The following is a 71862-nucleotide window of genomic DNA, read 5'->3' as shown; positions in this document are numbered from 1 at the left end:
CTTACACAGCATTGGTGTCTAAGTGGTTGGGGTTTATACTCTAGAGATGTGTATAAATCTCCTCCCTTCTCAGTAGGTCACACTGTTAGTGAGGTCCAGAGCCTGGTCTAGCCTCCACTCTGTGTCATTAGCTTAGCATAAACCAACCAGGGTCACTGTGAGCCATCTAATTAACCAGATACTCCTCATATGTCTCTGCATAAGTGATATGTGATTTCTGCCCTTAACTCTGTTTGCATACTGTACTACAACTATTGATTTGTGGGTATTAAACCTTGTCCTTGTAGTGAAATCAATATGGTCATGATCTGGTCTTAGTGTGTTTTTGAATTCTGACAGTAAGAAGTTTTTGTGTCTATGCCCATCAAGGAAATTTGACTATAGTGTTCTTTTTGTTGTTGTTTTGTCTTTATGGGGTTTTGGTGTCATTGTAATGCTGGCTTTATAGTTTGTCATTGTTTTTTTTCTTCTGTTATGGGACAGTTTAAAAGTATTGGTGTTAGCTGTTCTTGAAAGGTTTGGTAGAATTTGATAGTGAGCCCATCTGTCTAGTTCTGGGACTTTTCTTTGTTGGGAGGCTTTTTATTGTTGGTTCAGTCTTTGTTTATAACAGACTTGTTTCTTCTTGATTTGGGGGGGAAGGGAGGGTTATATGCACCCAGGAATTACTCATGTTTTAGATTGAGCCTATATGTTATTTTTTAGTTTCAACTTCATTAATTTCTGCCCTGATCTTTATTATTTCTCATCTCTTACTGCACCTGGGTTTGGACAGTTCTTGTTCTCGTAGAACCTTAAGGTGTACTGCCCGGTAATTTATTTGATGTCTAATTTCTCAATAGTTGGTTATAGCTGCCACTTTTCTCTTAGAACTGCTTTAGCTGTGTACCAAGGGTTCTGATAAATTGCATTCTTATATCATTTGATTCTAGGACATTTTCAGTTTCTTCCCCAATTTCTTCAAAATTACATTGTTAAGTCTCCAAGTACTTGTTTGGTTTTGGTATTCTTTTTGTTGACTTCTAGTTTTATTGCATTAATTAGATAAGATACAAAAAGCTGTTTAGATTCTCTTGGTTTCATTGTTTTTTTTTTTTTTTTAAGATTTTATTTTATGTATGTGGATATGCTGTAGCTAGCTGTCTTCAGACACACTAGAAGAGGGCATCAGATCCCATTACAGATGGTCGTGAGATAGGTGGTTGTTGGAAATCAACTCAGGACCTCTGGAAGAGCAGTTCGTGCTCTTAACCACTGAACCATCTCTCCAGCCCCAGATTTATATTCTTTGCCTGTTAGATAGATGGTTTATCTGCTAAGCTCATTTGACCTATGGTGTGGCTCGATGCTTTAGACTTGTTTTACGTGTACGAATGGCTTGCCAGCATGTAGGCATAGACACCATGTGCATGTCTGGTGCCCTGAGAGGTCAGCAGATGGGGTCAGATTCCCTGGAACTGGACTTATAAATGATTATGAGCCACTGTGTCAATGCTGGGAACTGAACCTAAGCCCTCTGCAAGAGCAACAAGTGTTCTTCCCCACTGCCTTCTTCACTAACTCAGAGGCTTCTTTGTTACCAAAGGGTTTTAGTTATCAAGATAGAATATTGAAATCACTTGCTGCTACTGTATGAGGGCCTATGTGACTTCTATAGTCAGTCATCAATATTTGGTACCTCAACATATATTTCTAATTTTTATACCATCTTGTAATTCTATTTTTCTTTGTATTTTTTTTTTGACATTTTGACTATAATATGTTATAGAGTGGTTCTCTGGTCATGTATCTTTAGGGTTGTAATGCTTCTTGTGCCTATATATCTTTCTCTAGATTTGGGAATTTTTTGCTATAATTTCATTGAGTAGAATCTCTCAGACCTTTAAAGTCATCTTAACTTCTATCCTGTGGATTCTTAGGTTTGGACTCTTGATTATGTGCCAGAGTTCTCTGTCATTGTGTGGTGACACAGTATTTCATCATCTTTTTTTTTTTTTTTTTAAAGATTTTATTTATTTATTTTTATATATGATGAGTACACTGTTGCTGTCTTCAGACACACCAGAAGAGGACATTGGATCTCGTTAGAGATGGTTTAGAACCATCATGTGGTTGCTGGGATTTGAACTCAGGACCTCTGGAAGAGCAGCCAGTGCTCTTAACCACTGAGCCATCTCTCCAGCCCAGTATTTCATCTTCTGCTCCATGGGATTTTTTTTTTTTTAATTAATTGAGTTTTTACTAGTACCCTTTGTATTGCTGACTTCTCTTTAGGTTTTGGATTGACTGAGACCATTTATTTGTATTGTCTTAGAAGACACTGATCAGTCTTTACTAGTAAACCTCTGAAGACACTGTCTAGCGTTTTGGAGGAGCTAGTTTGCCACTCTTTCTGTTTTTGGTTTCTGTCTTTTCTGTACTTTTCTGTACTTTTCTCCTTGTCTGGATCTCTTCCTGTTTTATTTGGAGATCTTCTTTAAGGCTTAATCTCTAGTACTCTCTGTAAAGAGAAAGCAAGTTTCTGTAATAGCAACAACTAAGAGGCCATTCAAGACAGAAATACACTTAAAAACCGTGAACATAGACTTGAAACTGGCAAAGCTACTACAGGATGTGGGACGAAGGTGATTTTTAAAGTGACTGTGAAAATAGAGAGTGAGTGACGTAAAAGAAGACAGCAGGGAAAAGGGAAATAGAAAAACAAGATTAAATACAGGAGAGGAAAGAAGGCAAATGGGGAAAGAGCAAAGACTTAGAAAACAAAACAAATGATATCTCAATCATGAAAAGCTTAAACATTGGCAAGTGTTAGGAGAATAAAAAATATGTATAATGAGTATTTAAAACCAGTAAGGTAAGGTCAAAATATTCCAAATATATAGAGGTAGCTATTAAAAGAGGAAAACATGGGACAAAAAAAAATTGCCTAACAGTGAAAATGATCTACAAACCAAATTAGATGAGTCACAAAAACAAAACAACCTTTAAACCTGAGGGAAGATTGTGTAAGAGGCATAGGTTGATTATAAGAGCCAGAGGAATCTGCTGTGAGACTGTCTCTAGAAATGATAAGGAAGCTTCATTCATATCTCAGCAATGTGGCTCCCTCAACAAGATCTGAGAAGAGGACACTACAGGTAGGCTGCTGACAAAGACAGAGACCTGAAATAGAAAGTGTGGCCAAGAGCCATGGGGCTCTCCACAGGCAGTGCACTACAGGGAGAAGTGGGCTTTCCCAGGGATGAGCTGCCTAACGCTTATCCAATCCAAATGGTATGCTGTGCAATCACTTACCTTCAAGTAACACTGAACAGACGAGCAGATAGGCATATATAACATGTGTGTATTATACATATACATATTTTATATATATCATTTATAAAATTAAATATGTAGTTAATATAAAAATAAGTAAAATAATAATAATAAAAATACCATGACTTTGAGGGAGCAAGGATGTTACATAGGAGGGAGTTGAGGGAGGAAATGAAAGGGGGAAAATTATGTGATTACATTTTAATTTAAAAAAATTCAGCAACTTTTTTGTTTGTTTTGGGTTTTAGTTTTTGGTCTTTTGAGACAGGGTTTCTTTGTGTAAACCTGGCTGTCTTAGAACTCACTCTGTAGACTCTAGAGATCTGAAAGAGTTTGTTTATTATAAAAATACGTACATACATCCTTAGGCCAGGCCCAGTCATCTGTCATCATCTTACAAACTTAGACACACACACAACACATATCAGAAGAAAAAAGCAAAAACCTCCACGAGCAAGTTTCATTGAGCAAGCTCCAGAGCAAAAACAACTCACTCATTCTGGATGAAAAATAAGGTCCAGCATTTATTGCATTGAGAAAGAAAAAATTCTACCTTTTTATTGCTAAGTGAATTAAGTCAAGTCTGTAAGAAAGAAGCTCTGTCCTTGTCAGTAAAAGCCGGCCTGCTGCTTTGTGCTGTTGGCAGCCCCTGCTCTCTGGTCCAGCCTCTCTCCCCAGCCTGTTAGATTCTGCTATGTTCTGTCTCTTCTGTTTCTCTTCTGTTCTCCTGCCTCTTTAATGTCATTGTTCCTAGTTTTTTGTACTTTTCTAGGAGAATAGATCATATGGTATTTCAAACATCTCTCCTCAAAAGTTCGCAAGTTCAAACCTCAATTCAACCCAGAAATAAGTAACAACCAAGATGTTTACTTGTGTTTCCATTAAGACTAATTCTCTAGCTAGTTATCATTATCAGCTACAGGTTCATTTAAAGTTAAAAGCCATGATTTTAAATTAGCGCGTGTTTGTTTTTCGGTAGTCAAGTCAGTTGTTTTTATTGGAATCACATATAGTGAGTGATCCTTTTGCAAAAAATTACTGCATTTATCATTCCACATATTGGTAGAGGATTGTCAATTTTTATATTCATTCACATACACCAGCCTGAGACATTTATCAAAAGCAAGCAAACTGTTCTTCAGTTTTAGTGTGTGTCATTAATTATGATGAAAACTCATTGAGTAGTGCTGAGTTTCCCCTGCTCCAGGTTTACATTTTTTCACCATGCCAGCTTGAGGCTTCAGCCTCTGTCCTTTCTTGGGTGAGCTGGTACAGTGAAATATAGAAGTTTTGTGAAAGCCATTCTAACAGTGGGGCAGCTAGCAAGAACTTCGGGAAGTGACCACACGTGTATAAAATTAAGCCTAAATTAAACGTGTCTCTGACTTAGCTCTCCCCTCATACCTTAGCCACGCCAGTGCCACTGATGTGAGGAAAATGGGTGGAGAGACTGGAGTGAGGAGGGTCAGTGGTCCTGCTGATTGCAGTTATACTTCTGTCTGCCTTACAAGATGGTACTGTCGTCAACCCATTAGTTAGCATGTTTCTATCAAGAGGCGTGTCATCTGCACAATGTCTCATTGGCGTCGACATTTTGTATAGATAACCCAGTTAATACCTTATTTTCTGTCCTTGCACCAGCACCCAATAGTTAATAGTTTTACAGCCAAAAGGAATGTATAACTTAATTGTGAGTCTGTCTGCTGTCTATCTTAGTGCAAACAGGCAGTGACGTGTGAAAATTTGAGAGTTCTATTGCAGTTTTCACATTACAGATGGCTCTAATTGCAGCCTTTTCAAAAAAGATTGATTTATTTATTATATTTGAGTACAGTGTAGCTAATGTCAGACACACCAGAAGAGGGCATCAGATCCCATTACAGATGGTTGTGAGCCACCATGTGGTTGCTGAGATTTGAACTCAGGACCTCTGGAAGAGGAGCCAGTGCTCTTAACCCCTGAGCCACCTCTCCAGCCCAATTGCAGCCCTTTTTTATAGAGAGTTCAATAATTACTAATATAAATTTAGGAATTCTTATAGAATTATCCTTAGAAATTAAGAAATCATTTATTTGTTTATATAACATCACTATAAAATAGTATATCTTTTTTTTTTTTTTTTTTTTTGATCTTTAGAAAGTCTGTTTAACAGGGTGGGCTAATGCACAGGGATTGTTAAATGAATTTAATAATGACAGGAAAGGCGTGTCAATAGCAAGAATCAATCCCAAGGGTTAGCCTCTCTAGCCCTGCCTCCGAAAGCTCATTCTTAGCAGTCCATGGCGAGCCGTCTCAGTAAAGTCACCTGCTGGCCTTTAGCCTCTTCTGGATGGGTTCTGACAGCTGTTCAGACCAGTGGAGAATTTTCATAATTAAGTTAACTGATGTGGGAAGATCCAGTCTTATGATGTGTTGGCTTTGAAATGGTAGTACCTAGTTTGTGTAATTTTTCTTAAACTTTGTGAAATGACTTTTTATGTTCACAGATGGAATGGTTCAACCATTATAAAAAGTCTCTTGCTACTTATATGAGGTCACTGGGAGGAGATGAAGGCTTGGACATCACACAAGATGTGAAACCCCCCAAAAGCCTATATATTGAAGTATGTGTATACTTACTTTAATACATACATTGTGTTACGTTCTATCAAAGATAAAGATTTACTAGCTTCCCTTTAAAAGGAAAGAACCAAAACAAAACAAAAATGGAAGTGAAAGATGGTTTCCACGGTCTTCAGGATGGATACCTAAAATCTCATCAGTACACCCATTTTAATGTTTTTGGTACCACAAATAGATGGCCACAGAAAGAAAAAGTTTCTCAAGAGGGAGCAAAACCTATAGATTGAAAGATAAGACATAAAACACAATGTGTAGCTCTGTCAGGTTCTAGTATCAACATGAACACTTAGAAAAATATTCATGGAAGACTGGAGAGATGACGATGGTTAAGAACGCTGGCTGCTCTTGCAGAGGACTCGGGAGAAATACTGGCACTGACCCGGCTGCTCACAGCCATGTAAGACCAGTGACCCATACCCTCTTCTGCCCCCTCTGAACACTGTATATGCATTTGGTGTGCGGATATATTCATGAGACAAGTGGGGGCTTTTGGATATTAAACGAGCAATGAGTGCACTTTGCATGCAGGAGGCTCAGCAACAGCCCCTCTTCCCCAGACCAGTCCCCAAAGCAGTGGAGGTTTTCCACTAATAGTATTTCTCACACTAAGTTAAAAAGCTTAAAAGTCATTGGAAAATTTCAGATTAATGTTAGGACATGGTAGAAGTACCTGCTGCTTGCTGCTGGAAGTCAACGGCGGTCAGTAGAGTCCTAACTAACCCTTAGGAGAGTAAACTCCTTCCCAGTTCTTAGGAGAAAGTCCTCCCTATTTTTCTTGGTATCACTTAGTGCTGACCCTTAAACAAACAACTATTTACAAGTAATGTACACTTAAATGCAGTTGCCTGTCCCTTGATACATCTGAGGACAGTTTTGGAGAGTTGATTCTGTCCCTCTTGTGTGAGATCAGGGGATGACGCTCGGGTCACCAGGCGTACACATTAAGTGCTTCACACTTTGCGTCATCTTGCCAGCCCAGACAGCTCCTTACCACTGCAGGTGTTGCTGTCAGACTGTCTTACTCCTCCACCTTCCAACCAAGATCTTCTTTCAGTTTTGATGATTAAAGAACAAGGTTGAAATGAAGAACAATCTGAACAAATTAAAAGATAACTCAGTCCAATTTCACTTTTGCTTCTTATAATGGCACCAAATGAAAATTGTACTTTCATTTTCTGCTGCTAAGAATTCCTTAGAATGAATCTGCCCATTAAAAAAGATTGAAAGAATCATTTCCAAAATTAGGAATTGGCAAACACAGCTAGCAGTGTCCTGTTCACATTACTGATATGTGGGTGGGATCTACAAAAATAAGGCTGGAGTGGATTTAAATATTATATATTTAATATTTATACAACTTATTTTCTTTTTGATTACTACCTATAATAATATAAACCAGTTATGGTAGGGCACAGCTATACTCTCAGCTAGTCAGGAAGCTGACACTTAAGTTTAGAGAGTTGAGTTAGGGGCTTAACTAGAAAATGGCTAAGACCTTGTCTCAAAGAAAAAACAATGTTAATTTGTTCTTTCAGGTGCGGTGTTTAAAAGACTATGGAGAATTTGAAGTTGATGATGGCACTTCAGTCCTGCTAAAAAAGAATAGTCAGGTAGTTTCTATTGTCACATATGTAAACCTTGTTAAGAATGTGTGTGTGAGCGGCCAGGTGGTGGCTCACACCTTTAATCCCAGCACTTGAGAGGCTGAGGCAGGTGGATTACTGAGTTTGAGGTCAGCCTGGTCTATAGAGCAAGTTCTGGGACATCTAGGACCACACAGTGAAAGCCAGTCTCGGAAAAAATAAGAAAAGAAAAATGAAAAAGAAGAATGTGTGTATGGAAATGCTGGATTTGGTAGCAAAGTATCTCCTTGTCTTGTGACAATCCTCTGTCTCAGAGCAGTTCTGGATTTTCTCTAAATAGTAAGACTTGAAGCAAATGTGTCATATGGCAAGAAAAAAGTTAATTCATTTATTAAGCTAGTGCTTATATTTAGTACTAATTATTTTCCTGATTAATTATTATAATGGGCCTTATTCTAGTTGGTTGACACATTATTTGGGGACTATTAAAATGTTGACTTTAAGGGATAGTAATCCCACAACCAACAGTTGAAGACCAAGCAGGTATAGTGGTACTTGTCTTTAATACCAGCACTTTGGGAGGCAGAGGCGGGCAGATCTGTGAATTCCAGGCTAGGCTGGTCTACCTAGCAAGTTCAAAGCCAACCTGGGCTACAAAGGAAATTCTAAGCCATCCCTGGCAATGTTGTGAGCTCTTATTAAAAGGTTTGGAGTTGAGTCTCATTGGTGAAGCCTTGTCCGGTGTGCATGAAGCTATAGCTTCATATCCATAGTATAAGAAACAAGAGTGTTGGATTAAGCTTTTCCTTGAAGTTCTGAAAATTCTTAAATAACAATTTTTAGCTTATATTTTATTTTAACCGTGTCCTTTACAGCAAGAAATTGTAATGTAGATCAAGAACTTTTAAAAATGTAATATGGAAGCAGAACAGTTTAATAGGACAAGATTAAATTTGTCTTGTTGTAAAAGAGCTGAGACTATAATGACATAGTTCATTTTACCCTGTCCCCATTTTCTGAAATGGCAGTACAGAAGGGAAAGGACCTCACAAGGGCCACTCTTCTTTGCCTGTCATGCCATGTGGCTCTTGACCAGTTAGTATGTTGATGCTCGTCCTGGAACAGAATGCTTCTGCCCATCTGGTGCTCTGGCCCAAGAGGATGACTGAATTTAATGTTTTATTAGTGTGCAGGTGTCATTTCCCAAAACTAGGTTTTTAGAACAGATATCTAAGACACCCTAAAATTTTTGTTAAATCAACTGTTCACTCTCATGTGCCTTCTTAAACACAATGTATCAAAACAAGAGGATGAATTAAAACGCTTAAAAAAAAACCAAAAACCTATGTTTTGGAGGTGTCATGGGAACCTGCATTTGCCAAAAGCAAAGCTGACCTTAGAGCAAGATGAGAGATGAGTGGATGTGTTATTTCAATTTGGTGTGGTTTTCTTGGGCTCTGTGGTTGATCTGCCCACTGTGTACTGAGGCAGTGAAGCCTGGGCCTGTAAGTCTGCTCCTGGTGGACAACTTATGTTATCTGTATTTGAATCCTGTTTTCTATGTGTAATGTTAAGGAATTTCTAAATGACACAGCAGGTAGAAGTGCTAGCTCAGGCCCAGTGACCTGAGTTCAATCCCTGGATCCAATATGGTGGCAGGAAAGCCAACTCCTAAGAACTGTCTTCTGACCTTTACATGCATGCTATGGCCTGTGCATGCCTATGCCCACACATGAACACACTCAAAGCACACATGCATGCATGGTAATTAATGAAAAATGGCCACATCTAAAGATCAAATCATTTATTTTATGTATGTTAGTATACTGTAGCTGACTCCAGACACATCAGAAGAGGGATTTGGATCCCATTACAGGTGGTTATGAGCCATTATGTGGTTGCTGGAATTTGAACTCAGGACTTCTAAAAGAGCAGTCAATCCTTTTAACCACTGAGCCTTTTAATAATTTTAAAACATGGTGAATAAGGAGATGGAGAGATGGCTCAGTGGTTAAGCACATTTGCCTTTCTGTGGAGGACCCTAGTCTAAGATGCTGCAGTGCCTTTTCTAGCCTTGTGGCCACCAGGCATACACCCTATACATAGGTACATGTAGATAAAATACTCATACACATAAAATAAAAATGAATAATTTTTTTTTTTTTCAGATAGGGTTACTCTGTGTAGTCCTGGCTGTCCTGGGACTCATTCTGTAGACCAGGGTGGCTTCACACTCAGAGAGCCACCTGCCTCTGCCTCCTGAGTGCTGGGCTTGTGCCATCACCACTGGCCAAAAATATATCTTAAGAATTATGCAGTAAGTTTTATAAAAATAAGGACTACTGGTGTTCGATCAGTGGTATCAGCTTTACTTGGCTATAACAGCACATTAGTTAAGCTTAACTTTACTGTACAAGCTGATGAGGTGTATAATTAGCTGATACTTTTTTCTGATGCAAAATATAATTGAGTTTTTTTCTCCCTCTTTCTCCTCTACTTCTTTTTACTTGCAGCACTTTTTGCCTCGGTGGAAGTGTGAGCAGTTAATCAGACAAGGAGTTCTAGAACACGTGCTGTCCTGACTGTGTCCCATGATAAGTAACAGCAGACACTCACTGGACCTTCCCCTCCTTTGCTTTTAAATTTACAGACACGCATTAACATCACCAAGAGGGCTCATTGGTAGAGCACTCGCTTAGCATTTCAGAAACCCAGGGTTTCATCCCTGGTACCTCAAAAGACAAGGTAACAGAAATCAAAGAGAAGACTATACCAAGAACTTGTGGCTAGGAGCATAATCTGCCAGCTCCTAAGCCTTTGTTACAGGCTAGATCTCTAGTTATTCCATTCCCACAGTACATATTGTTGTACTCTTATAACTGAAAATAAAATGGTCTTCGGTTTGAATCTGTTTTCATAATGGGAGTCGCTTTGTAGCACATCTTTGGTTGGTTTTAGTAGCATTTGTTATGCATACTAAGGGGTTGTGTGTCTGGAGTAAGTTTCTAGACCACTCTGTCAAGTAAAGATGATAATTTATCATCTGGCTGTGAGAACGGAAAGGAAGACACTGGAATTTGGTGTTCTCTGCAGTGGTAGCTCACAACTGCTTGCAGGTTAGTGGGTACCAGTGTCATGGCTTTGTTCTTAAAATGGATGGAAACTATACATTTTTTCAAAAGTGGCAAATATTTATCCAGTGGGATATAAACATTGAGGGGTAAGGGAATAAATATATTTTCCTTAGCAGTAGAATAAACCCCCCAGGAAAGTTGTCTTGGCTAAATGAAAGTTTCAGTAACCCAAAGATGATGCTGAGCCTTCAGGAGCTGTGGGAGGGTGGACAGTGCTGAGCAGGTAAGCTATGCTGTGTAAATGACTGGATCCTTGCACTCTGGAAGAGTGGGGCCCAGAGGATACCTTGGCACTTCTGATGTTTTCCCTCAGCATCCTAAGTGCTAAAATTACAGCCTTGAGCTGCCTCACCCAGATTCAGCGTCATTCTGGCTTTAGATTCTGGTTTTTTTTTTTGTTGTTGTTGTTTTTAAGATTTACTTATTTTATGTATATGAGCACACTGTAGCTGTTTTTCAAAAACACCGGTAGAGAGCATTGGATCCCATTACAGATGGCTGTGAGCCACCATGTGGTTTCGGGGAATTGAACTCAGGACCTCTGGAAGAGCAGCCAGTGCTCTTCACCTTGAAGCCAACTCTCCAGCCCCTGGCTTTAGATTCTTGTTGGTTTGCTTGCGACAGGATCTATAGAACCCTGGATGTCTTGGAACTCACTATACATTGTAGGCTGGACTTGAACTCAGAGATCCTCCTGCCTCTGTTTCCTGAGTGCTTGGATTAAAGGGGTATACCACTAAATCAGTTTAGTTTTGGTTTCTAATTTGATTTCATTTATATAGAGAATATACCTTTAAAATTAAAAGTAACTTTAAATATTTTTTAGTAACTTGAGAATTTCATGCAGTATGTTTTGATCTTATTCGCCTTCCAAGTAATTGTTGTTAAAGTATTAGATATCAGGATGATAGGACATATTTTGTATTACTTCCGTCTTTGTAATTTTTTGAGACTTGTATTAAGACCCCAAACAAGGCACAGCTAACAGAGCCGCGCTCCGGACAGCAGCGCGTGCCCCGAGCTCTCTGCCTTCCCCTGCCCGCCAGCCCGAGCCCAGCCCGCGATCCTAGCAGCAGCCCGCAGAGCAGCCCCAGCAGCAGCGCCATGGCCCGGTGGAATGCCTACATCGACAGCCTTATGGCGGACGGGACCTGTCAGGACGCGGCCAGCATAGGCTACAAGGACTCGTCCCCGGGAAGACCTTCGTTAGCATTACGCCAGCTGAGGTTGGTGTCCTGGTAGGCAAAGACCGATCAAGTTTTTTCGTGAATGGGCTGACACTTGGGGGCCAGAAATGTTCTGTGATCCGGGACTCACTGCTGCAAGACGGGGAATTTACAATGGATCTTCGTACCAAGAGCACTGGAGGAGCCCCCACCTTCAATGTCACTGTCACCATGACTGCCAAGACGCTAGTCCCGCTGATGGGCAAAGAAGGTGTCCACGGTGGTTTGATCAACAAGAAATGTTATGAAATGGCCTCTCACCTGCGGCATTCCCAGTACTGACCTCATCTGTCCCCTTTCCCACTGCTCCCTTTGGCTTTTGCACCCCCTTCTTTCCATACACACACATACCATTATTTTTTGGGCCATTACCCCATTTCCCTTATTGCTGCCAAAACCACATGGGCTGGGGGTTGGGGCTGGATGGACAGATACCTCCCCCTACCCACACCCCGTCCTGTGTGTGTTTGGAAAAAAATTTTTTGTTTTTGGGTTTTGTTTTTGTTTTTTTCGTCTTTTTTTTTTTCTGAATAAAAAAAGATTCTACTAACAACAACAACAACAACAAAAAGACCCCAAACAAGGTTTATCATAGTAAACATTACAGATCTATGCGGTGTTTGGAGGTAGAGTGAGTTTTCTATAAATGTCAGTTGGCTGATTATGTTGTTAGGCCCTTAACCAACCAACAGACTTTCTGTCTGTACACATGGTTGCTAAGACACTTACATATGGGGCCCAGAGATTGAGCTTGGTATCTTCCTCAGCTGCTCTTCATCATATTTATTTATTTATTTGTGTTTGCTGAGACAGAGTTTCTCTGTGTGGCTTTGGCTGTCCTGGAACTTGCTCTATAGACCAGGCTGGCCTCAAACTCAGACCTACTTGCCCCTCTCTCCTGAGTGCTGGGTGGGATTAAAATCATGCACTACAACTGCCTGGCTTTCTTCACCTTAGGTTTTGAGCCTGGGTATCTCACTGAACCCAGAGTTTACTGACTCAGCTAAGTCGGCTGGCTAGTAAGGTCCAAGGCACCTCCTGTCTGTTTCTGTAATGGAATTATAGGCACACACTGCTATGCCGGCTTTATAAGAGTTCTCGAGATCTGACTGAACTCAGTCCTTATACATGTACAGCAGGGACTTTACCAACCGAGCTGCCCTCTAATCATTTACTTCAGTTCCAGGCAGAGCCCAAAGTAAAGAAGTGTGCCCACTGTGAGGTGGGTTTTTGTTTGTTTGTTTGTTTTTCTTTCTCTAAGACAGGGTTTGTCTGTGTAGTCCTGGCTGTCTTGGAACTTGCTCCATAGACCAGGACACTGTCTCCCAAATGCTGGGATTAAAGGCATGTGCCACCACTGTCTCCACTGTGAGTTTTGACAAAGCTGCTACTGGTGTTACACAAACTATACTGAGACTTAATATTTTACTAGTTGGTAAAACTAGACCTTAAGTTTTAGAAGTGTTCAGTTTTGGAGTGAAGAGCTTTCTTCTGAAGTAAGGAATTCCAGTTTGTTTTGTTTTTGGTTGTGTGTGTGTGTGTGTGTGTGTGTGTGTGTTTCAAGACAGGACCTTACTAGACAGCTCTGGCTGTCTTGGAATTTGCTATGTAGACCAGGCCACCCAGAAACTCAGAGATCCCCCTGCCTCTGATTTCTGAGTGATGGGATTGAAGCTTTCTTAACTATCCTAATGCTGCAGTTTCTTACATTGTCACCCCAACCATAAAATTATTTCATAATAACTTTATTACTGTTAAGAGTCAAAATGTAATATCTGATATGCAGGATATCTGATATGTGAACCCTAAAGGGGTTGCAATCTACAGGTTGAGAACCACTGGGTTAAAGGCATGCACCACTACACCTGTCAATCCCTGTTTATACTTTTATTGGAAGGATCGAATTCTGTCCTTATGAGTGCAGAAGAAGCACTTTGTCCCCGAACCTTCTTTCCATCCCTGTAATAATCCATGTGTGAAATAATTTTAAACTTTAGAAAACAAAACAATGTAAGAGTTAAAACAATTTTAATAGAAAAGTTATTGAAAATACAGGAACTTTTCTCACAGTAGAATACTCATAAACCAAATGGTCATAATTTAGGTACATCTCAGTTATAAAACTATACCTTTTCTTTAAAAAAAAATGTGCAATTTCCAGTGTGACAACATTTTTTGTAATGAGATTGCATTCGCAACGAACACTGCTATCCCTGAGCCTACTACCTCGGATTTCATCTTCCCACTCCCAGAGCTTCTGGGGTGTGTACTGACCCTCAGAGAGAGCTCTAATGACAAGCCCACACAGGGCAGTGACATGGTAAGACACCTAAAACCCAATTCTGCATTTCTGGCCCAAAGCCCAACATTCAAAGTACTCAGCCACTTTCTCTCCATTGTTTGCTGAGGGTCTAAGTCTTTCAGTAAGATCAAATGTAGAGACTTCAACCCAGGATATTACCCAAGACTACTGGCCACAAGTGACTGTGTCCTGCCTGCTTCCTCAGAACCTGGCACATAGTAGACATTCATCGAATGTTTGTCAGGTGAACAGGAATCAGTCCTCATTCTCACATCTAGGGAGTGTATCTAGTGAGCCATAGAAAATTATGGCATCAGAGTAGCATTACTTAAAAAGACGTCCCTTCACATGACCTCTGAGAAGCAGCAGCCTCTACACGGAAAGTGACGCTGGTGCCATCTTACTGACGAGTTTGTTGAGAGCTCGGACTTTTTCTTCCAAGACACGGTTTTTCTTCTCGGCTCCTCGCTGCTTCTCTTCTGTGAGCTGAACAGCTTTCATGAGGTGGGCGTTTTCCACATACAATTCCTTGAGCAGCAGATCAGATCTGGTATTCTTCTCAAACTAGACGGGAGAGAGCCACACTTTCCTGTGAACTCCTGTGGGCTCAGAGGTCAGCCCCGCCCTTGGTATTTCTGAGGTCTGACACACACACTGGATATAATGATAATTTCTGTTCTCTGATACAAGGGAGGAAGGTGAGAACCTGCAGAACTATGTGGAGAAACAATGAGACCTTCAAGCCTTCAGAATACTTGGTTCATGTCTGTTCACTCTACCTTGGTGATGCTACACAGGAAACAGTGACTGAGCTAGTTATGATGTGCAGGGATGCTGGACAGGTCTCAGTGATGGAAACAATATTGCTCCAGACAGTAGCCTTTGTTGTGTCCTTGTTTAGGACACACAGGCACAGTGCTTTAAGCACTGAACTCCATGAGGCCATAGGGAGGACACAGACAACTCTCATTTTGCCCACTCTGGCTACACCACGGCTGGGACAGAACACACTAATAATAGAGGCAGACAAAGTAACATGCAAAGGAACCAGAGTGCTGTGCATTGTGGGTAGGATGACCAGGGGAGAGCCTCTCTAAGGACAGATATGAGTGAAGCCAAGAAGTTAGTCAAAGCTGGGCACGAACACTGTAAGCAGAGGCCCTCCCTGTGGTTGGCTCGTGCTTGGAAAGAGCTGTGGTTCATACATTTGTTTGAGTCGAGGTGAGAACTGGCCGGCCTGGCCTGGCTTACTGTACCACTGAGTAGCAGCTTTCAAGATGTGCCTTGCCTCGGATGGTTCTATGACAACAAACCGAGAGCCTTGCCTGGGATTGCTGTGTTTTAAATACTCAGTAAACAAGCCGTGAGAAGGAACATCAGAAATACCAGGCACTTGAGCTCAGCCACACAAGCAGTAACCCCTCGCCTGAGACTAAAGGGAGGGGTAGTGCAGGACTAGAATGTGACTCTCAGCACTAGCCTCAGTCAGGAAAACTGCCACAGAGAAACACTTCTGCCTCTGTCCTGGGCTTCAGTTCAAGTGTAGCTTCTGTACTATCTAAGATTTCTGTCTCTGCCTCTAAAGTGAGATCCCTGAGACAGCTTTCACTTAAACAACATACCCTGGGCTAGAGAAGGGCGTCTGATAACTGAGAAGCCAAAGGATGAATGGTGTCCATCTTGACACCATCTTGACACTCTGACATGTTCAAATACAGTATGGCATGCATTGAGAAGATCATCTCCCTGGATCAGTAATTACCAAAGAAAATTTATGCACTTCTGCTTGTGGTTCTGAATGATCACTGCATTGGATATCCAGGTTTTGGGCCATAGGTAGAAGAGTCTGTAGAGAAAGGGCAAGAGGCTGTGCGCACCTGTTTTCGAAGCTCCTCTACCTTCTCCTGTAGCAGCCACTCCACATTGTGTAACCGAGCCTCAGCATCCTCCACCTGGTCCTTCCTGGCCTTCAGTTGCTGCTTGTATTCTTCCTGTAAAGAAGTTATATATCAGTTTATGTACTCATAAACAGTGCCCTGTTTTTGGTTGTTTGTTTTTTAGTGAACAACGGCTAAATGCAGAAATCTGAGCATGGTATAGATGGATGATCTGTGCAGATATTAGTGATATTTTTTCATAGGCTCTGAAGAAACCACCTTTTTGTCCTCAGAATCTGAATTATAAACGACCAACATCAAATGGTGGTATTCTATAATGGTATCAATCACCACTGGTGATCCCCACTGGTGGCTGACTATGAAGGAATGACAAAACAATGAGTTTAGGAAGACCTATGGACTGTCTGAAGGGGTTTTTAGGGTTGTCTGGCTTCCTACACTTCAACTATGAGAGAACTCCCCATGACCCCAATCTACCCTCAGCATCTAAAAGATGCCCCTTGGTTCTGTTTGTTTCCTTGCCTCCAATGCCCTCTCCCAAGCAGCCAGCCTGCAGTGGCACACCCCCACTCACTTGCTGTGCATTTAGTCTCCCAGCCTCCTCGTCCTTGAGGTTGAGCAGGTGCTGTAGCTCAGCTACACGAGCTCCAGGAACCAGCTGACTCATCTGTTTTTGCAGGCGCTGGACAATCCGGCCATGCTGGGACTGTGCTGCCTCCAGCCTCAGCTGGACACTGTGTAGCTATAAGGACACATTGGCATGACTGATAATTCAGAATCATTACCAGATGTAGTGAAAGAAGCTAGTGTTATGTTCTCTGTTATGTCTCGCTAAAGAGAGCACAAACGCCCACTCCCTGTGTTGTGGGACCTGCCTCTGTTTGTACAGCAATCCTCTGGGACTCAGAACCAAGTTTTCACTAGCCACAATGTCTCCATACAAAGTGGTAGGGAAAGACTGGAACCCACAGAACAGCTTTGGTCCTTGTTGGATCCAGTTCTGTTTTATTCACTGCCCATCAAAGCCTACTTCGTGTGCCAGAGAGAGGTATAAGCCATGTGCCCACCTGGTTTCCTTACATTGGGGAATTCACAGTTCTGAGACTTGGCTATGGCTCAGGTCCTAAAGTGTGATTAATACACAGGAATTGTGTTTGGGGACATGGATGGAACTGGCTGCCTTATAAGGTTCTAAAACCAGGGCACTAGAGCCACAGAGCTCAGCATGGCTACAATCACTGCTATTAGACTAGGCATAACTTAGTCAACTCCTTCAATCAAGCAATTAAGGGTAAGACTGAAACACATGTTGGATGCTTCATCTGAAACAGAACACCCTTGGCAGCTTAAAAGAACCAGCTAGCAGCGCAGTCTATTAACCTCTGAGACCCAAGAGCAGGAATCTAGCTAGCCCCTTCAGAGATGCTGTCTGAGGCAAAGCTGATCTGCCATGTTAACAGTGAATGGAGTGGGGGTATCTCTGGGCCTGAATTCCTGGTCACCTGTGAAGCATCTGGCTGGTCTAGTAACATTTTGGGTCTGGATGAGTCATGGTAACTGTCAGTCCACTGTTGATATTTCCCATGTTCCAGGACTGGACTAAGTGCCTCCAGTCACCTTAACCAACCCACCTGGCCTTGACTTTCTTCAAGGCTTTCTGTCAGCTCTGCCTGTGACAGTCTTAGGTGCTGGCACTCCTCGTTCACATGCTCAAGTTCAATTTTCAGGCTTTGGATTTGATCAACCTGTTTATAGAAACAAAAACATTTCACAATTATAAGCAGAGCCTGACACACAGAAACAAAACCAGAAAGTTACAGACAAGGAAAAACAAGATAAATTATCTCCCATGACCCTGAGAGCAAAGGCCCACTCCTAATTTCTTTACCCTCCTCTATACAGGTGCACATCTACTGTGCTGGTGTCAGGGCAGACACTGTCCTGCGGTGCTGTCCTCCTTAAGGAACCTGGATCATTCCCAAACACTGCTATTTGAGAACTCAGTATCTAATGGCTGCACTGTCATCTACTCATTTACCTACTGCCGATGTTCACATTGATTCTGGTCCTGTTTTCCTATTATAAACAGGACATCAATAAAAACACTTCCAGATTAATCTATAATGCATTTAGCTTTAGCCTTCACAAGCAAAATTATAAAGCCAATGTACAGGGGCTATACAGGAGCACTCTTGGGCTCTTGCTAGTTATTTTACTTTAAGAAAGCTGGAGAACCCCACCATTTTCTCTCCTGAGACCTGCAGAAACACAATTTGCCCCCCTTTCTACATCCTGGTGGCTTTGCCAAAAATGCTCAGGTGAACCCATTTCTAGAGGGCTTGCCCTTTAACATCACTTTTGTGGGACAGCCTAAGCCCCTGACCTGCTGCTCCTCCCGGCGCCCTGCCTCCTCCAGCTTCTTCACTAACACCTGGATAGCAGTCTGGTTTTCTTCCTTCTGTGTACGGAGACCAGAAGAATCTCCTTCCAGCTGAAGGATCCTGCAGTTGAGCTGTGACATTTCAACCTTGTATTTCTGAGTCTACAGCAAGAAGAGTTGAGACACATTTTTATGTACATGTTATGAATTTATTAATTAGTTAACTAAAGTAGGAAAAACTTTCCTTAGCTTCAGCTCCAAAGGAGAACTTTATACAATATAAAAATATACAACAAGAAACTGAGTCTAAGGAACAGGATGTATCCAGGACCTAGAAGGTTTCTGGAAATCTCTCCCTAGAGCTGCTTCATTCACATGTATCACTTTTGTCTGAAGAACATGTTTTAGAGCAGAGCAGAAATGAACACATCCCAGGTTTCTATGAACAGAAACACATGTGATCTCTGCATCCTAACTTCTCAGTCTTACCAGCTACAACTGATGTGCCCAGGCCAAATGTACAACGGAAACTTAGGGGAGATATCATGGGTTGTGAAGTGCTGTAGAGGAGGGTGACCAAGGGGTGAGCAGGCAGCCTGTATTCTGTCTATATATTCACCTGAGAAACAAGGATATGTGAACACGGGGGTCAAACACCTATTTAAGGAAAATGCATCTAAACAGCTCAGTCACGACAGAATTTTCTAACCAGGGGAGACTTTACTTGCTGTGGGCATTTTGCAACTCCTAGAGACATTTTGAATTGTCCAAGAAGTTTCACAAGTGAGCAGGGGCTCATGCATAGAGGGCAAGGGACGATCCAGCCTCAGTGGCCAGCTAAGCCAAAAACTAGAAGTTCTAGCGTGTTCTGTAAGATGATACAACCCAGGCCACGAGAGGCTGTTCTGTATCATAGCCACCGAACTATTATTCTGATACCTTCTAGTCTTTATCATTCCCTCCAAGGTTATTTTAAAAATATATTAAGCAACTTAAAATAATAGGGCTGAGGTAATGGCTCATCTGGGGTGAAGTCTTTGCAGTGTAAACGGCAAAGTTTGGATCCTCTGCACCAAGGATGCAGAAGCCTGGCATGACATATGCATCTGTAGCCCAGCACTGGGCATAAAGAAGGGGACATTCAAAGGCTTACTGGCCATTCTAGCCAAAACAAGCACCAGGTTCAATGAGAGAACAATTTTAAAAAAGGGGGTATAGAACTAAACTGAGAATTCACAATAGAAGAATCTCGAATGGCTGAGAAGCATTTATGTTCAAAGTCCTTAGTGATCAAGAAAATACAAATCAAAATGATCCCAATCATAATGACTAAGAGAAAAACCTCAGATGACAGCACATGTTGGCGAGGATGTGAAGAAAGGAACATTCCTCCACTGCTGGTGGGATCGCAAAATGGTACAACCGTATTCCTCCACTGCTGGTGGGATCGCAAAATGGTGCAACCGTATTCCTCCACTGCTGGTGGGATTGCAAAATGGTACAACCGTGTAGATTGTCTTGAAGCTGTTCATATTTTAGTGTTAATTCCACTTCCCCAAGAAGGGCTGCCTAGTCAGGTACTTCATCTGAACCTTCCCATTTTAAGTAGTAAAATGAAGGGAAACCAGTGACTGGGCAGGGAGGCGGAGAGAGAGGTCAGAGGAAGAGGGAGGAGCAAGAAACTCCAACAATGGAGGTCTAGAAAGACGAGTTAGATCCAGGTGGGCTTAATTGGCATTAAATACCTATGACATTAAAAATTTTGTAGTTCTAATATCTCACAGAGAAGGGCAGTTTGTATCTTTGTCTATTTGATGTAATCTTGTGTAGAGGGTTTGTGGACTGAGAGTTGAACACATAAACCTGTATGAAAAGCTACTGGGCTGTAGAGTTGTGTTTGTGTGGGATTTTGGGGTAGAGAAACACCTCAGGATGGAGACAATAGGGAAGGTGGAGGAAAACCGCCAAGGGAAGGGAGTCATGGAAACAGAGTTAGACCTGGGTGGTGGCTTGGACCTGGTAACAGAGGCATACGTGGCTCTGTACTAAAATCGGGCCTGAGGAGATCCAGAAAATGTGGTTCATTTACACAATGGAACACTACTCACTTATTAAGAACAAGGGCATCCTAAGTTTTGCAGGCAAATGGATGGAACTAGAAAATATCCTGAGTGAGGTAACTCAGACCCAAAAGGACAGCATGATACGTACTCACTAATAAGTAGATATTAGCCAAAAAAATACAGAATACCTAGGATACAATCCACAGAACTCAAAAAGGTTAAGAAGCCGAAGAGCCCAAGTGAGGATGCCTCAATCCCACTTGGGAGGGAGAAGAAAGTAATCACAGAAGGAGGGAGGGAAGGATCTGGGTGGGAAAGGGGACAGGGAGGGGAAGAGGAGAGCGTGATTAGGTATTAGGTGTGGGTTGGGGGGGTAGGACTGAAGCCCTGAGGAGCAGCAGAAAGAATGGAGGTGGGGGACCCTCCAGAATGTGGCAGAGCCCTTGGAGGTGGGAGACTCAGAACAGTGGGGAGAGGGAACTTGTAGAGCCCACCTCCAGCAGGAAGACGGCATCAAGTGAGGGATGGAGTTGCCATCCCACAGTCAAAACTCTGACCCATAATTGTTCCTGTCTGAAAGAACTGCGGGGATGGAAATGAAGAGGAGCCTGAGGAAAAGCAGGTCCAAAGTGGGATCCAGTTCAAGGGGAGGCACCAAGGCCTGATACTGTTACTGAGGCTATGGAGTGCTCCCAAAAAGGAGCCTATCATGATGGCTCTCTGAAAGACCTAACAAGCAGCTGAAAGAGTCAGATGCTGATATTTACACCCAACCAAGGGAAAGAAGCTGCTAACCGCCCCCCACCCACCCCCGTGGTTGAATTAGGGAAAAGCTGGAAGAAGCTGAGGAGGAGGACAACCCTGTAGGAGGACCAACAGTCTTATCTAAACTTAGATCTCTCAGACACTGGGATACCATCCAGGCAGCTGACATGAGGCCCCCAACACACACAGCACAGGACTGCCGGTCTGGGTTCTGTCAGAAAAGATGGACCTAACCCTCAAGAGACTGGAGGCCCCAGGGAGTTGGGAGGTCTGATGGGGTGTGGGGTAGGAGGGCTAGAAACATCCTCATGGGGGGAGGAAGGAGGTATGGGCATGGAACAGTCAGAGGGTGGGCCAGGAGGGGGATAAAATCTGGACTGTAAAAAAAAAAAGGCTAAATAAAAATTTTAAAATTAGGATATAAAAGTGATTGAGGAAGATACCCCACAGCTCTGGCTTTCAAACATGCCTGAATATAAATGAAAGCGCCTCCCATGTATATATATACAATACATACTAGAGTAGGTAGGAAAAAATAATTTAAACTAACTTAAGGTATGAGAATCTTTTAAAAGGTCCCCAATCAGTTACCAAATATGCACATGCGGCTTCCAGAAGGGGGAGGGGCGTCTTCAAGTTGTGCATATTGCTCATTCTTACAACCAGTCTGCAGAGTGAATGGATGATCAAACACTGCCGGGGTGAAGGGTGTAGGAACAGGCGTAGGACAGAATGGCAGCTCACAAGCTGGTCCTATGTAACTTTTTTCACCATGGGAAACCTAACCACTCAGGTCTTTGGGAACTACTCTTTGTTTTTTAACAAAACCCCAGATCTCATCGTACAAACACTTCTGTCTCCAAAGCCATCAGTTGTGGGTCAGTGTGACGTATGATATACTTATAGGACTGCTGGTCACAAACATGTCTCTGGGGATCCATGTCAGTTAAACACATGACGGAACATAGAAGCTGCTTCAGCTGTGGTCCATGCAGTTAGCACGTTGTCTTCAGTTCTCAATAACTCATGTCACTGTTCCCTTCTGTGGACTCTCAGATTGAGGACAGAGTGTAGCTGTCGGCAGGCTGGTATGAGAATATCTTGGTTCAACGGTACACTCTTTGGCAAAACTTGAAATAACTTTCGGTATTGCCATATATTCACACTGTCTCCTGAGGAAAGCTCTGATTTCACTAACAAATGAAATACTCCTCCCTTAGGATAGTCAGATTTCTTTAGTTCATGTTTAGTATTTAAAGTCACCTTTTTAAACCAGGCACCCATGATGGCAGCTTAGCCACACTTGCTATAAGCACCCACATGTGACTGCATATATGTCACATGCACACATGTCTGCCCAGTCCCATGGTGTTTCCTGAGGGCAGGGACATTCCCCTCACATCGTTGTCACCAGGACAGCAGCTCTAATGGCTCACGAATCCTAGTTTTGACAACTGCCCGGTGACAGTTTTCAGCCTTCTCCCCCAGCAAATAATAAGCTGGCACCTCCTATCATGCTGAGTCGTCCCTGAATTGAGTGTTCCCGTGTCCCATGGGTTCTTGCTGGCATTTCTGACAAGTATAACCCCAGCCCCCTTACTAGTTACTCATTTGGGGTTTGTCTGATGCTTCTTGGTGACTCGGGTTTTATATATATGCTCCTGGGAAGTTGGTGCTAGGCAGGGACTTAGGACCCTATAGATGCCAGCTGCATCTGGGAATAAGGCAACTGCCATCTTAATTTCTAGCCTAAATCTTTAGCTTTCTTTGTAGAACTTGCCTTCTGGGTCCATGTAAAAATAAAGGGATTCATGTCAAAGATGATTCTACTGGGTCTAACCAACCTTTTTGTTCAAGTTTCTTCTGCTTTGCAAGTCACATAGGTAACCTAAGACCAAACAGTACGACATCCCGAGAAAGCAGCTAATAGATGCCGAACAAGGATAGCCTGGGAGACAGTCTCTTCCAAAAGCCAGTGTCATGAGGAAAAGCAGGTATTCTAGGTCAACAGAGCTAATGAGTCACTCCAGAAGACCACACTTCCTTATCTGTCCCCAGCAGTGTTCCTGGGTTCTTGTGTGCCATGTGACTGGACATGTGCCTAGTGAGGCGCCCTGTGCCCCCATGAGTCTCAATGGGGCCCACAGGGAGCACTGTACTCCTGAACCTCTTGGGTGCTGACGTTCAGAAGGATGCTGCCTAGGACACTCCCCAGAACCTGGCTCCACAGAGAAGCACCATGCCCACAGACACATTAGGAACACCACCGATCACCCCAACTATCAAGTCTTCTCAACTACGTTTCTGATGGTACTGATCGAGGGATGTCACCAGAGATGTTCCAGGCTCATTCTCTAACCCCTTCACTCTGCAAACAAGACAAAGTGGCTTATGCCAAAAAAACAAAACAAAATGGAACAAACCAACAACCCCCCAACAGTCGCATGAAACATACCAGCTGCTTACTTTGAAATTTTTGGATCACTGATGCAATGTGACTATGGTCTGACGGACATGAACTAGTTGGTTAAGTTTCTTTACATTGCAGCAGAGACTTCAATTGTTGGAGAGATGTCTGCTGACATATTTAAGAGCAGTGTCATAAAACAACTTAGAAAAACACACACAGGACATACAGCGATAATGAGAAACTGTTGCTACAGAGAGTCCCCCAAACTCCTCAGGGAATGGTGATGTGTGACAAAAGACAAGCCCAAAGGCCACATTTTATATAGATCTACTTACATTACACTCTGAAACGACAGTTTTGGAAGGGAGGGAAGATGGGGGTTGGGGGTGGGAAAGATGGCATGACAATTACATGGCAAGAGGGGTTCCCTGAAGAGACACTCGTCAAGTGTCTGTGAAGAACACCGGAGTCTACCCAGATGATGCAATTGTGTAGGAGCCAATGCATACACAACCAGTGAGGACAGGTATGAGGAACGGGCTGTGAGTTTGTTAGAAGCTAAGGCATGTTCTCCCCACAATTCAAATCTTGAAATCCTAACCGTAACACTCCAGAGTGTTGACTAGACTTGGAGAAGTCCTTTAAAGCAAACTGATAATGAAGTCCTTGAGAGAAGAGGCAAGGGGACAGATACTCACAGAGCTACTACTATACAGAGACTGTGGGCGACTGGATGCCACTCATGACTGTTAACAGTTGACTAAATCCTCACCGGGGGCCTGATGAGAGCTGGGGTCGGCTGCAACTGGTTCTTATAGAGAAAAGATTCTCTAGTCTCCTTTCATTAGAGAAAATTACTTCAAGACACTAAAGCAATGGAGGTGGTGACTCATGCCAGTCAGTTCCCAACCTGTGTGCTGAGCTCTTCCAGGTCAAAGCAAGCCTGCTCCTTGTCTCTCTTTAACACCTCAATTTCCTGCCTGTTGAAGAAGCAGATTAAAAACATCACTTCATAGCCTTGGCTACCATGTTCCCAGCTCTGACTCACTGGTGTCAGATGTCAGTAATAAAGGTTGGAGAAAAGCACAGTGGCCATCAGCAGGCTTGTGCCAGGCTTTGCTCCCCTCTGAACACTGGCAGTCGCAGCCCTCAAATGCTCCAGGGAGCATTTCCACAGGAGTGTCAAATGCCATGTCCTGAGCCACGGGATGCCAGTCATGTAGCAGCTTATACGGACACTAGAACTGCGTTAGCTCTGAGGGTGCAGAAGTCTAGGGGCTGCTAACCCACAGAAGGTCGCCCACTGTCAACCTGCCCCTCCTGAGCTCATTCTAGAGTCCCCACAGGCTGCAGTACACCTTACCTCTGCCCTTCATTTCTGCTCTCTGAAGTTTCCAGTTCCAGCTGAATCTTCCCCAGGTCACTTTTCAACACAAAGTTTTCTTCAGAAAGCCTCTGTAACTCAGCCCTGTGGTCAAAGTTGAAGAAGTCAGTCGAGGCCTGAAAGGAGCAAGCTGAACAGAGCCTCAAAGCCAGCTCACAGCTGGGAATGCTAAAAACTGTGCAGGCTGCATCGCCTCCCTGGAGGAGGCAAGCCCAAGGTATTCCCTGTCTCCAGAGGAGCAAGCCCTGGCTTGTATTCCCCAAAGAACAGGCCCTTTGAACCACACCCACAGCTCCTACATATACCCAGCACCTGGACTCTGTGGACACCGAGAACCTATGAAGAGCCAAGTCACACCTTGTATACCATCTTCACAGAAGCCACATTCCAAGGACCTCAAACCAAACACAAAACTGGAAGCTGAACTGAATCTTTGAGCAGTATTCCTCAGAAAACCAGGCTAACCCAGAGCATAGGATCTATGTCAGCCCCACCGCCAGCAGGGCAGAGAAGCTATAATGTCGGTGCCCACACAGCTGGGGCACAGAAAGAGGCCTAGGCAGTCTGCGGTGAATGGTGTTCCACTTCACTGCAAAGGGGACAGACACAGCACAGCATCCAGTACTGAGGCTCTGAAGAGTCCTTGAGGTTAACCTCAAGTTAACAGGAATACACAGAGACCAACTTACATGTAAGACAGCCACCGGGAATGACCTAAGAAACAGCAAACTGACTCATTATCAGATCCCCGGAAACTAAAGACACTGGAATTATCAGAAGTCAGGGTGCTGAGGAGAATACTCTAATACCACAGTAACATATGCTTAAGAGACAAAGGTATGCAGACACACCTACAGGCACATAGGTAGGCCTGGAGGGTGCTGGGCCTGTAGCCCATCAATTATGTCTGGGATTTGTTTTGTTTTGTTTGCTTTAAATATTTAAGGGAGAACCACACTTCAATTTTATTCAGTTTTATTAAGAAAATCTTTTTACTATCTTGGCTGTCACCCCTCCTTCTCCCTCTATTTCTTCTCCCCCATCTCTTCCTATAACTCTACACAGGAGAATATCATCTAATAAAAGAACTGACACTGGAGAGGTGACTCAGTGGCCTACTGTGTACCACCAGCCCAGGGCTCCTACGATGACCTACTGCCTGTCTGTATATGAGCAGTGTGCTGAATGAGGGTGAAGGGGCTGATGGACAACATGTGTAAGGTCACTCTCATGTCGTTCCCTGTCCCTGATCATGAACTCACAGGGGCTGGGCTCCAGGAGCTCAGGCAAGCTTCTCAGATGGAGCAGGCTGGCACTGCAGCTGGACCAGGTTCCCTTCCCTGTGGCATTCAGTTCATATGGGGTGACTAAGAGCAGTGCCAACAGCACACTGGGTGACACTGCAGATCTGCAGACTCTTCCTGCTCAGCCGTGCTAGCACTTACGGGAACTGCCTTTTGAACAGCACCTTTGATGTCTACACTATTGCACTTCTCACAGATGCCTGTAAGTGTGGCCAAGGAAATAACTCAGTGCTCTCTTAAGGCCTAAAGAACATATATTGTCCCGTTTCCCCCCCCCCCACACACACACACTGAGTTTTCATTTTGGTGAACTGCATGAAGATGGCAGTTCCTGATGAAAGGAAACCATGTCTTGCTTTCTTAATCTGTTTATAAAGTGATGTTTGTATGTCTGAAATTCCACTTTATTTTTTCTTTTTAGTGCTGGGAATAGAACACAGGGCCTCATGCAACCAAACCCTACATTTTCCCCCAGCAGTAAGCAACTGCATGCTATCCCCCAGTGAACAGCAATGGACCTTTTAGTGGAAATGGTCTTATTATTCATATGTGACCACCCACAATCCTGGGACACACTGTGTGCCTACGGTGTATTACCAGCCCAGGCCTCCTGGCAGTCTCTGCAGGATCAGTGTGCTGAATGAGGGCTGGCAGGAGTAAAGCATGGTGTATATGGTCCACCATCATGTGCCTGCAAACCTCTCCCCCGCTGCCAGAGGGGTAAGGGGAAAGCTTTGGAATTCATGGCCCGTAACTTGGGCAAGCCCTCCCAAGATCTTAGCATCTGTGACCAACAGACCAAAATAGCCTCCTTCCCAAGAAGGGTATTCCAAAAACACAGTTACAGCAGTATCTCCAGCCTAGTGGCAATGGATCTCCAAAGGCCCTGACAGTGCTCAGGCCAGCCCAGAGTTTCACTGGTTGCTGCCCACTAACCAGTATAACAACCCATTGATACACTTTGATCACAGAGCCTGACACAGAGGCATACTGCAGCCCCAAACTCCTGATTCTCTTAAACTCAAAGGGAAGAGGGTTCAGAGATGACCCACAACTCCTGTGAGATCTCTACAAAACAGGCTCCATGAAATGAGAGACAGGGACATCAGAGCCAGCTAGGTTGCCTCAGAAGGATCTACCCTTGTCTTGGATTGCTCGCTAACACCCAGGGATCAGGGGAGCTAGAAGGCAGGAGATTCCTGCACAAGTAATGGGAATTAAATTTGGGGGTGGGGGACGGACTGTGAAGAGGTCACTAGTGACAAGCCTGAGTGAACAGTGACAAACCTGTAACTCTCTCTGGAATCTGCTTTTTCAAGAGCCCGGACGACATCTTCCAGCTGCAAAAGTTTGGTCTTCACATCATTCATCTCACTCTCTGACATCACTGACGTCACTTTGGCCTCTTGTGGGTTTGGGAGCTCAGAGCAGAGCAATGAGGGTCTCATCTTTGTAGCTTCTCCCCTCAACTGGAGCCAAGTCTCTTGGACAACTTCATCGTCCCCAGTAGGCCCCTCTGAAGCCTGTCCCTGAAGCCCAACAGAGGCTGGCTTCCTGTCAAGAGCATTTGGGTCCAACCGTGGCTCCAACATCTGAGGCTGCATAGGCAAGAGCAGCTTCTGGCCCTGGCCTGTTAGGGTCCTGGCAGAAGGTTCTGGCTCCTTTGGGACAGCTCCCTCCTCAGCACTGAGTGGACCTTGATGGTTATCTCTGACACCCAGGCTCTCTGAGGACCTTCTGCACAGTAGGGTAGGGGTTAGGCTTGGTATGGCATCTTTGTTACAGAGCTGGCCAGGAAGATCCCTGCCATCAGCTCTCCCTAGGTCAGGCCAACCTGCTGGTGCTCCTGTCCTTGCATCAGGGCTGAGAGCTTGCCAGGTTGGTGGCTGCTGCCTGCCGTCTGGACCAAGGGACATGGAGCTGGGTGTCCTCTCCTGCTGGTCACTCACCACGGTGGTTCCGTTCTTCAGGAGAGCACGCAGCACATCTGCCTCCTGGACAAGTCCCTCCACCTGCTCCCTGTAGGTTTGTTCTAGCTTCTCCTTCTCCAGGGCGAAAGACCTGCAGATCCGAGCCTGTTCTTCACTCATCACAGCCTGCAGCTTCAACTGCTGCCTCCGACAGTGTGCCAGGACCTCCTGTTCCCTCTCCTCCCGTCGTCCCTTCTCCAGGTCAAGCTGTGCAGCCAGGTCCTTGACTCGCTGCAGATGTGTCTGCAGCAGCTGGTCCTTCTCACACTGATGCTGCAGAGACAGACTCTCACAGCAGGCGGCGTGCTGAGCCTCCAGCCAGGACAGCTTCTGATTCAGCTCTTCTTCAGCCTCTCTCCTGTAGAAACACAGTTGTACACTTTGGGTTCTGCTACCTGAATCCCACGCTCGCTCTTCTATTCATGGAAGAAAAGGCCACCTGAATTATTTCTGCCCTAAGTATGTAACTAACCCAGAGACTTTTTTCTGTAGTCTGTTTTGTGTCAGGAGGCCCTGTTCTTTTGCTGGAGTCCTTAGCACTACACACACAAGGCAACACAGAATTGCTCACTGTGTTGACAGCTTAAAGATAACGGAGGTTACTATTAGGTAGAACTAACGTTCTTGTTCTTGGCCATACTGGGAGTCTTCAGTCAAGTGTGGCTGGAGGCCTTGTACTGAGTGCAACTGGGCAGTGCTGGTTCCAGGTGTTAGACAGGTAAAATTACCCATACTCAAAAATTTCTTGAAAATCCTGTAAGCAGTTTGGCCTGGGGCCTCATCAACCTGGGGAGACTGGAGGAAATGTGGGACTGAGGGGAGGGCTACACAGACACACAGCCTGGTGAGGCATGGGGTGCACTCTGGCCACAGCAGGGGACATAAGCACGTGGACTAGGTGTGACTCCACCTCTAAGAACATACCAGGTGCCCAGCTGAGCAGATCCCCACGAAGGAGGAGCCTGGCATACTCTAGATGCTACAAGCAAGAGGGCTCCCATGCTGTCTGCAGGCTCCACACAGGGTCTAGGGACTCTGTTTCAGTCCCTTAACATAATCCTCATGTTGAAGAAGAAACAGCTTAAAGTTCAGAGAGTACATGGGACTTAAAGATGGCTGCTTTTCTGCTCTTCAGACTGCAACAGTCAGTTCCCTCAGGGCTCCAGGAGCCCGAGTGTCTCTGCTGTTGTCACACCCTGAGGAGAGGGAGAGGGAGCTCTGATTCTCTCCCTTTCATATCCCAGGGATTTTTGGCTACTCCCAATTTCCTCCCACCAAAGACAATGTACTTCAGTAGGAGCTGACTCCCCCATGACAGTCACTTGGGGCTGCTACTGTCAATATGTCAGAGCTGTGTCACTCACTGTCAACATCTGGACCCATCTCCAGCCCCTAGATGACACCCAACTGAACCATCTGCTCAGTCTAGCCAGGGGGAGGGAGGCTCTGGTTCCTGGTATGAGGGTGGCCAGGCCAGGAGTTATCTTTTTTCCTTCCTTCCTTTCTTTTGAGGGTGACAACATACATTGCCTGTGTTCCCAAAAGGCAGGTGACATTTCTCAGTTAACAGACACAATAAAACCCACCACATTCAGGTTTTCCAAATGGCCCTTTTTCTCCTTGGGACAATATTTTAACTAAGACTTTTCTCACTAACCTAAATTAGGTGTCTTTCTATTTAGAGGGTCCTCTGGGTTTTTCTTCCTCTATTGCTGTGATGGCTAATGTTAGTTGTCAACTTTGCTATATTTGGAATTAACTAAAACTTAAGCAACCAGGTAAATCTAGGAGAGATTTTCTTGACTAGATCGTTTGAGGTGAGGCCTACCCGAAATCTGGACTGCGCCCTTTGGTGGCAGTCTACATAAGGGACACAGAAGAAAGAAGCTTTGGCTTTTTGCCTGCTTGACCTCACAATCACTGGCAAAGTCATCCAGCCTGTTGCTGAGGCATTCCCTCACTTGTATCAGAACCTGCTTCTTCAGGATTCCACCACAGAGCATCTGAGACATCCAACCTCATGGACTGAACTACCGGAATCTTCCCTTTCCATGGAGAGAAAGCCATTGTTGGAGTAGCCCATTTTAAGAATTCTTTTAATATGTCTGTATTGTAAGTATTTATTTCCTTCTATCATTTCTGTTCCTTTAGAGAACCCCAACTAATATACGCCTGCTCTCTAAAACCCTCAATACTTAGTGATGGGGAAAACACTATCTTGCAACCAGACAGTAGAAAAAAAAAAAAACAAAAAAACAAAACAAAAACCAGGGTTCAAACAGCACAGCAAACTACTCCACAGCCCAAGGTGGATTGAAAGTGAAATCTTTATATAGCAACATGTTGTCTGGGCCCTCATAAGAAAACTTGCCTGTTCCTAGGCACTTGATCCTGAGCAGTTTACATTAGCCTCTGGTCAAGTTTTAGTCTTCTGTGAGCAGCCCTAAACAAAAACCCGTCCCAAACCTTATCTGCAGGAGCTGGTCCTGGTGTCGCAGGTGCATCTCCACTTCTAGCCGCTGGGCCAGAGTGCACAGTGCCTGTGCACAGCAGTGGGCCAGACCAGCAGGCGCAGGCTCCGGGCTTCCTGCTGCATCCTGCAGCTGCTCCTTCAGGCCTAGGATGACCTCCTGTGACTTGGCGTATAGCATCTCCAGATCTGCCTTCTGGCCCTCCAACACGCTGACCTCCAGCTGGAATGCTTGTTCCATCTCCTTTTTATCCTTCTCATAGTTTCTTTTCATGACCTCAATCTCCTTCTCATAGTAATTTACCTAAACAAAGAAATTAGGAAGTCTCAGCAGCAGCTTGGCAAGCCACATGAACAGGAGGATACTGGGCAGCATGCTCAAAGAGCCAATGGCTCAGACCTGACCAGGCCCCAGGATCTAGAAAAGAGGATGGCAGGGCAGTGATGTCAGCAAGGTGTGACTGCACCAAGGTGCAGTATGCCTACGCCACCCTCAGCAACCCTCAGGTGGGTTCATCAGCTGCACTCAAGAGCTTTGGGACCAAGATTGGCCAGACACCTGGCAAGTGCCATGATACCAGGAAGTGTGACAACTAAGGCGCAATTACAAAACCGGTGGGACAGCATTCCACATCCTGGAAGCCCTAGGGGAAAAGACATAATCCAGATATATAGGCAAGGCCATGTTAAAAGCTTTCCGTGTAAAATCTACCAGGGAGCAGAAGGACTCAACAGTAGAACAGAATGGCCTGCCCTGCTTAGCATTCTGAGAAGCTGAACACATGGCTTTGCAGCCTGAGATCCCAAATCTTCTGACCTTGGACTCCAGCTGCATCCTGAGCTCTTGGTAATGTTCTTTCATCTGCTCCACCATTATCTCTGTCTCCAAACTCACTGGAGTAGACTCACCCACACACAGATTGTCTGCAAAGAAGAAGACACTGTGTGACAGTACGCTAAGGATGCCTCCAGTGCCTTGACCCTTTCGGCCGTTCCCTAGGTGGTTTCTAGCCTCTCCTCACCAAGAGACAAAGCAGCTTTTCACCTGTTACATGTGTTAGTGCATGTCTGGCAGGATGAGCATTCTGCCCTCCATCTGCACTGTATAGAGAACATGCACCGTGGCTAAGGACTCTGGACAGCAGGGAGGGTCAAACTGTCTTGCAAGTTGAGACTACTAAGAATTCAGAGGTTCAAATCTTTAGTAAAAATATTGATTTACCTACGTTTTATGAGTATGTGTATTTTGCATGTATGTCTGTGCACTATTTATATACAATGCTTTGGAGGTCAGAAATCAATGTCAGATGGTCTGGAACTGAAGTTACAGATGTTTGTGGGCTACTATGTGTCTGCTAGGACTGAGCCCAGGTCCTCTGCAAGAGCAACAAATGCTCTTAAGATCTAAACCACTCTCCAGCAAGATTCAAGTCTTTACTATATCACTAGTTGGTTACTAAGTGAGAACCAGGGTTCCCACCAGATTCATTAGGCCCCTTAACTCTCTGAAAGATCCTCACCAGATGATATATTCACTACATTGAGAATCTGGCTCCACATGATGCTAGAACACAGAGGAAATGTGAAGACAAGACAGAATGACGGCAGCTCTGTGAGCTCCCTTCTTTGCAGAGCTTCAAGCTCAAGCCGCTATACTTTTGAACATGTCCAAATGTATGCATGGGCTCACTTACTCAGTCTTTCTCTTGTGTGTGTGTGTGTGTGTGTGTGTGTGTGTGTGTGTGTTTGTTTTTTTTTTTTTTTTTTTTTTTTTGGTGATTCTATGTGATTTGTTTTTTACAGCACATACTGACATACACAGTCTAGTCACCTAAGGCCAGCCATGGAAATCCTGGTAGTGTGAAGGCAGAGGAAAATGTGAACAGCTCAACAATAGTCTATCCCTGCACTCCTGACCAGCGTCATATGCTCTGTGCAACTCAGGCTCCTTAGACACCAGGGGAGCAACCATCATACTCTACCTTCTGGCTAGGCTGGGCTCTGGGCTAAACTGCACACTCTGGGGACTGCATCCCACAGCTTCTTCCCCTCCCCCCCTCCCATAGAAGTATGCCAAGGCCACTCTATTTCTTCCTGAGACTCCCTGGCGATTCTGGCAGCTGTCCAGGCCCCACAGAGGTAAAGTTTCTACTAAGTTCCTCTTGAAGAGCCCATGAGTGTCTGTCTGCCTGCCTCCCTCCCTCCCTCCCTCCCTCCCTCCCTCCCTCCCTCCTTGTCTCTCTCTCTCTCTCTCTCTCTCTCTCTCTCTCTCTGTGTGTGTGTGTGTGTGTGTGTGTGTGTGTGTGTGTTTCCAACATAAATAGCTGTAGGGTACATGGAGACTCAAGTGCTCTCAGAGGTTGGAGAACAAGGCTGGGAAGGCGTAGGTAGGCACAATGTGACGGGAGGGAGGGCTGCAGAGTAATGAGGCCATGAGTGTCACATGCTACTGAGAAGAAAGCAGAGCTGAGAGACTGCATTCGTGACTTCCTGGAACAAGCAGTAGGAAGGCGGAAGTCAGCTAAGTGTCCTTTTATGTCTGAAATATCCTCCCCCAACCTTGGTCTCTAAAACAGACCAAGAACACTTAAACATGGGCCCACATCTTGACTCCATTGTCCAAGAGCAGAAGAGCCTGCAGTGTAGTTTCTATTACTGAATCCAGCAGCCAGGATTACCTCAACTGGGAATATCCCATGCCCACCTTGCTATATGACCTTCCATGCTAGTGACCTTCTATGTCCAGCACTGTCACCAAGTTGCCTGTGACCTCATAGGATCCAACATGAAAACATGCCCCTTGGGCAAATTGTCTCCTTTTGGGTCGGGGAAGTAACCTTTGTGATTTCTACAAACAAATTTTTCCACCCTCCTCTCTTCATCTTTTCCTCTGAGGTGTCACATGTCCAGCCTTGTGGTCATGTCCTAAAGCCCCACTCTCAACTTACCCTCCAGACTGAGCTCCTACCTGCTGGGCCACGTCCAGGGGTCTGCCTTCTATGGGTACGTGGGGTCTCTGAGGGGCTCTGGCGACTCCTAGGCAGCCGCACCCGCAGGCCTTCTAGCTCTGCCTGCAACTCATCATTGCGGTCCTGTAGGTCCTGTGCAGGCAGATCCAGATACATCCTCCGGTGGTTGCAGCCACTCAGCCTTGAGAGGCCCAACCCAAGACCAGTCCCATCTGTAGTAAGCATGCGCTACAGGCTAGACACATAGGCAGGTGTGGATTCTGGGCTTCCAGCATGTAACATTAAAGCTGCACTGAAGACTAACTACCTAAAGGTCCTGGCAGAACGAGGGAAACCATTTCTCTACACTCTCATGCTTATGCCACTGGATACATGAAAGGGGCTCATGGAAAAAAGGAATGTTGAGGCTATGAGGAAGATCTTCAGCAGGTGCTGCTTGTCACGAGTAGTAGCATGCCACATGCCTTGGGGGTCAACTCTCGGGACATCTCTGGGGCTGTGTGTTTGTCTCTTCTCACAGCTGCTGAGGCACTGGCATGGAGTTGGATAGCTATGGCTCTTAGGCCTTTGTTTCAGATTAAACGCTACAGAGCAGGGCTGCACTCGGCAGAGAGAAAAGGTATGATATGGGAAGCAGAAGCCTGATGGGGTACAGTCTGCCGGGCAATAGGGGCTGGACTGGGAGAGACACCTCTGATGAGGGTGTAGAGTCTGCACCTGTGACACTCATTACCTTTGCGCTTTAATGACATGTGTCTGGATGAGTAGGCTCAGCCACTTGCTTATAAAAGGACAAGAAAAGAAACTTGTGGCATGCTTTTCTGGGAAGTTTGGAGTCCTGCAAAAATCTTGAGAAGTATGAGAACAATCAGCCCTGCCTGGCTCATATTCCCAGTTCTGAGATTGCTCCTTAAAAGCAAGGCCACCTGTCTTACGAGGATATCCATCTACCCAACATGTAAGGTACTTGGTGAAGCCTAGGACGAATCACAAGGAAGGAAGCCAAGGACACACACAAACACTAACAGTTCCATTTCTGAGTGTGTTTTCTGACTGATTCTTTACAGCCTTCTTTAAGGTAGGACCAATTTTCATGTCATGTAAGATTCTTTTATAACTCTTGGTATCATATCAATTTTATTCTACTGGTATCCCCAGAAATAGCTACAGATTTTCAGCATGTGCTGACTCAAAGCAAGGCCTTACAGTCAGTATAGCTGTAAATTATTAGATGCAACTAAAATCAACTGTCTGCTTTATCCCTATTCTTTATTAATGGCTGAAGACTCATACTACTGACATCCTGACATTTTTCTGTCAGTGGGATTTATCATTGAGTAGGTGTGTGTTATTTTGGCTTTGAAGACCAGACCCAGAACTTATGCATGCTATGTATGGGGGTCTACTAATGAGCTACAACCTCATGTAAAATTTTTAGTGCCCATTAGCTGAGCCCCCATATTACTTATCCTTGGTCACTTGGCAATGTCGCCTCTGAAGGTGAATCTAGAATCAGCAGTGTTATTCCAAGACGTTTCCTACTAAATTAACAGCCATGACATAAACAGCAACTACTGTTTTAGTCTCCCTAGTACCTGTGACATAAAGGAGTAAGTGGGCCTGTGGGCTCTCATGGTTTGGTTGTTGCTTGTTTGTTTTTGAGACAAGCCTTACAACATTTTTTTTTCAGACTGCCTTGTGTTTGTTTTGTGGTAGGTTTTAGATGGGGGGATTGTTTTGGAAATAAGATCTCAGGCAGCCTGGGTTGGCTTCCAACTGGCTATATAGTCAAGATGAATGACCCTAAACTCCTAATCCTTGGGCCTCTACCTCCCAAGTTCAGGGATTATAGGTATTTGCTTGCTTTAAGGTTGATCTTTAGCTCCTTGGTGCAAACAATCCTCCTGCATCAGCTACTGCATTTGCTGAGACAGCACACTATTGTACATCTTCAAGGGCAAGAGTTTCTAGTGTCTAAATTTAACCACACATATGCCTCTCTTTTTTAAATAATGCCTCTGGTAAGTTTTACACCAATTAACTTTTGGTAAATTAAGGCTAACCAAGAGCTGACTAGTAAGGATTTGTGACGGATCATTTAATAGTTCAAAGGTCTTTTTCTTATTAGAAATGGGTCATTTCAACTCCGATTTTCCTTTCTGGTCTTCCTACACTGAAATTTCTTTAAGAAGATGCATTTGGAAGTACAGCCAGGGAACACTTTCTGTCTTGGGAGCTGACTAGCCACTGGAATCTGCAGCACAACCAAGCGATGCCCACGCATGGCTGACCACAGACTGCAATGAGAAGTTCTTGCTGGAAAAAAAGCTCTTGCAATCACTTATGAGCCACCTTGCACTTGACGACCAAGGAGAAGATGGGAAAGAGATGAGGCCTACGTGGCCACTGGGGTCTTGAGGCAGGAAGTTTCTGTGAATCCATAGTGCTGGTCCTGTGTAGCAGGTCCACCCTTCCTGTCACTGCAGGGCAGGCTGTAGGGACAGGCTGTAGAAACAGGACTCAGGGATGCTCAAGAAGAGGGGGAGAGGGGAAAGACACGCACCCTGCACTTTAGCTCATAGTCATTCAGGATGGCTGTGAACTGCTCTTCCTGGGCCAGGAGCTCCATGCTCTGAGGCTCCAGCTGAAAGAGAGAAACGTGTGCATACCGGCACATCAGGTTTCCTGAGAAAACAGGCCATGATGCCCTGACTATGACCCCACTGACCACTGCTTTGAATAGAAAAGACTTGCCTTGTCCTTCAGCACAAACTGGAGGTCACTCTGCAGGCGTAGGACCAGCTTCTCTGAATCCGAAAGCTTTTCTACCACTTCTATGATCTCCTTCTGCAATCGACTGTTCTCCTAGGAGATAGGTGGGTCTGGGCTGGGTTCAGGACACAGAGAAAGATACTGACAAGCTTCCACGTCACTCCTCTGTATGTTGGAGGCTTGTTCCCAGCAGCTTTTTTCAGGAAAAGCCCCAAGAAAGGGAGGCACGTGGCTGTCTGCTGCCTCTGCACCAAGCAGGCAGGGTTTGCTGTTAGAACCCAGTCTCTTATGACAAACCCAACACCTCCAAGGTGATTGTTTCCCCACTGTCTTCTCTTGCTCCCATTCTCACGTTCAGAACGTTCATGGGTGAAGGAAGAAAGGGCTGGTAAAGCATCATGTTTAAGCTGCTTTTAAACGGATGGGTTTGGAGTTGTATCAAAGTGGCTCAGAGGTCCAGCACTCTGATGGTGGGGGCTGGAAGACAAGGGCTGTACTGAGAAGAGTCAAGAGCGTGCCATCACATTAGTAGGCGATGTGAGTTGTGTCCCGATACTCTTCCTACAATGGGGGGGGGGGTGCAGGAACCAGGGTGGTTGGGGAAAAGGCCACAGAGGTCTTTAGTCATTAGGCAAAAAAAAAATCTGGGAGCAGTACGAAAGAAGGCACCCGGGTAAGTGCTTCTGAAGCTTGGCTGTCCACACAGCTAAGATGGCTTTGGGGAGCCAAAAGCAGTGTAGACACAAGGCAGGGACATTCACCAAAACCTTAAAAGTTGTGGCTATGAATCCAGGTCACAGCAGGCAGTGTCTAGAGATGTTCTAGACCCTAGAGATGCAGCCGTGCTGGCTGTGGTAGCTGATTCACTTTGATTTTGAGATCATATGACTCAGAAGAGAGGAGGATGGAGCAAAGCCAAGACTTCCTACTTTGAGTGGGAGCATGACATCACCTTGTTCTGCCAATACGTACCCTCCCAGCTTACAGCAGGGACGCATCCCACTTACCTTTAGAGCCAATGTCAGTTTCTCTCGGAGACTGGTCTCCTCAGCCTGGAGGCGGCCCACATCCTGCTCCAGCACAGCTCTCTGCCTGCGGGCTTGCTCCCAGAATAGCTCCCGCTCCATCTCTACCTCAGACCGCAGGAGGCTCAGCCTTCCCCTGTACTCTTGCTCTAGATGCCTACAACAGAGCACAATGCAAAGCCCCACTGGGAAGTGTCTTTGGGATGCTCTCTCTGCTGGACCCTGTCAATCTGCTCGGCAGATGAACTGCCTATGCCAGAGATAGAGACATTGCATATTCTTCCTTCATGGGTTGGTGGAACTGCCCCCAGACAAGGGGGTTGGGGTGGTGGTGGTAAATACTCAAGCTGTACTTGGAACCCTGGGGTGAGGAAGTGGGTAGAAATCTCTGCATAGGTGCCCTAGATGTCTTATGTCTACCCACCTATCACACCCACATTGTACCACATCGTGCCAGGCAGCCCTAGCCTACAGAAGCCCTGTGGCAGGCCTCTAATGCCAGATAATCAAAGTCAGCCTCCCTTTCTAGGAGCCAGACTGCACAAAACCCGTGGACAGTGAGTTCCTGTGATCAGGGGAGGCACAGGAACTCCTCCGAGTCTACTCTCATCTTCTGCAAGCGCTGCCCAGTGGGAAAGCAGAGCAAGCTTTTGTCGGTTACTCTAGTGGCAGCTGCACAGCCTTTAAGTCTCTCTAGACTGCAGTAGGGTCAGTGACTAAACCAGAGAGGAGGTGCAGGTTCAGGCTGTGTCAGCTGGACTTTTATCTCAGCTGAGAGTTTTCCAGAAACAATACCCTAAAGGGAACAAGATGGAGGAAGGGAAGCTGTGATTTGGGGGAAAGATATAACAAATCTCATTTATACTTAGAAAAAACTTGGGGAACTTTTGTTTTTTAAAGATATTTTAAGGGTTAGAGATTTATCTCCGTGGTAAAACTCTTGCCTAGCAAACATTAAGGCTCTAGGTTCAGTCCTCAGCTCTGGAGGGAAAAAAAAAAGGTATTTCTACAATATGTTTTATCCTATTTAGCTCTTTCACCCCACTTAAAAACCTTAGGAATGCACAACCAAAATAAAGTGGGTAAAATTGCATACTTATAATCAAATCTCTGCAGTCATCAGAAAAGTAAGTGTGTGTGAACGCTTGTGTGCGTGTGTACATGCAGCACATGGATGTAACTATGTGCATGCACATGGGCACGTGGAAGCCAGAAGTCAACATCAAGTGTTTCTCACTATTATTATTATTTATATTATTATTACTATTATTACTAAGGCACACCTGCAGGCACGTGTGTCACACCCACATCCAGTCACTGCATTGCTCAGACCTGTCTTAGTCACCTGCCGTAAGTGGGCACACTAGCTTTGAACCATCCCCAAAGTCCTTTCTACACTCTTTTCAACAACAGCTTCACTCAGAAAACACAGGGACTTCATAAGCAGTTCTGTGAAGGCAGAGGAGAGGGTCTTAGAGGAGCAAACATGGGAATGAGTCAGCCTGGGCCAGAGCACGGGGGAGGAGTTCAGAAGCTGGGAAGCCAACAGTCACCAACTGCTCACGAGAACAGAAAGTCATTTCTTACAGAAACGCCCTCTGTGATAAGCCCAAGTGGTTTATGCCAAGGGGAGGTGACCTAGACCAACAAATCAAGTGCCCTGATTCCACCACTTTGTGGGTCTCCCATATGTGGTTTCAGCCCTATATATACCTTTCTATAATGAGGCCCCAGCTCAGGCTGACTGGAAACACTTGGAGTAGATAGCACCGTCCTATCAAGATACTGGAGAAGTAAGCACGCAGCCACGCTCACTCACACTCACAGCTGAGCGCCCATAGGCACTTACATGCTTACCTCAAGCACTGCAGTCAAGGCTCACACCTCAACTATAGGTCACCTTACACACATGAGCCTGCAGCGTCTACCGTTCCCCAGAGCTGAGAGGGGCACATGTGGATACAAACATGAGCCCTGTCATACCAGAGACGAACAGTGTGGGGCAGCATCGGATGCAGGAAGGGAGGCAGAGAGACGGCCTTCTGTACACATCTATAGGAACTCCAGTGGTCACTGAGAAGTAGGGGCTCCTCACAGTTCACCAAAGGCCATGGCTGACTCTGAAAGGCCTAAAATACACCTGACCTAGTAAAGTGAGCAGGCTTTGCACCCCTTGGTGCTTCTTCAACCTAAGGTTCTTACACTCCCCAAATAAATAAGCTATCTTTGAAATCGTGTAAGACTGGCCAGGCACAGTGGTCCGTGCTACTATTTATAACCACAGCTACTCAGGAGACTGAGGCAGGAAGATTCCAAGTGGGCAGTCAGCTCAGGGAGCTCAGTAAGACTGTCTTAAGACGAAATAGAAAGGGCTAGAGCTATAGCTCTGTAGTACAGCACTTGCTCAGTACGCGTGAGACCTGGGAAGAAGGGAGAGGAATGGGGTAAGACCTGGACAGAGAAGACTCGGGCTTTAACTCCATACATCCACGAGTGACGGTGAGCGACTGATGAGCTTGTCTGACTCTGGCTGAAAGTGGGACGAACGCCGGGGCTTCGGAGAGGCAGCAATGACACAGACAGAATGACAATGACATCAGCTTGAAACTCCATCATCTCTTTCCTAACCTCTGCCTTTGGGATGCCCGGCAACAGTGGCAGAACAGCCGTGGTGAAGGAAGAACGGATAGGAGGTAGGGGCTGCCTGCTGAGCTCCAGATACAGGGGGATTACCCTGAAGAACCTGTGGTGACTGACACCAGCTGCCCTCAATTACAGAAGGTGTCGTCTAGGCTCCAATCCGACCTTACTCTGCCCATCCCTTGTCCCTGTGGTCATGATGGCCTAATAGTACCCTTGCCAGGTGGGTGAACTCAGGCACCACAGCTACAAAAGTAAATAAAGAAGGATGAAAATCCCTGTGAAATCCCCTGAACTCCCATCAAGCCTGTGTGGAAGGCTCCTTTACTGTCTCGAGTAACACTGAGGGAGACATTTAACTCCACACTCCCACACTGTCAGGACTGCTGTGAAGAAGCATGGCACAGACTCCTCAGCTGCCTTCCTTTCCTCCTCTCAGGTAGGGCGGTCTACACTGAGACAGGAGCTGCCACTCAGTGAGAAGCACAGAGATTCAGAACTGGCCCCACCCAGCCCACAGGGGAAGAACTGAATAAAGAAAGAGTTCAGCCGTAGCAGAACTGCATCTGGTCTTCCACTGGCCTCTCCTGGATGAGGGCCCAACCCAAGATGGAGAAGATGGGGAGACAACCAGCACTCTCTGGTTTACATCAGAACACAGATCTGGATGAGTAAAAGTATCAGGTAGATGACCACCTAGCCAAGGATGGCCGGGAAGCCAAGGACTCCCACAGCAGAGCTGGAGATGCTCCTCTGATGCCTTAACTCCAATCTTCATGCCAGGGGTTTCTTCCTATGCCTGTTTAATAAACCCAAGAGGTAACTTTGTGGTTTTCATTTTGGCCCACTGAGCCACCTTCTCTCACCGACTCTTATGGGTCAGTCCTGGTGCTGTTCCTTCCAAAGCACTCACCATCTTGCAATACAGTTAACTCCAGTTAAGACATAACCCAGTAAATTAATGGACAGAGCTAAGATCTTTTTCCACGACCACTGGCACACAGGGGTCACTGTGCTAACACCACACAAAACAGGACACTGCTTGTTAGATACAAACTTCCTTTCAAAGTATGTGTCCCCAGAGTCATCCCAACTTCACTGGCTCCAGTAAAACAGCAAGATCACTTCAGCAGGTAGCAGCCCTGACCCCTGGCTGGTCTCCAAGAATGGGAGTGAGTCACTGCCGTGGCAGCCCAGGAGCTACAGCTGTGGGCCCAAAACCTACTTGATTTTCTTTTCCGTGAGTTGTTCCAGGGCTGAGTGGCAGTCATCCATTTCTCTCACAAAGTCCAGGTTCCTCTTCTCAGCTTTCTCCAGGTCCTGCCTCACCTTGTCGCGCTCCTGGACCAGCTGCTCCACTTGCCCTCTGCCGTGGGAAGGACAGATGGAACACTGCTGTCAGCCTAACAGACTTGCCCAGGCTTCACTGCCCAACACCCTCCTGGAGTAGTCTACAATTGTGACCATTTTACCAGTGCACATATATAACAAGGCCAAATGGCAGTCTTAAAAGTGAGACAAACCAGATGCCAGCCCATTAGGAAGGTTTACTCAAAAGGACTTTTTTTTCTGTGTTAGCCTTAGCTCAGAGGTTCCTTGGCTATTGGGCCCTCTCAAACCACAGGGTTTCTGCCTCTACAACAGTGAGCTCTTGAATCCGCGGGATGAAGGTCAAGTTCAAATCTTAAAACATAATAAAAGTGGTTGAATGAGGTCCTGGACATACTTATTTCTAAGCGTGTCCCCACATTTAAGGATGCACTGGTAATCTTTAAAGCAACAGTGAACAGCTATGGGCCCTCAGGCCTCCGCTGTTCTCTTCATTTGGGTTCTGTTTACAGGGGTGGGAGAGCAGGAAACAGGCAGACTGGGAGTCACAGGGGAGTCTGAGGTGAGGCACAGGAGGTATGACCTGAAGTTTCTGGGAGGTGGACCCTGCCAGCAGAACTTTATCCCATTCCCTTTTGGGCTCTTACTGGTGGTAGCTCAGTTCCTGGCGGTAGCTGGCTAGGGCTGCTTGCTGAATGACACCATCAACTGTTAGGAGTTCATTGTCAAGGGCCCAGGTCAGCTCCAAGAGGTTCACCTTCTCATCCACACTGAAGTCCAGGCTCTGGAATCAGGAAGCCCCAGAAAGCAAGGGGGAGTGAGAGACTTCTCCAAATGTACCCTTGCCCTGTGAAAGTGCAGGGGTTCATACCCACCGAGGCTACTACAGCAAGCACTTGCCCTTTTCCTATCTGCAACTGTTGTTGTTGGGGTGTTCTTTCTCAACCCCAGTAACTCAAGTGGGCTGTCAACACTGAGGTTCCTCATCATAATGTAGTCCTCAAGACCCTATTACAACAGTGAGCACAACCCAACATGAACAGTTCTACCTAATCCAAGTACAAGCTGCATTAAGGAGCATATCCTACCACTATACGCCACAGGGATTGAAAAGAACTGGGGAGTGGGGCCCTTCCCCTCTCTGAAACCAATAGCTTTAAATGCTAAGGTAAGGATTTGGACCACCCATGTGAAGAGTATCTCCCTACAGCCTAAATCATCACAAAACAGAAGAGGAGAGACCAAAGTTCTGACATAGCCACTTAACACTTGACATCCAACTACTCAGGGCCAGTCTGGCCCCTGACAGGCTCCTTTCTGTGTGAATAAAAAGGTCTCGCTATATAGTTCACAGACAGGGCAAGAGTGCAGGGAGCTACACAAACGCACCCTTCTTCAAAAGGGTCCCCAGGTGGATCAAGGTCAGAAAAGTTAGACAAGTATGTCTCTGTGGAGAACCGTTGTGGCACCTCTGGTCAGCTGGAGGAGGAGAAATATTACTTTTTCAGGACACCTTGAAGCTGACCATAGGCAGGAAACTGGCTTTTGTGCTGCGCCCCTCAAGGGCTAGAATTAAGCACATTTGCATCTGAAGTTCAGAGCAAACTGCTTAGGACGTGGCTCTGGAAGGTACATTTACATTTGACATGCAGCTCTGGACAGGGCAGATTCATCAGACGTAGGCTCCGCAGTCATTTTGTCTTTTGAGACCCTCTTTTGTCCCTGATCCTCACACCTGGCCTCCAGAAGGATGTTTACAGGATCTTTGATTGTTAACTTGCTTGTTCCCTGTCTCAGAGCTGATGTAATCTTTCTGCATGTAATTAAAGTGGTATATAAGAAGACTAATAAACAAAGGTTTCACTTCGGTCATGAGGCTTAGACCTCACGTCGGGCGAAGTCATGTTGCAACATTAACTAACCATGACTCCCTTTTCTTTCAATCCTCGCTCCGGCTCTGAAGGGAACCAAGTTGGGTGTCCGAGCTGGTCTCGGACTTGTCACAGCAACAGCTTCTTGTCTAAGTAAAGGGGAGCCATCAAAGCTACCCTGGAGAGCTGTGGAGTTGAGTCAATGGGTAAAGTACTTGCTTTGAAGTGTAGAAACCTAAATTTGAATGTTCAAGTAAAGCTTGGTGCTGTAGCTCACATCTGCAATGCCAACACTCTTATGGTGAAATGAGAGGAAGGCAGAAGGAACCCTCAAAGCTCATAAGCTAGCTGGCATATGCACTTACGGACAAGAGAGCTTGTCTCAAACAAAATAAAAGGCAAGAACTGATACCTGAAGATGTCCTCTGAGCTCCACAAGTGCACCATAGCATATGCATACACATGCATACACAATACACACACACACACACACACACACACACACACACACACGCACGCCAAAACCAAAATGAATAAAGCTAGGTGATGGTTCCTGCCTGTATTCTTAGAACTCATAGGGTGGAATAAGAGTATTTAAAATGATAAATATATAGCTTCGGGAATTAACTATACAGAGCAACATCAGTACAGAAGCAGGGAGACTGGGATGGGAACACCGTGCACTCACTGTACCCAGGACCCAACTCCCTACTTGTGCAATCACAGGAAGGGCTGCATAAATTACTAGTGACACAGTATGATACCAACACTAAGAAAACTAGGCTAGGCTGTATCTGTCTATGTTTAGAAGAACTCCACCAGAGGCTCGCTGCATGTGGGTGCACATTCGCAGAAGGAAGCCTGTGGCGTTCCTCTTCAGATACAATTCTCCTAGGCGTTTGTTTGCTGGCCGCTGTTGTTTTGAGATAAGTTCTTCTGTTAGCACTTAGGGTTTCCAAGTAGGTTAAGCTGGTATGCCATGGAGCCAAACCCTGAGGATCCTCGTCTCTGCCTCATCAGGGCTGGGAGTACAAACTCACTCAGCTCCTCATGCATTTGTGTTGAATAGTTTACCACCTCTCCAGACCTCTTTGTGATTCTTTTTTTAAACAGGATTTCTTTGTATAACCTCTCCTGGAACTCTCTCTGTAGACCAGGCCGGCCTGGAATTCACAGAGGTCTGCCTGTCTTGGCCTCCCAAGCGCTGGAATTAAAGGCATGTGCTACCACCACTTAGCCAATTGAAGTTTTTGCTTGTTTGTTTGTTTTTCAAGAAAGGGTTTCTCTGTGTAGATCTGTCCTGGAACTCACTCTGCAGAACAGGCTGGCTTCAAACTCAAAAGCCTCCCAGGTGCCGGGATTAAAGGGGTGCACCCATCACTGCCCAGCTCCCTAGTTGTGATATATAAATGTGTGTGTGTGTGTGTGTGTATGTGTGTGTGTATGTATGTATGTATGTATGTATGTATGTATGTATGTATGTATATATGTCTGTATGGGTGTGCTCCCCTGAGTGCTGGTGACAATAGAGACCAGAGACATAAGGTCTCTTGGTTTTGGAATTTCATAAAGCAGTTACTGGGTACTGGGTACTGAGTCTGTGTCCTATGTAAGAGCAATAGGCAGACTTAATTGCTGAGTTATCTTCTGGCACCAAATTGTAACCATAACCCCCCACCCCCAAATAATGAAAAGCAAAATTTGGAAGAAAAACTAAATCTAGTTTATACCACCTCCTGGAGGTAAGTAGTTTCTTAACCCTGCTGGCCCCAGAGAGCCTGACCTGGCTGTCCCAGGGCAGATCTCTAGCTAAACCACAAAGGATAAGCCCACCTGTGAGAAATCATGTCGGCTCACTGTGGGTGCATCATGACTGGCTATGTGACTGGGAGGGGGCAGTGAGAGGGATGTCAAGTGAATAAGTAAAAACAACAAACAAGCAACAACAATAAAAAGAAGACTGTGTACCTTCCTTCTTAGGTGACAATCAGGGATGGTGTTTACAACTGAAACTTACCTTTGAAATGGCATTTCCTGACTATTTTCTTTATGTTTTAAAGTTTCAAATTAAATTTCCCTACATTTTAATTGCAAAAAGAAAAAAATACTTCCTCTGGGGGCTCCCACGCATGGGGTGAAATGCTGTCAGTAATGCTCTGCTGCATTTATCTCCTGTGGACATGTGTCCCCCATGTTCCCTGCTCAGCCGAACAGTGCCTTAGATACTAAACAGGGCAGCCGTAAGTTGCAGACCTGCAAGACTTCCCTGCCATTCTGAATGCCCTCCTGGGCCCATGCGGAGATGATCTGCTCAGGAAAGGCAAAGCCACTGCCATCGTCGACACTGGAGAAGAGGCGCAGGCCTGAGCACACAGACACGAGGGACGAGGTGGTGGTGGTGTGGCAGCCACTCTCCTCCTGCACATCAGGAAGGAAGATGCCCTGAGCACTCAGATTGTGGTGTCTGTGCACACTAACACGTCTTACCTGGACAGCCTGTGTTCAGTACTTTGCCTTCTCATGGAAGCCTTCAGAAGAGAACGCAAACCCGCAATGACCGGCAGCCCCCTCCCTAGGAAAAATGCTTGGCATAGCCTAGGAGTTACCTGGAATCACATGGTTCTGCAGGGAACAAAGTAGAATTGCACCAGTCCTTGGACCCCAGCCCCTGGTCTTGCAAGGGTCCCTGGATACCTGCTCTTACATATCACCGTCATCTCATACCTGTGAGGCCCGAGCCAGCTCTGGCAAACAAGTCATCAAGTAAAAAGGACCATAAGGAGATCTAGCCATTTCTTCCTTTGTTAAGAAAGTGCATGTACCAGGAAAACCCAGGCTAAGAGAGGAAATGACAGATGAGCCCAGAAAGGGGCAAAATAGTCAAGAGTAGAACTCCACATTTTCCAGAACTCAGCCCCACAGCCCAGTTGCTAAGCAGTGCTAAGGAGGTTTGTGGGACAGTAAACTCTCCCTGAGGGATGAGGGAAAGCTACCTGTGAGGCTTCTCTACTACCTGAACCCAAGGGTGAGAATGGTCTCCTACCCTCTCCTGTCCCACCTGGGGTTCTTCACAAATCTCAGCTGTAAGGAGCCCGGGAACTGAGGGAGGCAGTGCTTGCTGTATACCAGGGAACATCATGCACTCACTGTACCCAGGACCCAACTCCCTACTTCAGGATACAGATGGGCTGCTGTGGACTCTCCTTACAACCTCCACTTTCTCCATCCATCTCCTCTCTCTTCTCAAGATTCCTGGGCTGAAATTCTTTCTCCAACACTTACCAGCCTGTCATCTCCCATACTAGCTTGCCCCTTTCTTGGGCCTCAGATTGACAATTCTCCTAGAGCAGCCTGAAACTGTTTCGCCAATGTGCAGCATTCTGGGCAGAGCTTGCTAGAGGTTCTCTTGCCACCCACCGATTCCTGCAGCTCCAGTCCCCTTCTTGTCCAATACACCAGCTCTTTCAGCTGGCCCAACCTCTCCAGCATGTCCATGGAGAGAGAGTATTTGCTGAACTGTGTGGCTGTCTTTCAACTCTTGTTTAAAACAAAGCAGACATCTTGTCCCATTTACAGAGGAGAGAGGACTCACTGCTATGTCTACCGATGGCCATCTGAACACAAGCACTGAGGAATTGCTAGTCCCTCCTCTGGCTCTAGAAGGATAGGATGGGGGTAAATCCTTCTGGAGCTTGTTTTCATGGAGATGGCACAGACACATGAAGCCACCAGAGCCCCACATGGGACATGATAGGCTCAACCCTATAGTCAAGCAGGTCACTTTGTTGAAGTCCTTGAGTCTTGAATGTTGTTGCCCAAAGTAAAAGACAGGCATTCTGAAACGAGGCATCAGAAGGACAGGAATCTGGCGCTTTACAGACTAATCAGACTCTGTCCTCTAGCTGTCTTGGCAGCATGTGGCATAAGATAGAACACAGTGTGTATGCACTTATGGAGTATCCACAGTGAGTACAGGCTTATGCTTATGAATGTACACATTTGTATACAAACTGTGAGCAGGTATGAATGTGTGCATCTACAATGGCTATGCAAATAGAGAACCTGTGCTTGTCTTTGGCAGATGTGCACATTCAGGAGATGTAGAGTACACAGTAGGTACACATATACAGTAATGTGCACACGTCAACACTGAGTGGTGCACAGAGACTGATCACAAATCTATAGTGGGTATGCATGCACTGTAGATGTTAATGTGTAGATGTGAAGGAACACACATCCAGTGGATGCGTGGATGTGTAGGTATGGTGGACTGCATGTCTCTATACTGGGCGATGCAGAGCCGAATCACATCTATATACAGTGCATGTGCAGACCCTACAGATGGAGGTGGGTCTACAGCAGGTATGCACTTACAGTGGATGCAATGGGTCCTCATGAAGTTCTCATGTACAATGGATGTGCACACGTCTAGAGCGGGTATACACATAGAGAGCCTGATACATCTAGAGTGGGTGTATACAGATAGAAAATGTGCATACATAATTGGTAAAAAATATACAGTGAACATACATATGCACAACTGGTGAGCATTTATAGTATGTGAACAGAAGATACACACATAAAACGGATGTGCCACGTTTACAGTAGCAATGCAAGTATGGTGCATGTGTGTACACTCACTAATTTGTACATGTGTAACTGATGTGTGCAGCGAGCACAGTACAGTAAGCATCTGTGCATGCAGCTGTATGCCTCTGCTGTATACCTGTATGTGGGAATTTTGTGAGCAAGGCGAACTAGGTGGGAAGATGGCCCAACATCAACAGTGCCAGAAGCACAGGAGCAGTTCACCAGGTGGAGGAAAGGAAGTAAGGTAAACAGAAAGGACCTGTAACTTCTGGCACATTCTAGACCATGACCTCTGACAGATGAAGCTACTAGGTGAAGACGCAACTTCTGAGAAGCATATGGGACCCAGAGTCCTCCTTATATGCTAGCTTGGGGTGTTCAGGCAGTTGCTGGGTCCTGTAGGAGGAGGTTCGGAGACACTGAGGTTATCATTTGATAACAGATGCCAGTGATATCAAAGCACGGGAAACACTCAGTGGCCTCACTCAGAGGGGGTAGGTATCCATCTGAACCAGCTGAATGTGATTTGTGTTTATATGTGGTGCTAAGAATGGCCCAGAGCTTGCCCATGCTGGGAAAGAATTCCACCACTGAGCCACACTCAGCTCCTGGCATTTTAGACTTGCAGGGCTGTTACCATTCTTCAGTGCTGGCTCTGCCTAGTCCCACAGACTCAAAAACTCAGATTCTCAAAAGCACCTTGCTCATACCAATGCCTGTCCCCAGAGCTACCCTGTGCTATGTCCTGATGCTAATGAAACAAAGTGTTGGGCCAGTCACCGCTGAGCAAGGTGGATATACAAAATAAAATTCAAGACTTCAGGTCAGGAAAAATAATCCACATAGAGGACAAACATCAGACAAGCTACACTAGTCTACAACCCAGGGAGAGGGAGACCGTTGCCTCTTGAAAAATCATCACTCAATGGCACATGGAAAGGACAACCTGAGGAACGGCCATGTTCCTCACCTCTTTGCAGAAGAACACAGAGCTCAGGAGGTAATACACATAGGAATGAGCACCAGATGAGCTCAAGGTCCAAGAGCACCGTATGATGTACAGGTGTGTGCACATTTATGCAGCTTCTGAGCTCAGTGCCATGACAACTGCAGAATCATCAGCCAGCACCCTCATCTGGCAAGGAGCAACACCGAGCACTGTTTGTGTTTGACATTTAATTCTCCCATTTTACCTGATAATGAGACCAAGGCCTGTTTGGTTTGGTCGGACTGGAAGGTGCTGGAAGCGAAGGAGGCTCATGACCAAACAGGCCAAGCTGAAACTCTGCGAGGCTCACTCTGCCATCTCCATCTTGGTCCAGTTTGCTGAACAGTTCTTCAAGTTCCTAGACAAAAGCCAGCACCCTTCAGGCTTGGAGAGCCACCTTGCTCTGTCCCTCTGGCTCCAAGCACCCAACTAGGGCCCTTAGCGTATCCAAAGATGAAACTATCTAGCTGTTTTCCAAAGACTGCTTCAGCTGGTTTGTTTGGATACTACATGGCCTTCACAGGAGGAAGGGGAGAGCATCTGAATGCCCTAACTCAAGAGATACTCAAGTGTCCACTGTGAACAGGAATTTGCTGAAAACCTAGCCTGAATCTTAGTTTATTGTCCAGCAAGGATACCAGGCAGGAACAGTAACAGGTGGGAACCTATGGTATCACCACAGCCAACCTCCTCTCCAAGTCTTCCCAAAAGACTGGCATCTTACACCTGGGGTGTAGCAAGGCTCACACGCTGTGTTGGGCTGGGCAGAAGAAGGATATTTGGTTCAGGCGGAAGGACAGCTGGAAGTGAAACTTTTAGAAGCAGCTGAGACCCTCTCGGGCAGCTGACAGTTTATGAGGGTGGGCTGTGTGGGTGAAAATGGACTCTGAAAGGCATCTCAGAGTTTTATGTGGCAGCACTAGAAGCCATCAAAAGATCTGAGATTACAAACTGTAGAAGAGAACTGCTGTCTGAAGGTGAACTGGTTTTCCAGGCTCAGCACTAAATGTGACCACTACAAATACCACGTCACTGAGGTAGCCTTCACCTGTTTCTCAAGACCATGGAGCCCGATACTTCGGCAGACCACAGCCAGATCCTGCTCACTCAGGTGACCACTGCTTCCAACCCCTAACTCGTGCCAGATGCCCTGGACCTGGTTCTCAGGAGTGTTGAAGGAGGGGCTACAGGATTTTCGGGGAGTTCCGACGACCTCACAACCCCAGGATCGCAGCTGGCCTGAAACAAGGGAAGGTCATAGTTAAATGCTGATAAATAATAATAAAGAAACCACAATGGAATTCTTAGACTTATGGGCATTAGTTTTTTGGTTTTTGTTTTTTTTTTGTTTTTTTTGTTTTTTTTTTTTAATAATTCAACAAGTTACATAAAAACCAGTGTTCTCAAGAAGAGCCAAGCCTGAGTATTCCAAATGGGCAGCGAAAAGCATACCAAAGGGCCTGTGGCCAGTGCAGCCTGATCCAAGACGTAGATTACAGGGTCTAGACTCTGCCTATGGCCCATGGGTAGTCAAAACTAGAAACTGTGTGTCTTCATGAGTGGGTTAGTGTCTTTTCAGCTCTACAAATGCATCTACTGGGCAGCTCCCAATTCTTTATGGTGGGCTTGGGGCTGGGAACTCTATAGCTTGAAGAGAATTCAGTTTGTTCAACCAGCCCCAGACACACCCTTCCTGGTCACTGCAGCCTGACACATGAGTACCTTTCATCACTGGTCTCTTCAAACATTTAAAACAACTTCCTGCTGCCCAGTCTCACAGGTGGGGCTTTAAAGAGTTTTTTCAGTTTGCTTCCTACTTGCTTACTGAAGCACATACCACATTCATGTTCTCAATTCTCTACCTGTCTCAAAAGACTGGCCCCATCTTTTTGGCTCTTCCCCATGAGGCAGTTTAAAAGCAAAACTCCAAATTCTGATACTTTTTCTTTGACTACTACCCAGGGGTCTGAAGCATCTCTGCACCCTTAGAAGCCCTGAGACAGCTTTCACCAACAAACATAAAAGAAGTCATGCTGTGTGATCTTGGGATAGGCTCCCACAGTACAAGAGATTGGTAGCCCAGCTGGCCAGACCTTGTATGAGGAGACCTGAGCCATTAAGGTATGAGGAAGCCCAGCCATGCTGAGAGGTTTTTGATTCAAAGGCAGTCCACATCTGAGCCTCAGACCAGCTATGTGGGTCACCTTCACCTCCTCCCATAGTAAAGGACTCAGCCTTCATGGGTCTCAGCAGAGGCTCTGGGTACCAATGACTCTAATCCATGCTACCCACCTTCTTCAGGTTTTCCTAAGTACTCCAATGCCCTTCCCAGGGAAGCTCTGCTGTAGCAGCATGAAGCACTTGGCTGCTGTGGCTATTAAGACCTGGCGTGACCCTCACTTTTGTTCATAAGCTCATCAACAACCCTCTGCATGAGCCTTGGTTGCACTAAGTAAGAGGTGCTCAGACTGCCTTCAGCCTGTCGAAAGGGTGAGAAAGGCCTAGGCAGTTATCCCCTGGCCAGTTCCTTAGGGTCTGAAAAGCGTTCAGGCACAAAAGGCACCCCCATGCTGGCAAGCTACTTTCATCACTTCTGCGCCATTGCTGGTGTTGGCAGCTAATTGTATATCGTCTTCTTGCTTTCAAATTGTTTGCCACTGGCCTTGGTATTATCTCTCCAGTTAAGTTTCAGGAGTCAGTTCATTTTTTATTAGTGTGTGTGTTGTGTGTGTGTCTGTCTGCCTGTGTACATGTCATTGATACATAAACATGTAACGTGTGGAGATGTCAGTGTCCTAATTATTTACCACCTTACTCTCCAGGACGGAGTATATCACGGAGCCGGGAGCTTACTGACTGGGCTAACCTAGGGAGTCAGCAAGCCATCAGCAAGCCCTAGGGACCCACTGTCTCTGCCTCACCAGTGCTTGGGTTTCAGATGTGTGCTGACAAACCCATCTCTCATCACAGAAGCAACATAGGCAAATATGAGTCTGAATAAATCAAGTCGCTTCTCTATAGAACCTCCTAGGGCACTACTATGAAAAACTTTGTGAGTTTCTGCGCCCCCACGAAATGTAATGCAACTGCCATCCCAGAAAGGTGCTAACGGATTCCACATCCAGCTCATGCCTTTGCACCCAGTGGCTATTTGGAGCTCAGCATCATACATAAACCACAGCATTTCCAATAGCCAAGAGCCCCTGGTCCAGCTACACTCCCCTGATGCTGGTGTGCTGATGTGCTCCAACTCTGGAGCTTTGGTTGCTGTGTCAGGCTCTTCAGGAGCAGGACCATGTGCTACTCTCTGCTGGAGGACAACTCACACCCTGGTAAGGTCTGAGGCTACCCCTTCACAGCACAAGAGACTGCAAGCAGGCCAAGCAGATCCCTTTGGCCTAAGACTCCCGGGTAATACCTGTCACCTGGGTTCACACTGGAACACACAGACCATGATTAAGAGCAGCAGCCTCTGCAACACTGTCCAGAAGCCTCAGTCTCAGCAAGTGCTGGTCTTGGGGGGAAACTGAGGACCAAGTGACTGTCTCTGGGGCGATTTCAACATTCTAACCACCTTGAAGGAGGAACCTACGAGGGCTTCACACATACAGAACATGTAGTTCCCAAAACATTGCCCTCTCCAACAACCTGGCTCTCGGAGCTCTAATCAGACAGAGCATGAAATATGAAGGGTTACCTTGTGCTTCAAATAATTCATTCTGAGGTTCTTTAGCACTCTCAGCATCTTCATCTGACTTGAGGCTCTGTGAAAAACAATGGAAGAAAAGATGTGAGTACCCCAGTGGGTGACACAATGGGTGGAGCGCCAGGAATAAGCACAAAGGATGCTGGGGTAGGAGGAGCTAACTGAAGATGCACTTCAGCTGGCACCCCAGGCTGATGTTCAGCAGGTTGTGGTCCTACTAAGTAGAGTTTTGTATGTTGTAAAGACTAACACCCTCTCTAAAGCAAAAGGGTTCAGACATAAGGTTGGCCACATGTCTTGTTCTTCGTACTCTGGCTCCTTAGCCTAAACTGCCAGAGGCCACACTGAAAACAGAAAGCTCCTGCACATCACAGCAGAACCTGGCCAGCTTTGATAGAAATTGTCCCACATTCCACTCATGGACACCTTCAACAGATACTGTGATTATCATGGCCCTGTGCACAATCCTTTACCATGCCTACAAGTTCAGCAAACAGAAGGGCAAGCCTCTGTCCCTTTAGGGGTTTTGGGGGACAGCACAGTCTGTGGTAAGCAGGGAGAGCAGAGAAGACAGGGACATCAAGGAATGTGTGAGCTGAATAAAATCCTCACCACATCAGCAGACCAGACCAGAATTAACACAAAGTTCTGAGCCAGTGTGACCTGCAGACTCCCAAATGAATGCCTGGGTGACCAAGATTCTGTTCCTTTAAAGCTTCCCAAATTCTCAGGGGTCAGAATGCATGTTGGTAATAAGCTCTCAGTTTCATTTCTCTAATGCATTTAACTCAGCTGATAACACAGCGTTCCTTGTGTTTGTACTCCGAGTCAGAGATAAAAGCATCATGATGGAGGTGGGGGGTCACTAACTCAGAACCCACCAGGCTTTACAGAGGTTCCTTTTCCCACTGAGACACCTCACCTACCCCATGCACAGATGTCTTAAAAAAAAAAGATTTATTTATTTATTGTATATGAGTACCCTGTAGCTGTTTTCAGACACGCCGGAAGAAGGCATCAGATCACATTATAGATGGCTGTGAGCCACCATGTGGCTGCTGGGATTTGAACTCAGGACCTTTGGAAAAGCAGCCAGTGCTCTAAGCCATTGAGCCATCTCTCCAGCCCCCACAGATGTCTTTCCATGTAGCAGAAAAGGCTCCTACAATGGCTCAGGGGCAGGAAAATAAAAGGACGACTCCCATCCTCCAGGAAGTATCCAGCTGCACCTTGCTGGACTACAGATGTGTGGGCCTTGGTATAGCCTGAGGCAGAGAGTACTGTGGATTTGGTACCCACATTCCTAACCCTGAGGCTTACCAAAGGCTTCTTTTTCCACTCCCTGGTACATAATCTTCCCCTGTTCTGAAGCCCTGACTTGGACCTTTTATAATAAAAGAAAGATGTGGCTGGTGAGCTCGGCCTGGGACCGGGAGTGCCCCAAGTAGAGAAGAGAGCTTCGCCGCAGCTGCCGTGTGTGCACAGGCTGCTAACAACTCAAGTTGCCCAGGAACTTGGTTACCTGCCACATTCTCTAGGACAGTGACAAAATAACAATTACTCCCCTAATGTTTGGCAGTCTAAATGGGAAGGGCTGGCTGACTAACCTCTACGCTTTCCAGAGATGCAGAACGTCTCAATGGAGGCTTCACACTGCCCTTGGCTTGCTGTTCTGATCCATATTTGGTTGCGGTGGCAGAGTCACCGAGCTCAGGGAGGCTCCGACGGCCATACCGCTTAGAGCCACTCATGTACTTTGGAGGGACAGCACAGGAAGTAGCTGGAAGGAGAAAAGGAGACAAGTGGAGAGAGGACGGCTATGAAGCTGTAGGTACTGCATGGTGACATGACCCTCCCTTAGAAGTTGGGTGATTAACCCCCAGTATGGCTCAACAGACACACTGTTGAATGCCTGTTAGTCTGAAGGACACAAGGACACTGGTCAGCTGACAGCTAGTAATGTCCTATTACTTGAAAACTGGGAAAGTCAGGTTGGGCAAGGATACTCTTACTGAACACCAGGTGCCCTTCACATTTTCTCAAGTACATTTTGGTTTTGTTTATGGACTGAGACACCAACAGTCCAAGAACACGTAGCTAAAAAACTGAGGACTATTTCCCCTAACTCCTTCCTAAGTGTACTAGACTTAGAGTTGGTTGTGCCCCAACAAGCTAGGCTCAGCCACCATCACACTAAGCCAATTAAAAGAGCCAAGTTATAGTGAAAAGCAGATGCACTCAATGAGCATTAAGAACAGGGATAAAGAGACTCAGTGACCCCCTCCTGTGGAAAAAAAGGCACATTCAGTATCTTTAAATTCATCACTAGTAAGTCTATCTTCAGAAACTGAGGATGTGCCCACTGAGACCGGCTTGGCCATTAAGCTGAGCGGCCCTTCATACAAAGCAGATGCATCTTGGGTTTTATCAAATAAAAGGGGGCTTCATAAGGCCAAGAACCACCTGGCCTCTCTTCTCTGTGCTGATGGTTACTACCTGCTGATACTGGGACCACCAGAAGAGAAATGTGTGTGACCTGAAGATACACAGGAGTTGGAGATGAGGACCAAGGCCTGGTGAGGTCAATGCTAAGTTCCACTCTGAATGTGCTGCTGAGTGACAAGCGCAGCATTCAAGGTGTCTGAAAACCCACAAGATGACTGCTGGCACAAATAGCAGGCCTCGTGAGAACTGCATGTATCCACACCAGCAGAACAGCCATTATGCTATCCACACCAGCAGAACAGCCATTGGCCGGCCCATAGTGTCCTCGAAGGGACAGAAGTCATGGGGCATGTTGAGAGGAAGGAGAGGGTTCTATTCCACAGAGAAATCAAGAGAACGTATGAGACAATGCCCTGAGGCCAGAATCAATTCCCCACAGGCAGAGAGGGGGAAAGGGCCACACTGTAAGCTTCAAGCAGGCCAATCACTCATCTTTAAGAGCTGTGTGTGGATACTCTCCTTGAGATCCTGAAAGCTGTCTCTGGTACTGTGGCCTGAACTCTCCTCGTAGGCCCTGATGTGCTGTTGCTTGTCTATTTGTGGTGTTGATAACATTTTTAATAAACAACTTATCTCCAACAATCTGCCTCAGTGTGTTTTAGCCCTAACCCAAGACCTTTCTGGCACGTAAACAGAAGAACAAAGAAAACACAATTTAGCTAGCAGCCAGACAAATACTAGCCAAGGTCAGAGAGCAGTAACACGGGCAAGGGCACACTTAGTTCTCCATGGCCAGCCGACAAGACAAGGTTAGTACCCAACAAAGCAAGTCAAAGACGAGCAGAGGGAGATCCAGCGTGTGGCCACCATCCTAACTGGGAGAGCAGTGCACAGGAGAAATGCTGAAAGCACGAACATCTCAAGTGAAACTACATGCCTTTGTCCAGTTTCTGCCATAAATCCTATATAAAGCTCCTACAACATAGCTCTGCAGTATTTCCTTTGTTTGGAACCCCTTGCTCCCTATATAGTTTCTCTCGTGTTTCCTTAATAAATCTGTTTGTTTGCTTGGCTCTCAATAAGGAACAGTTACAAAACCAAAGCTCTTGTCAGGGACTCTTGGGGAAGCACCTTCTAGCAGGGCTAGTAGAGGACACCTGTCCTGTGCAGTGGAGGCCATCAAACACCTGGGTAACCTTACAGAGGGTGCCCACTGTTGTCCTTCCCACTTGCCTCAGAGACACAGAACACAGGCCAAGGCTACAGTCCCGTCCTGGACTTATTCAGGCACAACTGAAAATGCTGTAACTTGCCCGTACTTGTCTTCCTGTGGGCTTCCTTGTGTCCAGTGGCTCCCTTCATATCTCTGTTGCCCATGTTCTGTTGTTCTAAGAATCTAACCAGCCCAGCCCAAGGAGAAATCTCCCTCCATCATGGAGAAGCACTACTCAGAAAAGAGGCCCCATCAGGCTCTTCAGCACAGAAGCAGCAACAGCAGAGCAATAGCAACAATGACTGGGCAGTGTCTGCTCCCTACAGTGAGCTCCTCCCTAAGTCACGGGAACCTAGCATTTTCCACCATTGCCTCAGCCAGCCCGTCACATCACCAACTCAATACACATTGCATAAAACCCTGCAGGAGCCCCACTTGTCTGGTTAGAGCCCTGGATACCTATGTGCCATTTTTAAGTGTACCGACTATTGAGAAAGTGTTACATGGCTGGAAAGTCAAGCCTATTTAGTTGCATGTTGCTGGCCTTCACTAGCGGGAAGGGGAACAGAAGTGCAGGACTGCTATTCCTAATCTAGGCATCTGGCCTCATAGATAAACATATTCAAATGGAAAGGCACTAGGCGAGAAGTAACTAGAAACTAAGATGAAGATGTTGCAACTGGAACCAAAAAGGCAAGAAGTACAGTCAGACGGGTGAGGGGCGGGCAGTGGTGAGGCACAGGAGACAGGAACAGGCATGTTGGAGAATGAAAACCACTGAAGCAAACTCAACCCTGGAAAGGAGAATGTAGAGCTGACCCATCTCTCACTGCGGGCCCACAACATAAGGCCAGTTAGGGCAGTAGGTAGATGTTTTCAGATTGCTAGATAGCTATCTTCTCCAAATGGAAACACTCTGTCCTCCATTCAGGAGGGGGTTTCACAAGACTGGCGAAACTAACAAAACTTATCATACTAAGGAAGCTCAGAAAGATACCAAGATTCACAAGACCCTTGCCCAAGGCAATAACAGCTCTGAACAACAGCTAGAAGAAAGAAGGCTGCTGGCACCTGGGTGAAGAACCCATGCTCCCTTGAGTAACCCTAATGATCTCACAGGCTTACCCACTGAGGATCAGTAAAATCCTGTGTTTGGCTTACTGTTTGTGCTCTGGGTAGAGAAAACAGACTTGTTCACATCTTCTCCCTAGAGTCACACAACAGAGATGGGCAGAGGTTGGTCTCTGTTTCAGGAAAGGCATGGGGTACTTAGTTGAGAAAGGCTTTCAGTTTCTAATTCTAAACAACAAGAACAACAAAAGAACTAGTAGTGACCCTCTTCACATCTTTGCAGAGAAAGGTACAAGACAAATACTTGTGCAAGTGGTGTGGTGCTGACACAGACCCCAGAGCGCTGTCTATGTCCTGTGCCCAGAGCCTGTGCAATGAGAGAGGAGGTGGGGAAGGGGCTGATCACATCATCCAGAGCAAGAACTGTATGCATGGGACTCAGGGACTCAAATCCTAGCCACCATGTACCATGGAACAGAGACAATCTCTCCCCAGGCCAACTGTGGGTAAGACAGCACCATGGAATTTCTAAGAGAGTAGATGGACCCTACATAAAATGCGCATAAGAGTCAAAGCCTCACACTTAGAAGACATTTAGTGTGAGCCAGTCCCTCGGCCTGTCACCGTGACTCATCTCCATGCCTCTGGTTCTGATTAGGATCCTTCAACCTGCTTTATGGTCATACAGCATTCCAGGGCAGGTAGCTGTTTCCAGTGAAACCTGAAATCATGACTGTCTACCTCACACAGTCCTCATGTCCCTAAACAGACCAGCCTCCAGCTGTCTCACACCAGGCCCATTATTTTGAACCCCACAATCCTTGGGCCTGGTGGCTTCCTGCTATGTGTCAACTGTGCTTCTTTCCGTGTTTCTGCCCCGCAGCGGGTTCCTGTGAGCCCTGTTAGCACACACAACACCACTGGCCATGAGAGCAGACGCTGGTGTCCAGGGAAGAGGGCCAGTCTGCTTGCTTGACACGCCTAAGATCCCTGAGGCTGCTCCAAACTCCTCAACGCCTTGTCAGTGGCCCCCTACAGGTAATGCATATTACAATCTGATGACAGCCACTGAAACGCAAGTTCCACATATTCTTCACAAGTCTGAATTTGATGGCTTGTTGGTGACAAAAACAGAGGCTAGAATTTGGAAAAGTTAAGCTACACTCTGAATGGCCATAGATGAAGGAAACCCAAGTGCTTCTGGGAAATCCTCTTACCTGACTCCGAAGAACTACGTTCCTCATCAGAGGGTTCTATGTCAGTACCAGATGACAGCACAGCCACAAAGCCTTCCTTAAACTCCTCAAAGCTAACCTGCAGGAGTTTCAGTAAGGAAAAGACACCGTTACTTTCCACAGATTCACATTTAATTTCATGGACCAAAAATCCACTTGGAGTCTTTTTTTTTTCCTCCTTTCAGAGTAAGGCTGTTCATTTCACTTTCCCAAACATGTACTTAGAGTTATTTCTACTACAGGAGTAAATGTGAACCACCATACCACCACCAAATAAACCATTTTACCAAACCAAACCACACAATTAAGAGAACAAGGGCAGCTGGCTGTAGCAGGTCACATACACATGGGTGGGTGTGGCTGCTTATGCACCCCGAAGTTCTCTTTTCTGTCCCTAGAACAACACAGTTCACTGCTGGTGACTTTTCATCACAAGTGTCTCTTTGGGTGCTGTGTAGCAAACGCCCACATGAGTGGCACGGCACTGTTGTCCCTCAGTAGGAGTCCACAACTCACCCTGGCCAAGCGGTCATCGCCAAGAAGAACATGAAGAAGTGCTGGCAGCTGCTCTTCCAGGCCAAGCTTAGTACATAGCTGGGTCAGCTCTTCCTGATCCAGAAACCCGGTCCCTGTGGTGTCGCAGCTGCTGTAGACGTCCCTGAGCCGTGACACATAGTGGTTCTCTTCTTCGCTGCCCATCCCATAGCAGGCTGGTCATGAAGGAGAAAAGCAAAGGATCAGGTTAGGTGGGTTTTTCAGTCCCATTTCCCTCACACTGGACAGAAGCAGATCACAGAGCTGGCACGTGGAAAGAGGCGCTGGGAGCCCATGCATGGCCAAGGGGAGCCAGAGGAACCAGCTTCTCTTTGTAGGAAATGCTAGTGTCTGTGGCAGGGATCTAAGCCACCCATTGGCCAGCAGTCACCAGGAAAAAAAAATCCCGCTCGTGTGTTTAGAAAAAAAAGTTATGGAGTAACCAGAAAACAGATGGAACCTGGCACATGCCTCCATGCCAGCTCCTTACGAGGCTGAAGCAGAGGACTTCTTGAGCCCCAGAGTCTGAGGTCAGTCTGGGAAACACAACAGTAATCTATCTTCAAAGATGGAAATAAGAAAGGAGGGAAGGAGGTAAGGAGAGGGGGAAAAAGGAGGGAGAGGAGTGGAGAAGAAAACATAAACATAGAAAAAGCTCCAACTATGCATAATTCCTACCCTAAAAAAACTGTTAGTGATATTTTGGTGAGCAAACACTAATTTTCAATATGCATCCCCCCACACACTTTCATTTCACCTTATGAACACAAGATCTCTCCCTTATACATAAAAGTATCTACTTAAAAACTAAACTGGTATGGCAGAAGACCCATCCAAGGAGCTCCCACCACGTTGGACAAATATGTGATGGAGAGGTGGGAAAGAGCAAAACCAGTAGTGCGTGTCCTATGGACAGAGGCAGAACTGGATGGTAGTTAAAGGAGAGAAAGCTGAGGTCAAAAGCTGAGGTCAGCATGCTGTCATTGCCCAGGAAGATCAGCAGGGTGATGGGCAGCAGCCTGGAGCTTACGCAGACGCAGACGCAGGCCCAAACACACTGCAATCCCAGCCACGGATACTCCGGCTCTAGAGAGTGAAGGAGACCTGAGATGAGAAAAGGCTGGAAGGTGTCTACAGTCCAGCTGCTGCCCCAGACCGCCTGAAGCCTGAATCCATATGGATATAAGCAGTCTGTGCTGCTGACTGATGAACTGATTATGTCCTTAGGCTTTGCTGACTCTGAGGAATATACTGATGTGAGTGGCATGTGCGGTCACCTGAGGCCTTGAGTGGTCTGTGATGATGTCTGTGCTTTGTGTTACCACTGAAGGACGTGTGATTTTTATGGTCTGGTCTGTTACCTAAAGTCATGTTGATGTCCAAGGACTGTGCTGAGCTGACCCTGCCCCTCAACTGCTGAGGTGGTGGTGGGGTGCGGAGACCCAGTCTAATCAACTCAGCTAGCACTCAGGCTCGGATCCAGGACTTTGAGTGGGCCCACCCCAACATCTACCCCATCTATAAACTGCTGGAGCACATTGAAGGGGCTGATCCTTCAGACCCAAAGCTGCAGGATCTCCATGACAGAGGCAACAGCAGGATAACTGAGGGGGATCTCAACAAGGATCCAGTATTGATGGTGCAGCAAATGCCTGAGGCCTTGAACCAGACCAGTGACTCATTGCAAGGAATATTTGTTAAGTAATGTTGTCTGGGCAAACGGTATATACACCGTGTGACACACTACAACTTCCAATGCCGCTATGATGATCAAAGATGTGATGGAGAGGTGGGAAAGAAGGAAGCAGAGCAGTAAGTTCATAGACCATACCACGCTACATATGAGACTGTGTCTATAAACAAATACATAAATTAATTAAAAATGTAAGGATGCCTAGGATTCACTTAAAATTTGCTTGTCCCCTTCCTGATCATCTACTAACTACCTAATTAATAATAAAGAATTGTGAAGATGTTGAAACAGGGAACCAGCGAGTTTCTTGCCTCCTAAAGTATACACTGGGTAGATATGCACTCTGTCCAATGAGTAATTAGTGCTTTGTACACCATTTATCTCTTAGAGAACTAGGGAAAGTGGGAGTCAGTCTATACACAGAAATAGTTATCTATCAACTTTTGACATCAGAGAACTTAAGAATGTCATGCAATTGATACTGCCGGATCTTTCTGTAATTGTGAGACCTTGTTCCACCCTCATCACAGATTTAGGCGAAGGTTGAGAGACACAAAACCGCCTGTTTCCCGTGGCATTCTTCTGTGTCGTCTGTGACTTGCCTTCCGCTCACTGGCTCCTGCACCTGTAGGAATCTGGACAGTGTCTTCACCCAGGAAGCACACTGTCTGCTCGGGCTTTTGTTCTGTGTATTCCTCGGCTGGAGCCAAGTTTCTGGTCTCAGGCTTCACTTCCAGACCTCTGGCTTGTAAGGGTGAACACTCCAAAGATCCCTCCATATTCATTTCTTTGAGACAGGGTCTTCTAGGTATCCCTGGCTAGACAGGAATTTGATTTAGACTAGGCAGGCCCTCATCTAACCTGCTTCTGCCTCGCTACTGCCAGGGTTAACACACATTCCCCATGCGCTGACTGATTTTGCTTTTTTTTTTTTGGGGGGGGGGTACAAAATAGAGTTTATTCAGGTCATGGGGGGGGCAGTTAAGAGGGTAGTATAGGCAGAGAGAGAGAGAGAGAGAGAGAGAGAGAGAGAGAGAGAGAGAGAGAGAGTGTGTGAGAGAGAGAGAGGAGAGGAGTAGAGAAGTAGAGGCTGGCCATGAGCACATGGAGAGAGGGAAGGAATGGGGAGAGGATGGGCAGGTGGGGGGGAGAGCAAGAGAGCAAGAACACGAGAGGGCAAGAGAGGGTAAGAGAGAACAAGAGCTGATTTTGCTTTTTAAAAACCCTGCTGTTAATCTATTTGCCTCAACTGAATTAGTATTTAGTTATTATATATGTAAGGCATGCTGTCACATGATCTCTTTGCTTGCAGGGAAACGTGGAGTTGACCGGGTCTAGCTCTCTTTGAGAGGCATGTGCCTTTCAGGTTAGAGTTCATGGCTCCTGGGGCACTGTGGGCCTTTCCGCTCCTGAGAAACTGTTCCCTTAGGCAGTGAAACATTTAGGTTTCCCTAAAAAGTCTGACTGCTTGGCACAAACTCGTCTCAGCCTCAGTCCTGCTGAGACCCCTAGTCCTGGCCAGGTTAAGACTCACTTCTCATCCGATGTTTGAAGTATCCCTCTAAGTAAGCCTTGTTGCTTACAGGTAGTCTTCAAACTGTGAGAGGCCTAAATTTTTACATTTATCAGAGCTGTAGTTATATTATCCTAAATATCCCAAATTTTACTTCAATGGCAGAAGTTGACTAGACGTTCTATGTAATAATGATGTTGACTGTAGCTGGCTCTTTTGTATGTTTGACTGGTACTCTAAAATTCAGTGCTTACCCACCCCCAAAATGCTCCCTAATATGGAATTCTCTAAACCACAATTGTTAATGATGCTATTTCAGGGTATATGCTTGTATAATTCTGTTTTATGACTTTAGCAGAAATAACTAAATAGGCTATGGCACATGACATTCTAATTGGCAAATCTATAAGCAAATAATTTTCAAAACAGCGTGATGATTTACAAAATAGCTTCTTGTAAAGCTTTATAAGTACTGTCTGCTCACATTCTGCAAAAGCATTTGCTCTCAACAGTTCCATTTCTGTTGAGCCTTGTAATGTTTGTAAGTCTATAGACGTACAAAGGAACCCAAACAGGTTCTGCAGATGCTAGGACTTCATGCAGATCACAAACAACACGGGATCCATGTTTGCTTGACCCAAGAGACAGTCTACAACTGTGCTTAAACTTGGCTGTAAAGGGTCATTCACACTGAGTCTCTAACATCTGTCAAGTACCCTCAAACACTGAGCTGCTTGTTCCACATTCCTCCCCTCAGACGCTGATGTTACAGTCATAAGTGTATCCAGTGGTTCGAACTAATGATGTGGATGCAGCCGAGTCTCAGATCACTTAGAAAGCAAAGATATTATTCACTTATACAGAGGCAGAAAGGCCAAGTATAAAGGCAAAAATACAAACAAAAATGCTTCATGCTGTGAAGATCAAACACAAACTGCTTGGAGCCTGAGCCCGTGGTGTAAGAGACCTCAAAGGGGCCAAGACTTAGTCTATACCGCAGCCAAATATGTGGGACGCAGATTCAGGTTATCCCAGTTCTGTCTTCCAATGCAGTAAAAGTTTCATGAGGTTTTACAGTAAGAGAACAAAGAAAATCGTGAATTAAGACACTTTCCTAATACACTGGTGGAAACGCCAGATGAGTTACAGGAAAGCAGGTTAAGTCCCAGTTAGAGGCCTCAGATACTGTCCAAGGTTGGCAAAGGATCTACCTGATAGGATGATGTTAGGCACATACAGAGAAAGGTAATGAACAGCTATTAAGAGGGCTGACCATGGCCCAAGACACCCTGGTGCTGGAGTTGGAACAGTTCAACCTCCAACATCACTGTCAGCCTCTGCATCACAGCTCCTTGAAGGGACTCTCTTCATGATCAAAAAAATGAAACACTGGTCAAAGAAAATGCTAAATCTAAAACGTTTTAAACACAAAATATCCAAAGAATTTGGTATACTATAATAAGACCAAACCTAAGAATAGGAACAGAAAAAAATAGAAGATTTCCAGATTAAAGGCCCAAAAAATATAATCTCAACAAAATCATAAAAGAAAAATTTTCCTAACCTAAAGAAACAGATGTCTATAAATGTACAAGAAGCTTATAAAACATCAAACAGGTTGGGCAAGAAAAAAAAAAGTTCTCCTACCACAGGTTAATCAAAACATTAAATGTATGGAACAAAGAAAGAATATTAAAAGCTGCAAAGGAAAAAGGCCATGTAATATATAAAGGAAGACCTACTAGAATTATATCTGACTTCTCAACAGAGACTCTAAAAGCCAGAAGGGCCTGAGCAGATGTCTTGTAGACCTTAACAGACCACAGAAACTACAAAGAGTAACAATGAAATTGACATTATGAATCAACGGAACCCAACAGACATCTACAGAACACTTCACCCAGACAGAAAAGAATATACTGTCTTTTCAGCACCTCGTGGAACCTCTTCCAAAACTGACCGTATACTCAATCACAAACAAGTCTCAAGAGATACAAGAGAGTTGAAATAATACCTTGTATTTTATCAGACAACCATGGATTAAAGCTGGGCGTCAAGAATAACGGAAACACCAGAAAGCCTACACACTCATAGAAATTGAGAAACTCTCTACTTGATAATCTCTGGGTCCGGGAAGAAATAAAGAAATCAAAAAACTTTCTAGAATTCAATGAAAATGAAGGCATGGTGCTGGAGAGATGGCTCAGTGGTTAAGAGCACTGACTACTCTTCCAGAGGCCCTGAGTTCAATTCCCAGCAACCACATGGTGGCTCACGACCATGTGATGGGATCTGACGCCCTCTTCTGGTGTGTCTGAAGACAACTGTGGTGTACTCATATAAATAAAATAAATCTTAAAAAAAGAAAAAGAATATAAAGGCACAACATACCTAAACATATGGTACACAATGAAAGTAATGCTAAGAGGCTTCATAGTACTAAGGGCCTTCACAAAGAAATTGTAGAGTTCTTACACCAGCAACTTAACAGCACACCTGAAAGCTCTAGAGCAAAAGGAAGCAAACAAACCCAAGAGGAGTAGATATAAGGAAATAAACTCATGGCTGAAGTCCATCTATTAGAAACAAAGAGAACAACAGAAAGAATCAAGGAAACCAAAAGCTGTTTCTTCAGAAAATAAACAAGATAGATAAACCTTTAGCCAAACTAACTAAAAGTCAAAAAGACAATGTTGGCATTAACAAAGTCAGAAATGAAAAGGGGGACAAACTAACAGACACTGAGGAAACACAAAGAATCATTAGGTCTTAGTTCACAAAACTGGAAAGCCTGTAGTTTACAAAACTGGAAAATCTAAATGAAATGGAGAGATTTCTGGATAGATTACACTTGATTAAATTTGAATCAAGATCAGGTAAACAATTCTAAATTGTTCTATAACACCTAAGGAAATAGAAGCAGTCATGTAAAGTCTCCCAACTAACAAAAATCTAGGGTCTGATAGCTTTAGCACTAAAATCTACAAGGCTTTCAAAGAGCAAATCCCAATACTTCCCAACCTATTCCACAAAAGAGAAACAGAAGGAACACTGCTAAACTATGAGTCCACAGTCAACCTGATACCTAAATCACACAAAGACTCAACAATGAAAGAATATTGCATAATAATTTCCCTTGTGAACATTGATGCGAAAATATTCAATAAAATGCTCACAACACATCAAAAACATCACCAACCATGATCAAGCAGGCTTCATCCCAGGGATGCAGAGATTTTTTAATACACACAAATCTATCAAGGTAATCCATCAAATAACCAACTGAAAAAAAGATATTCTCATTAGACCCCCGAAAAAGCTTTAGAAAAATACAACACCCCTTCATATTAAAAGTAGGCCCATACCTAAACACAATCAAGGCAATATGCAGCTTACCAATAGCCAACATCAAACTACATGGAGAGAAACTTAAAAGTAATTCTACTAAAATCAGAGACAAGGCAAGGCTGTCCACTCTCTCCTTATCTCTTCAACATAGTACTTGAAGTTCTAGCTAGAGTATTCAGACAATGGAAAGAGCTCAAGGGGATACAAATTGGAAAGAATTATCACTATCCACAAATGATATGACAGTATACATAAATGGCCACAAAAAATTCTACCAAAGAACTCCTACAGGTGATAAGCACCTTCAACAAAGTGGCTGGATACAAAAATCAGTAGCTCTTTTATACAAATGATAAACTGAATGAGAAAGAAATCACGGAAACAACACATGTCATGATAGCCACAAATAATATAAAATATCTGGGTGCAACTCTAACCAAGCAAGTGAAAGACATTTATGACAAACACTTCAAGTTGCTGAGGAAAGAATCTGAATATCTCAGAAGATGGAAAGATCTCCCGTGCTCATAGATCAGTAGAATTAACACAGTAAAAATGGTCATTTTACCAAAAGCAATCTACAGATCCCATGCAATTCCCACCAAAATTCCACACAATTCTTTTTGTTTTAATGTTGACCATTTTGTGGTATTTTTCATAAGGTTAAAAACCATACATGGATTTTTATTATCTTTTGAAGATCCAACCTTTGACTCTCAAACTAAGGAAAACATGACTGCAGCCCAAAGGTTCTGGGTCAAAATGCCAACTGTCAGAGAAATTTTTTAAAGCAACAAGTTAAACTTGTATTATTTTTCCAAAGTTACTGAGAAGAAAGTAAGTGGTTTTCCTTTTCTTAATTTTATTATATTTGTGACTAAATTCTCTCTTTTATCATAGTAACTGTGGCCATAGGCATGCTTATTTTAGCCAATATGTTCCATTCTGCTATATTTATTTATTTGGTTATTTTACTTATTTCCATTTCAAATGTTATCCTCTTTCCTGATTTCCCCTTCACAACCCCCTCCCACCCCATGTCCCCTCCCCCTGCCTCTATGAGGGTGCTCCCCCCCCATTCCTATTCTCACCTCCTGTTATGTTATTCTAACATCCTCCTATGCTGGGGCATCAAGCCTCCACAGGACCAAGGACCTCCTCTCCCACTGATGCCAAATAAGGCCATCCTCTGCTACATATATAGCTGGAGCTATGGGTCCCTCCATGTGTGCTCTTTGGTTGTAGGTTTAGTCCCTGGGAGCTCTGAGCAGTCAGGTTAGTTGATATTGTTGTTCTCCCTATGGGATTTCAGTCCCCTTCAGCTTCTTCAGTCCTTCCCCTAACTCTTGCATTGAGGCTCCTGGGCTCGGTCCGATGGTTGTCTGTGAGTATCTGCATCTGTATTAGTCGGGTGCTGGCAAAGCCTCTCAGGGGACAGCTACACCAGGCTCCTGTCTGCAAGTACTTTTGGCATCAGCAATAGTGTCAGGGTTTGGTGTCTGCAGGTGGAATGGCTCCCTAGGCGGGGCGGTCTCTGGATGGCCTTTTCTTCAGCCTCTGCTCCATTTTTTTTGTCTCAAATTTGCTTTAGATAAGAACAATTCAGGGCTAAATTTTTTGAGATGGGTGGGTGGCCCCATCCCTCACCTGGGGGCTGTGCCCATCTACTGGAGATGGTCTCTAGGGTTCTTTCTCCGCTTTGTGGGAGATTGAACAATTCTTTACAAACAAGACATGGGCTGAACCTATACACCCTGCACATAGGTAGCAGATGGGCAGCTAAGTCTAACAACTGGTACGGCGGCTTTCCCCAAATCTGTTGCCTGCTTGTGGATCCTGTTTCCCTAACTGAGCTGCCATGCCTGGCCTCGGTGGGAGAGAATGAGCCTAGTCTTGCTATGACTTCATGTGCTAGGTTGGGGTGACACCCAGTGAGTGGGTCTCCCCCTTCTCAAAGGAGGAAGCGGGGTGAGGAGATGTAAGAGGGCAGACAAGGAGAAAGGGGCTGCAATTGTGCTATAAATTGAATAAATAAATAATTGAAAAGAAAATAACCATTCATGTGCTATTCTTAATCTCTAAGAGAAGAGCTACAGTAATTTCTCAATTGGGAAGCTTATAAATTCTTGAACTCTCTTTTCTCAAATAGACTATCTCTGATAAGACATCCACCATGCATCTCCTCAGACAGCTTGTTATTAACTAAGACTCTCATATCTATCCTCATTTTCTATATATTATACTCTTATAACTTGGGCTTCCTCATCTCAGCAGGATAACTTTTAACTGACCTATACTCAACATACTAACGACATTTCTCCCTCTTCTTTGACCTACTACTGCTCACTGTTCTTGAGCTAACCTGATGGACTCTCCTCAGGAGGGGCACCAATGGTGACCAGCTACAGTTCATGGGGTATATTGTGTTAATACCCTATTGAGACACCATTAAGAGACAGGGTGTTTTTGTAGGTTACTATGTTTTTCTATCATAATGGAGTGTACATTCAAAGACTCACAGCCAAATGATTTGTGAGAGAAAAAAAAAGCAGCCCGTGTTATGCTGTGCATTTCCGGACACCTTTATCTTGACTTACCAAACTCCAGAACCAGAATACATCAATCTGCTGTTTACAGAGTTCACATTCAAAGGCAACGTGTTTATGATTAAAAATACCAGGGCACTTACAAATGGTGCATCTCACATCCATGGCAAGAACACACTGCTGCCTGTAGGATCCTGGGTTGGTGGTTCTCTTCATACTTCATTTTTAATATATCAAGTTATTGGACTCCCTAGTTTGTGGTGGGGGACGTTATTGTGAAGACTTCTTTCTGTCAGCCCCTATGTTAATAACAACACAAGGACAGCAATGACGTATCAGCTCTTTCACAGTAATCAATACGAGAGTTATCATGCTCTTTTTTTAAAGAAACGTAGCCACCTAAGTTTGGATAATGATGAGATTTGAAAAAATGTGACAACTTAATGTTAGGGAGAGTTTGAAAAGATCATCAGAGCAGCCTGCATATTCAATAACTATAAACATCAGCGTCACCTACAATGAAGCACGCTCATTATCCTGTTGTAACTGTGTAGTGAAGAGTCTTTACTATGGCTTGAGTGGTGTGGAATGTGCCTAGGACATGAACACACATGATGTTCATGTGTTTCAACACTCCGCAGTATGTCATGTTTGGGAAGCTCTAGAGGGCTGGGGAGACCTAGCGGGAGGAGGAAACTGCTGAGTAAACAGCCAGCCCACTGACCCAAACGGTTCACCACCATGACTTATCAGACATCTTGTCACAAAGATGAACATCCTTGAAGGCCATCAGGTGGGAGATGGCTTCTCCCTTTGTCAATGGTGAATGTCTCCCTCTAATCTGGAAACAGGGAAAGGAGAAACCCGTACTTTACCCTATGTGCACTCTATGTGCAGGTGTCTGGGCTTTGTTGAGGCCGGTTAAGAGAAAGATACTTTCTCCTATTCCAAAGAAAATTCTTCCTCTGGCCCTGCTTAGCCATTTGTAAGGATTCAAAAAGTTACATAGTACTCTCTCATCCTTTTAAGAAAGGTGAATGCAGCCTGGGCCAGTAGGAAATATGGACTTGGCTAGGAGATCATCATCCATGAAAGCTAGCTTAACTGAAGCCATGCTATGAAGATGGAAAGAGAAGTTATGCCCCTAATGGGAGTCCTGCTCCTAAAAGTCCTTCCTCAAGAATGAAGCTTGCAAATTTCCCCATGGGATACAGCGGAGCCTAGCTTTTTAGTCCTGGCTCAGAGAAGAGTAGTTTTCCCTTCTCTTTCTATTTCTTTGTAGTAAGTACCAACCCCTGCTCTGCAATGCATTTCAATACTACTCCATACCTTGGAATTCCTGCCACATGCTCTGAAGCCTTTAGACCCAGCCCCAACACATGGCTTGCTCCCTGGACTTCATTTAGAAGTCATGGCTTTCTTCCACCCTCTTCAACTCCCTCTTGCTGGCAGCTGCCTTTCTGTCTGTGTCTCACATGCAAAGTTATATAGGAGCTTCTTTTAAGTCTGTTCCTAAATTCTTTTTGGCAAGAGACTAAAAACCCAGGAGCAGGGACCCAACACTCCCAGGAAGCCCCTGAAGCATGGGCCTAAATTAAAATCTTCTTCCCTTAAGGTGCTTCTTGTTGGTGCATTTATCTCAGTGATGAACAGTAACAGAGAGAGGAAACCCCATGGGACCAAGAACCAAGAAAAGCCACTGTGGGCTGTGCCAGCTGAGTGGTCACTAATACTGTGATCTCGCAGGGAACCATTTTGAGGAAAAACAGACAGGTGCCCATAAAACGCACTGCTTGGGGCTGGCTTGTGCTCTTCTGTGCAGAGAGCTGTCTGGTGGTGAGCCACTGAACTTGGTGTTCGGTTGGACCTGGAGGTTGGTGATTGGATTGGATTTGGACATTGGTGATTCTCTGGACATCAACATTGACCGTCAGCTACGCTTCAATACAATACGTTCTTCTCCCGCCGTTTGCACATCAGAGGCTTTGTTTGCTGTTTATGTGACTTTATTCACCTGGGGCTTTGTTTTCAACATTGACTTCTTGTTTTGTTTTTTTCATTTTTATTCATGAGTTAATATCCATCTTTTTTCTCTCCTCCCTCTGTCTGTGTCTCTGTGTGTCTGTCTATCTTTCTTGATCTGTAGACCACTCTGAAGTCAAAGAGACCTGCCTGTCTCTGTTCCCAGAGTGTTAAGATGAAAGGCATGTGCCACCACTGTCTGGCCAACATTCATGTTTCTTTTCTTGATTTATCATTAGACTTTGTCACGTTCTGTTACTCTCTATCCCATCCCCCCTCTTATCTTTCAAATCTGTCATAGTCCCTGTTTCCAGTCAGCCTAGCCACAAACCACCCAGATACTGCATAAGAGGAATAACTTGGGGTACTTGTCTCTGTTGGGCTAGGTTATTCCATATAACACAGTGACCACAAAGTATATCCATTTCCAGAAAATGACAAACTTTCCTTCTTGTCCATAGACACTGTTCAATTTTTGCCCCCGATCCTGTGTATATTGTCTGTTCAATAAACCAGAGCATGCATTTCTGGGTAAAGTTATCTCGATGCTCGACTGTGGCCTTTAACTCAGTGCTTTCCGTTCACAATGGATGTCGTAGGTAAGCTTGTCGATGTGTTGTCCTTTGAAATGGGGATTCCTGTTCTCCTAACTAAAGTGTTGTCTCCCACTGCCCTTTCCTTCTTTCTCCTCAGAGCCTTCTTCCTTCTTCCCATGCACTGCATTGATCTTTGCTTTGTTCTGGTTTCCCTGGGCCCTTGAGGCATAGCCAGACTTTTCTTTGGAGGTTTCTCTGACTTTATTCTTAGAATCTCTAGCAGTAAGCTTTCCTCGAAGTCATTCTAATTTGTTTTCCCTGCCATCTTTACTTGCTGTAGCTCCTGGTGACTCTGACCAAGAGGAGGGCATTGTGATGATGTCAACAGAGCCTGAGGCCAGTTGCCATAAAAGGCACAACCTGACTAAGGATTACTACGTGCTGGACACTCTAGGTGAAGGGTCCTTTGCACAAGTCAAAGTGGCTCTTCACCTTCTGACCCAGACCCTGGTAGCCATCAAGATATTGCGAAGAGGCACAAGAATAGACCTCCTAGTCATGTCGGAGATTGATATTATGAAATCACTGTACCACAGTAATATAATACAGTTACTTCAAGTTATCCAGAGAGGGCAAAAAAACATACCTAGTGATAGAGTATGCAGCACGGGGATCCCAGCACAAACACATAAACAAGTGTGGGCGTCTGGATGAGGAAGAGGCATATTTAGTGAACTGTGCTTGGCTGTCAACTATATCTACAGTCAGAATATTGCCCACTGAGATATCCTATTGGATTGGGAGGGGCATATGAAACTTACAGACTTCGGATTGAGCAAAAGACTGGCCTCTGGGGAAAACTTCAAGGGCTTTTGTGGCTCAGCACAGTATTGTACTCCTGAGGTGTTTGGTCACACAGAATATGGTAGCCTTCCTACTGACATCCGGAGCCTTGGAGTGCTATTGTACTACATAGTGACTGGACACCTC

The 71862-nt window shown here is 45.3% G+C and overlaps 2 protein-coding genes and 1 pseudogene across 4 annotated transcripts in view; 2 read left to right on the top strand and 1 right to left on the bottom strand.

The window, feature by feature from the left end:
- GINS1 (GINS complex subunit 1) overlaps positions 1 to 10148 on the top strand; it is a gene marked incomplete at its 5' end in the record, with an annotated part of 20355 nt that extends 10207 nt beyond the window's left edge. The window contains 3 exons of one of the 2 annotated variants that reach the window (XM_080925757.1): positions 5802 to 5918; positions 7473 to 7547; positions 10034 to 10148. In XM_080925757.1, the coding sequence (XP_080781883.1) occupies positions 5802 to 5918; positions 7473 to 7547; positions 10034 to 10102 (261 nt within the window). In that variant the 3' untranslated portion in view covers positions 10103 to 10148. The remainder of the gene's footprint in view (positions 1 to 5801; positions 5919 to 7472; positions 7548 to 10033) is intronic. The other variant, XM_080925758.1, reaches the window with a different exon arrangement.
- A 1610-nt stretch (positions 10149 to 11758) lies between these two features.
- On the top strand, positions 11759 to 12298 carry LOC308426986 (profilin-1-like; annotated as a pseudogene). Its single transcript has one exon. The product of its transcript is annotated as a profilin-1-like (transcript).
- A 2193-nt stretch (positions 12299 to 14491) lies between these two features.
- Positions 14492 to 59379, bottom strand: NINL (ninein like; the record flags this gene model as incomplete). The annotated part of the gene is made up of 23 exons (XM_080924813.1): positions 14492 to 14746; positions 16060 to 16173; positions 16655 to 16822; positions 17712 to 17825; positions 18464 to 18622; positions 24609 to 24678; positions 25062 to 25166; positions 27674 to 28714; positions 30823 to 31130; positions 31644 to 31750; positions 33795 to 33927; positions 36359 to 36439; positions 36550 to 36660; positions 37575 to 37749; positions 41458 to 41598; positions 42209 to 42345; positions 45686 to 45850; positions 49216 to 49368; positions 50059 to 50249; positions 52708 to 52774; positions 54324 to 54496; positions 58663 to 58759; positions 59197 to 59379. The coding sequence occupies 23 exons, from the start codon at positions 59377 to 59379 to the stop codon at positions 14555 to 14557; spliced, it is 4185 nt and encodes a 1394-aa protein (XP_080780939.1). The 3' UTR covers positions 14492 to 14554.
- Between the last annotated feature and the right edge of the window lie 12483 nt (positions 59380 to 71862).

This window comes from Micromys minutus, assembly GCF_963924665.1.
Source record: "Micromys minutus genome assembly, chromosome: 11".
Taxonomy (NCBI): Eukaryota; Metazoa; Chordata; class Mammalia; order Rodentia; family Muridae; genus Micromys; species Micromys minutus.
Note: the sequence above shows the minus strand (reverse complement) of the source record. Positions and strands in the feature narration are given on the sequence as shown.